At 43.3% G+C, this 63,346-nt stretch overlaps 1 protein-coding gene and 1 long non-coding RNA gene across 4 annotated transcripts; both read right to left on the reverse strand.

Moving 5' to 3' along the window:
• Positions 1 to 6,804: 6,804 nt before the first annotated feature.
• Positions 6,805 to 10,517, reverse strand: LOC144379654 (uncharacterized). The gene is made up of 3 exons (XR_013442982.1): positions 10,392 to 10,517; positions 10,220 to 10,285; positions 6,805 to 7,218 (listed from the first exon to the last, which is right to left on the reverse strand). It is a non-coding gene; the product is annotated as an uncharacterized LOC144379654 (long non-coding RNA).
• A 24,873-nt stretch (positions 10,518 to 35,390) lies between these two features.
• On the reverse strand, positions 35,391 to 60,494 carry EPDR1 (ependymin related 1). 3 transcript variants are annotated; one of them, XR_013443072.1, is made up of 4 exons: positions 59,854 to 60,494; positions 57,709 to 59,543; positions 56,926 to 57,001; positions 49,945 to 50,405 (listed from the first exon to the last, which is right to left on the reverse strand). XR_013443072.1 is itself a non-coding variant. In XM_036084031.2 (3 exons), the coding sequence occupies exons 1-3, from the start codon at positions 60,150 to 60,152 to the stop codon at positions 36,756 to 36,758; spliced, it is 705 nt and encodes a 234-aa protein (XP_035939924.1). In that variant the 5' UTR covers positions 60,153 to 60,408; the 3' UTR covers positions 35,391 to 36,755. The 3 variants fall into 3 exon arrangements, 1 of the variants encoding a protein (XP_035939924.1); XR_013443071.1 differs by lacking the exon at positions 49,945 to 50,405 and adding an exon at positions 54,802 to 56,245; XM_036084031.2 differs by lacking the exons at positions 49,945 to 50,405; positions 56,926 to 57,001; positions 57,709 to 59,543 and adding exons at positions 35,391 to 36,952; positions 38,078 to 38,286 and having other exon boundaries at positions 59,854 to 60,408.
• Positions 60,495 to 63,346: the final 2,852 nt, after the last annotated feature.

A 63,346-nucleotide genomic window follows, 5' to 3' on the forward strand; every position in this document is an offset into this window, starting at 1 on the left:
CTACTGCATTTCTTTTTAATAGTCTAGAACCTTCTAAGGCTCCTTAAAAGAAGGTGGAACCCTGGACATCTGAATGAACTGTGGTGGTGTATGAGGAACCAGCACCTGAACTTGGGTATCCTGGGTGGGAAAAATAGCTCAAAATTTCATTTCAAGCCAAGATGGGGGAACAACCCGCTCCTATTACATTGGTATGAATATTAATAGAACATGCTTAGGACAGGCTTCAACTTTCCGTATTTGGAGAATTACAACCACCACTTGACTGATCTCACTGAAACTATTCTAACCTCCCATCTTTTTTCTACATGACTTACAGCAACCATCTTCCAAAAAGTCAACTGTCGTGATGTTACTACTCTAGAAATTTTTATCACCCTGCTGTTACATACCAGAGAAAGGTCAAACTTTGTAGTATTGACTGCACTATCTTTCAAAACCCAGTCCCAGCCTAATTTTTCAGTGTCATCATATGTCTCAGCCCATGATTAAACCTATATTTGAGCTGTTCTAAACCTGAGTTTTTTCATACTGTTGAATTTTTACTTACTGGTCCTTCCTTCTGGATTGTCACGAACTCTCTTCTCTGAAAGCTCCTTCTTCCACTCTCAACTTCAAATGTCATCCCAACCTTCCTCCACTGACCCTATGAAAGTTATTTACTCTCTCTTCTGTATTCAGACTCATTTAAAAGCATCTTATCAGATTCTTTTATAATGATATACTTATGTTTCTATCTCTACTGGACTGAGGGCACCCTGAGAGTGTTGAGTTTGACTTGCTCATCCTTCTATCTCTGGTTCCAAACACAGAGGAGGCACTCTATAAATGTTTGTTGAATGATTTAGTCCACAATGAGTGAAACATCTGGCTACTAAAGCTAAAATGCCCTTTGCCTACGTAACAGTCTACATTCACTTTTTTTGTTCTGATCCAGCTGTTTTTTGGACTTAGAAGTTCATTTTATTTATTCATTGTACAACATTTCTTTAGATTTGGCCAATCATTCCACTCTGACACAATGGTTTTATCTTCTTTTTAAAATTTCGAGTCTATTATCCAAGGAATACGCTGCCCCTTCCAACTGCATCATCAGCAACATTTATAATTGTGCCATCAATTTCTTCATCCAAGTGATAAATAACAATTCTGGACAGCTTTTCACATAACATTTATCTTATCCTCCCTAGGATTATATTTTCTTCTCTTGTCTTGTTAACTGGAATGCGAACTCTTCAAGACACACACTGTGGCTCACTCACATTTTTATATTCCCTTAACTTTCTTGAGATTAATAATACTATGAAATGTCCTAATGTCCCCTGATGGTGGTAGTAGGAAGCTAGTTCTGTAATCAGATGATGTAGAATGAGATCACGGCTCTCCACCTGGGGACAGACTTGCACAAGTTTCTGAAACCCTCCCACCCATATTGATAACATTTTCTCTATACAAAATGTGGATAATATTAGTACCTATATCATAGAATTGTCTTGAGAGAATAAAACAGATAATATATGTAGAATGCTTAATGCTATCTTTAACACATAGTAAATACTTAATATTTATTAGGGATTATTATTATTATAGGTGTTAGTTGAATAAAATAAAGACAGGAAATATCAATGTCATTAAATATGCTAATATGTTCATCATATTATGTTATAGCTGCTGATGCTATAACAAAGTGCCACAGTCTGGGTGGCTTAAACAACAGAAATTTTATTTTTTTACAATTCTGGAGGCTAGATGTCCAAAATCAAGGTGTCAGCAGGTTGGTTTCATCCTGAGGCCTCTCTCCTTGGCTTATAGATGGCCACCTTCTCGCTCTCTTCACATGGTCTTCCCTCTGTGTTTCTGTGTCCTAATCTCCTCCTCTTCTAAGGACACCAGTCTCATTATGAATTAGGGCCCACTTCAATGAACTCATTTAACCTTAATTACTTCTTTAAAGACTCTATCTTGAAATACAGTCACATCCATAGGTCCTGGGAGTTAGTACTTCAACATGTGAATTTTGAGAGGACACAATTAGCAATAGACATCACACACATTATAAGTAATATCTAAGTGGCTTTGGCAGACTGTATAACCATTAACAACTAACTCACTCACCCTTCTTTTAAGAGCATATATCCCTATCCTCTGCAATTTGACTGGAAGCTCCAGGAAGAAGGATAGTCATCCATGCTCCACTGCCATTGGCTTGAGCATGTGGCTCGATTCTGTCCGTGGTAGGTGAGTGTGTGGGGCATACCCCACTCTCAAGCAGAAGTTTGAAGAGCCACTGATGGTTTTTACCACTCTCTTGTTCCTTTCTGTGTGCCACAAGGATAGTATGTCTCAGATAAGGACTGTTCTTTCAGCCTAATACCCCAGTGAAGAGACTGACAAGCAGAGCTGCCAAGATGATGAGCAGCTGCTAATGTGTAAATGCAGGAGAAAAGCAAATTTTTTTTGTCTAAGTCACTGGGATTTAGGGATTGTTTATTATTGCACAAAAGGTGCCTTGTATGATAACCAACAATAGTGATTTTTTAAAAAATGCATATATATGCTTATTACTTTTTCTTACAAAAGGCCCAGAAACCCAATGTACCAGCTATGAGGTCATTCTGATAAAGCTAAACTGCAAAAAAGGAGCAGAGCATCAAAAATTTCATGAAGACTTAGGGCCCATTGGACAAACTCCTTTTCCCACTTATGTGGAAGAACACGCTGGCCTCCCTCACAGTTCAGTCTTCTCTCTTGAATAAAAAGAAATTGACCCCTGCTGCATTTGCAGCCCTGCCTCTCCCTGTCCCAGAGAGAAATCTTCTTCTGTTCTTAGAGAATTATAGTGGATGTCGAAAATTAGAACTGTCTGCCCTCACTTGGCAAAGACAAGAACTCCTTAAACCAGTACAACTTCACCCAGACCAGTATCAGTTCTACCAAAACACATGCTAGGTTCACGATGTAATTCGATAACCATATTTCAACGTCCTGCCATTTCCCAGTTACTGAGTGAAGGGGACTATTGAGCTGGACCCTAAAGAGTCAGCAGGATTGGGGCTGCTGGAGAAGGAGAAGAAGGACACTTAAGGCAGATGGCACAGTTTAAACAACAGCATAAAGTATATTCCAGGAAGATGTGCAGTGGAGGATGCTTGTAGCAAAGGGTGCAGGAGTGGCTGCAAATGGTACTGAAAACATAGCCGGAGGGCCATCCCTGACGGCCAGTGCTGGTAGTTCTAAGCCTGAGCACAACTCAAAAAACAATGGGCAAAACGTTCAGTGTTATGGAACACAAATTTAGGTATTCATCTCTGATTTTTTAAAATATGTCTCTTCAATAAACATGTAATACCACATAGCAGTTAAAAACACAAGCTTTTATGCAGATGGCCTGGCTTCACACCACAGCTCCGCCATGAGTATGCCCTCATGAACTTGAGTACATGAATTTACCTGGATAAACCTCAGGTTCCTCTTCTGCACAACAGAATGTGATAATAGTAGGGCTTTCCCTCTAGAATGATGGTCATTATATTCAATGAAACTATCTGAGTCAAAGTAAAAGCTCCAGAAATAGTATTTGCTGCTGAAATTACTGCTGCACCGTTGTTCAGAAATGAAAGTTTAGTAATTTGCTTCTGTGAGAGTTGGCCATCTGTATCGCTTGGTTTCCGACATCCTGATACAGCTTCATATCTGTCCTAACGTGTGGAAGACAAAGCCAAAGAGAGAACCCCACACATGACACAGGACAGTCAGCGACAGATGTGGCTTGAGCAGAGAGGGGCCCCAGCCATGCCTCTCAGTTTGTGGCTCAGCTCAAACAGGGCTCAGCTCCAACAGTTCCAAAGCAGCCATGGGCCTCACTTTGTGATGCCAGACACAACTCCAGGGCAGGGAACAGAAAGCATCTAGCAACAACCCTTCAGGAAGCTACCTGGGAAACCGTTCCTCTTGATCCCTGTCAAGGCTTCCAGGCAGCTTGAACTGAAAACTGCCTCCATATTAGAAGGTCACATTTTCTCCATGAGAATGTTACTTTCCCTTTCTTTACTGAATCACTGGCTTCATTACTTTGGGGCTTATGAGCTGAAATTTCTGCCTTCCTTGAACCAAACCCTGTGGTTAGATCGTGGTTCTTTTGTATTTATGCTGATTGGTAGTTTTGAAGAAAGTAAGGGGGAAAGGAGGAAAAGAAAATGATGAGGATAAAACCACCAGTTGGCTTTTTCCTCCTTAAATATTTTCTAGCTTAGTTTTAGATAAAACAGTATTTGATCAATGGGTCTTTAAAACAATAGTACTGCACTGTGAGAACTTTGAGGGAGTGTTGTCATGGAAATGGGAAATAGCGCCATCCAGAATCATGTTCCCCCTGTGTGCACAGGTCTTGAATAGACAGCAAATATTGATTTCTGTTTCTAGGCGCTCCCTCATACTTTTTTTCTGAGATTTTAACCAGAAAAGCTGCTTCTGTTATTAATCAAATGATCTTAGTAAGACATACTGAGCTGCTTTATGATACAGTATATCATCCTGAATATAATAGCTGTTTTTCATTACTGATGGGTTGAGTGTTCTCCTTAAATGTCATATTTTTATGTGGTGATACTGATTATTCTACATACTGGGTTTTTTTTTTTTAAGATTTTATTTATTTATTTATTTATTTATTTATTTATTTATTTAGAGGGTGTGAGCAGGAGGAGGGGCTGAAGGGGATAAAGAGAGAGAGAGAGACTCTTAAGCAGACTCTGCACTGAGTGCCGAGCCCGACACGGGGCTCAATCTCAGGACCCTGAGGTCATAACCTGAGCCGAAATCAAGACTTGGACACTCAAACAACTGGGCCACCCAGATACCTCAGGAATAATGTTTTAATCAAAAGAAATACTCAGATCAACTCTTTCTCTCTCTCTCATGCCTGTGTCCCCTATTTCCTTCTCTCTTTCTTCTTTCCCACGTCCATTTGGTTATTCAATCATTCAATCTACATTTATTAGCACTTAAAGAAGCTAAAGAGTTAAAGAGAGGGGTAGACTTGGAAATAATCATAATTGAGAAAGCCCCTCAGTCATAATGGTCAAATTTCTCAGAAAACTCCAGGAAGAAAAATTTTAAGAAATTTAAACACTGAAAGGCATAAACCAGGTAAGTGGCTGAAGTTACATGTAATTCTATTAAAGCTTGCATATTTTAATTACTTACAATGACCACAATAACACGTCCATTGCTTTTCCTCCTTCCAGTTTCCAAGTTCATGACTCCCTCCGACTGGGTTCCATGAGTTTCCAGAGACACAGAGTGGCTTGAATGTTGATGTGGAGAATTAAAAAAAAAAAAAAAATTATCTTAGTAACTGCTTGATTTGGTTTTGCTTTGTCAGGCAAAGGAATTCATAAACTCCCCTGCCCAAATTTTAGGGTCCAGGATGACCTTGAAGTTTTGACAGCTGGGGCATTTTCTTTTTCGTCCCTGAAGCCCAGAAGATGTGAGACTTCTGTGCAGAGAACATCTGGGAGTGGGTCAGAGGCATCCCCGGGCTGTGCATTTGTCCCCACGCTGCTCCTTGCCGTGCGGCTTGGAAGGAGAAACGGAGTGACTTCAATATTCTTCTTCTGAAGAGATGTGAGTGCTCTGACCGGAGTATATCTCTTTTCTAAAAAGGGCAAAAACACCTGCAGAGCAGGGTGAACGAGCACTGCCATCCGGTAGATCTCCGTTTACACCCACATGGGTGTCCGACTCCTCCAGTAACAAGAACGGCTCTGTGTTTACGTTCTGTCAAAGACAACTATCATCTTAGTCACTGGCTCTTAGGGAAACAGCTGTCTTAATTTAGCAAAATACCTTGACAGGCCCCTTGGGATAGCAGCTGAGATAGGCACTGAGAACACTGGTTAGGAAAGAAAGGAAGTAAAAGAGAGAGCTCAACTGCTCTCAATTAGAAAAGGACAGGGATCCCGGAATGGGGAGAGGAGAAACGGAAGGAGAGGCGGTTGCCAAAGGAGATGGCCAAGCGTCGAGGGGCAGTTTCCAAGAGACTCTTAGTATTCATGTTCGATCTTAGGCTATATTCTGTGCTATCTATGAATCCCTTCTATCTGCCTAAAATTGCGGTAAAGACCTTGAATAATTTGTTTGTGGAAGCAATGGGAAAAGGTTGGATCCATGTCTCAATCAGCGCCAACACATGGGTAAGAAGGAATAACAGCAAGTGAGGGGCAGAGAATGAGTCAGCAGTGTCTGGAAGTCATGGCTGGAGGTGACTATGAGAATGGGGTCCTTCCGGAAATTCACAGTGCACAGGGAATGGAGGCAAAATGCTGTGCATGGCATGGAGGGGGGAAAACAATTCAGAACTAGAGACACATATATTGGGATTACCCAACACGGGAACTCACTGTTGGGGAGTGATTGTTAATGGGGGTTTGCAAAAAACCTTTTGGAGTTCCCAAGGACAGAATGGCTGAGTTGAGTAAAAAGGAATTCACCCTTCATGCTGGCAAATGAGCATTTGCCCAATATATTCCATTAATGATGACTAGAGCAGGTAGTTCTTGCTAGATGAACTTCCATTCAAATTCCTTAACATTCCTGCTATGGGGCAGGTACAGTTTATTTAAGGAGGCTATTGTTGGAAGAGCCTTAGGCCCTTCAAAGCCCTTCCCTTTATGGTTCTCTGTGATCGCTCTCCTGCCTTTGAAGGGTTCAGCATTGGAGCATGTGGAGTATCAGCCAGGTAGAGAAGTATGAGAATTACGCTTTCAGGTAGGACCTAAGTAAGTCCAGTATGGCCCAAGAGTGGCTCAGGAGGCAAATCCTTAATCAGTACTAGGTTACAGTCAGTAAAAAATAAATCCAAGGGTCAAAGAGTATGAACTGAGCCAAATCAGGAGGAAAAACTTGACTGGAAATCAGGAGGGACTGCACAAAGTGGGAGAGATTCTAGAGATGGGACAGAGGTGATTGTCCCCATTAAACCACTGGGTCCCTAGCCTGCCGGTACTTGCTGTCAGCCATGTGGTTTGGGTTTCTGGCTGAGTTAGTTCAAGTTAAATGTATAGGTTCAGGACAAAGTGTCTTGAGGAAAGAGCCCAGAGAACCCGATGGTGTGGCTGAATCCTCAGGGGAGTGACAGAAACCAATATGACTCAAGCCTTCTTGTTAATTCACCAAATCCATGACCTAGGCTTTGTGGTACAGCGGAAAGCACATCAACTACAAAAGAAAGAAACATGATTGATTGCCAGCGCATCTGACAAGTGATTTGTTTTTTATTTCAAGAGACCCATTTTATAGTTCTGAGCCTGTAAACATTAATAGAAAAAATACCAACCTTTCTAGACTATTTGTGAGGATCAAAGAAAGTGTATGTGTGGAAGGGGATTGTGCAATGTTCAGTAAATACTAGTTTGAATCTTCTCTTGCCTCCCTGCTTTCTTCTCTCCCTCTCTCCCTTTCTTCCCCTCTACCTCCTGTTTCTCTTTCACAGTAGGTACCCTAGGAGCATCACTCCCTGAGCGTCAGACCCACCAAGACTTCCTCTTCAGTCTTCGTTTCCAGCACTCACGTAGACCTTGCCACAGTGATCTTCAAGTGCATCAGTCTGCTGGCTTCCTCCCACACCAGCTCAGTGAGGGTGATGCTCCATGCCCACATGGACGTAAGCAGAGGGTGATTGTAACCCTGAGTCAGGGTCCCTCAGGAAAGATGAGCAGAAACCTCAGCAAACTCAAAGCATGTGTTTTATATGTCAGGAAAAAGCACAAGGGAAAACCACCTAGCAACTCTTTCCACTGCAGACTGGGGAGGCCTTGCTGAGAGCACCCCACCAGTCACTGCTCAAGCTTCCCTAAAGGTAACTCAATCCCCTTTGCCCTCTGGCAAATCCATGTTAATAGTCCAAACGATGTGGATTTGAGAACATCCTCTAAAAAGAAGTTACCAGAGTTCTCAAACAGACCATATTGATATTCACGTTGACCAAAATTGTGCAGTATTTCTTTTGTAAGCAGATGGGAAGGGCAACTTCAGTCAGGGAAAAGTTTTGGAAGCAGCTGCAGAAGAGCGTAGCTGAAAGCATGCAACAGGAGGAGATCACTCAGGGAGAGAGTGGAAAGCAACATTTCAGAAGCAGACAGGGAAAAATGACACTAAAAGGGGAGCCAGAGTAATAGGAATGTACCAGAATAAACTAGTATCTTTAAAGAAACAAGGCTAAGAATTTCAAGCAATTAAGAGCGATAGGGGGCTAAGAGTACAGTTTAACATACAGGTTAAATATGATGGAGAAGCCTTTCTATGGTTTCCTCCTTCTTCTAGGGTAATTTCCCAGATTCCTCACTATGCCCAAATGCTTTTCAGCCTCGTCTACACCGTTCTCTTATTTTCCTACCCCCAGCTCTCTGTTCCAGCCTTTCCAGGCTTTCATTTAGTTCCTCTAATGTACCATGTTCCCTTGTACCACAGGGCCTTTGTACATGCTGTTCTTCTGCCTGGAATACTCTTCCTCTGAAGTGCACTTTACTTGGTCTTTACAATTTTAGCTGAAGCATCATTTCCTCCATGAAGCCTTCCCTGAGTGATCCAGACCAAGTCAAATTCCTTAATTATATGCTACAATAAAACAATATTTCTTTCTATCCTAGAACTAATCTCAATTTATAATTATACATTCATTTGTGTTATTTGGTAAAAACATTTCACCCACTGGATTGTAAACTTTTCGAGTGTGAGACTCAAGGAATTCTTAGTACAGCCATCAGGATTTTAACCAGACAACAGTTGTTGCCAATCATAATCAAGTCTGTTGTGGAAAGAGACTTTATGTATTCTCTGCCCATTAGTAACCACATCCAAATCACTGTGGTGTTTCTCCAGGATTTGGTACTAAGATACACCCCATGAAGTTGGTGGTTAGGTTGATACAAGGTAAACCATGAAGCAGATTTTCAGGCCACTAGTTCTTAATCTCTAGAACGTCTATGGACTCCTTTAAGAACCCAATTAAAGCTGTGGATATTGCTAGAGGTTGAATTGTGTCTCCTCCAAAAAGATATATTGGAGTCCTAACCCCCAGTACCTGGGAATATGATTGTATTTGGAAATTGGGCCTTTGCAGATGATCAAGTTTAAGATGAGGCCATTATGTCAGGCCTCATCTAATATAACTGATGTCCATATAAAAAGGGGAAATCTGGACCCAGAGACACATACAGAGGGAAACGATGTGAAGGCAAAGCAAGAGCACCACCTATAAATCAAGGAATACCTGAGGACACCAGAATCTGGGAAAGAGGCTTGGAACAGGTTCTCCCTCATAGGCCTTAGTAGGAACTAATCCTGCCCACACCTTGATTTTGGACTTCTAGCCCCCAAAACTACGAGGCAATAAATTTCTGTTGTTTAAGTCACCAAGTTGGTGGTACTCAGGAAACTGAAACACATTCCCCATATTACACAACTCTGCATGTAGTTTCAGGGTGTTCACAGACCCAGCAAAGCCCAGGTTAATCATCCCTGCACACACGCTATAACATTCCTGCACCCGAACCCACTGGGATAAGGACAAAGAAAGAAGACAGAGTGGAATATCAACATCAGGGACTGTTGGCTAGGTGTTTGGTCTTAGCCGGACACTTGGCATCTGCTTCTCCATCGAATCCTCATAACCCCTTGGAGAAGGAGATGTTAGCATCCTCATTTCAGGCAGGAGGAAATCGAGACCCCGAGAGACAGAACATCATGCACAAACTCACACATCTAGAGAGTGGCTGTGCTGGGAATATGGCCTGAGTTTGTTTTACTCTGAAACCAATGCTTTTTCCATTCTCACCCTGCCTCTGAGCATGAGTGATATGTGAGATCCAAAGCACATGATGTGTGGTTTCCGGGGTTATGAGGTTACAGAGAGACCAGGGTTATACATGTGTCAGTGGCTTCGAGGGAAACAGGAGAACAGCTTTTTAAAAAAAGTTAAAGAAAGGCCATTCCTTTCGACTGCTTTCCTTTCATTGTTTACCATTACAACTTCTTTTGAACTAAAGATTTTGGTATCGAAGGATTTTTGCTCTTGCTAGGCAAAGATAGAGACAATAAAGGATTAATTAAGTCATACTGATGATAATTATCAGTAGGAATTTTAGGATTTTTAGAGATGGGACAGTAGTATGGATGAGATAGCAGATCAAGTCAATCTCTCATTCATCAGAGAACTTACTGATCCCCCACTCCATATCTGGCTCCATGTTCTATGGACAAAGTCTGGCCACATCCAGCCTTAAATCTAGAGGAAGACACCAAGTGACATCAGTCAATACAGTAAAGTAAAATATTGTGTTATAAGCAAAAAAAGAGTGTACTACATAGCAAATGTGGGGGTAAATACTCACTTCTAGTCAGGTAGAAAACTGGATCTAAGTTTATCCCAAATTCTGAATAGTGATTACCCCGGCACCAGGAGATGAGAGAGAAAGGTGGTTCCAGGCAGAAGAAACATGTGCAAATGTCCTGAGGCAACAGAGAATATAATACATTTGAAGCCCTGAACACAATTCATCACATCCTGTGTGTGAAATGGGAAGGGCAAAAAGTAAACCCTGGAGGGGTGTCGAGGAGCTAGATCCTGAAGGTCCCTGACAGTAGCTGAGTGATGGAGTTGGCTCTGGTTTCCTCCAGAAACCGGGAGCTGTGGGAAACCATGACAGATTGGCAACAGAGGGGAGAGTACTGGAGAGAGGGCTACTGGCTGTGGAAATCCAGCAAGTCAGTTAATCTCTCTGAGTCTCAGTTGCTTCATCACAAGAGATAATAAGGCCCATCGTGGAGGCTAAATGACTCATTCCATGCAGTATTCTGAGAATCGTGCGCCACGCCGCCTCAGCTCTTACAACAGTAATACAGGCCAGACCTGGTGGAGGCACTATTCCAAACCCGATGCCTTTCATTCCACCTGTCTCCGGGGCACGGCTCCTCAGGGGCAATGCAGCCATGGGGCGGGGCCCACAGCCCCCCCGGATCAGACACAAATTTCCAACAGGTGTGTCCGATTAGGCAGAGAGGGACGCTTTCCCTTCTACCTTGCTCACAGACAAGGTCCCGGTCAAAGGCAGGCTGTCCACAGGCAATGTGCCGGGCCGGGGCTGCAGGCAGGGGCCAGGGGATGAGGCCTTCAGTGGTGAGCCACGGCCAGTGGCCCAGGGAGGCCCACACTCTGTGTCAGCTTGGAGCTCACCAAGGCTTATCTCGTTTGGGGTTGGGGGATGGTGGAGACTCACTGTCTGAATGCATCTGAATCTTTACGCCATAATTCTTTGTTTTGTAGCTTTTTAAAAAGCTTAAAACGGGGGCACCTGGGTGGCTCAGTCGGTTAAGCGTCTGCCCTCAGCTCAGGTAGTGATCCCAGAGTCCGGGGACCGAGCCCCACATTGGGCTCCCTGCTTCTCCTTCTCCCTCTGTCCCTCCTCCTGCTTGCGCTCTCGCTCTTTCTCTTTCTCTCTCAAATAAATAAATACAATCTTAAAAAAAAAAAAAAGCTTAAAAGGTTTTTGGTTTTGCTTCATTGAGGCCTCAGGGAGGTAATACTTAAAATTATCACCCTGCCTCACCTGCCATAGAAAAATTCCAGAAAATTCAGTTTGGGGAGGGCTTCCCTCTTGCCTCCTTCGCGGGCAATTTTAGAGACTCAGTCAAAATATGTGTGGGTATGAGTGACACCTCTTCCAAATGTGCAGTGCCGTGGGCCCTGAGAGTTAAGATCACATGTATACTGTTCTCATTCCCAGCACCAGGCTTCTGAGGAGGGGAATAGAACCCAGAGATGTATGGGAACCAGAGAAAGCAGATTCTCCTTGTTCTGAAGATTTATTTTCATTAAAGACAAAATCTCATGTGTGCTGAGTATCCACGGTGCTCATGGAACTATTAGAGTTGTTTGCCCATATGTTACCTTTTACTCAAACTGGTCAAGTGATTATTAGGATTCTCATTTTCACAGCTATGGAAAATGTGGCCCAGAGAGGTCTTATAGATTGGACCAGAATTTCACATGGGTGGTTTGACTTAAAAGCCTACAGGCTCCCTGTCCCTTGCTGTAGTTCAACTTCATTGTTTTAGGCCCAAAGCTCTACACAGTGGTGAGACCCTGACCTCTATGAATCCCAGCTGCATCACTTCCTGGCTCTGTGGCCTTGGACTCGCCCCTTACTCTTGCTGTGCGTCCAATTCCTTAACTATAAAATAGATAATAAAAAGATCCATCTAATAGGACTGTTATGATTTAAATGAATTAGTACTTGTAAAATACTTAGGACAGTGCCTAGTGATTAGTAAGTGCTGTAAACAAGTTAGCCATTACTATTATTATAACTAGAAAGAGTAGCAAAGTCTTAGCTTCATCAGGGCAAATTGGACATTGTCCAAGGTCTCTGGATGAAAGTAAATACATCAATATAAAAAAATAAATACAGGGGCGCCTGGGTGGCTCAGTCGTTAAGCGTCTGCCTTCGGCTCAGGTCATGGTCCCAGGGTCCTGGGATCAAGCCCCACATCGGGCTCCCCACTCCGTGGGAAGCCTGCTTCTCCCTCTCCCACTCCCCCTGCTTGTGTTCCTGCTCTCGCTATCTCTCTCTCTGTCAGATAAATAAATAAAATCTTTAAAAAACATAATAAATAAATAAATAAATAAATAAATACAATTTTTTAAAAAGACAAAGAACATTCAATACCCAACCACAAAATCTCATTCCAAGAAATCATCTTCCCTTTAGAAAAAAAAAAGAACCCTCCAAGGCAGATACATGAGAACTGTTGGTTTTTAAAAATTGTTTTCCAGTAAAAGCTAATTCTATTATTTATGTCTCTCACATCCCTGCTCCCATTTCCCTGCAACTTCATTAAGGACAAGGATGAACTGAATAATACCATCTCTGTCCCATGATTATCTACCATTATTATTGGCATCCTGAAGTAGAGCACATCCAGAGAATTTTAAAGGCGCTTTACAGTCATTAAAATCTTCAACCTCAAAGTTTATTCAGCTTATCCTCGGCTACAACTGGGATAATGGAAAGATGGGGATTCAGCGACATTCCTTGATGGGGTGAAGCACTAAATCCTAAATTGTAGCTGTGGTTATGGGCCCAGAACTTTCTACAGACTCTTTCTTCTCAGAATTTGCTGTTTTATGAATTTAGTTCCATTAGCAAATCTATATTGATCTTATACTTGTGCAAAGAACTACAGAGTATTTAAGAAAAGTTTAAAACAGGGACTGCACTTGAGGAAAATGAAGTCTAACAGGGAATCCATGAACTGGTTCACATTAAAAGTAGTAAGTGACTGGGGGTGTTCAGTCGGTTGAGCATCCGACTCTTGGTTTTGGCTCATGTCATGATCTTGGGGTCGTGAGATAGAGCCCCATGTGGGGCTCCACACTCAGAGGAGGGTCTGCTTGAGAGTCTCTCCCTCTCCCTCTGCCCCTCCCCCTGCTCGCACTTGTTCTCTCTCGCACACAAATAAATAAATAAATCTTTAAAAAAGTAGTAAATAAATGTCAAAGTCTGGCTGGGGGATTAGGGCAAAAATATTTGGTATTATTACCAAATGTCCCTCAGGCTGAAATATGATTGAAAGCATTCCATCATAATTTTATTTTTTTAATTGAGATATAATTGATATCAACATTGTTTTCGTTGCAGGTATACAACTTAATGATTGCAAAGTGGTCACCACAATAAGTCTAGTTAAGATCCATTGCCATACATAGTTACAAATTTGTTTTCTTGTGAGGAGAACTTCTGAAATTTACTTCTGAAATTGTTTTCTATAGTGACTGTATCAATTTACATTCCCATAACGGTGCACCAGTGTTCCCTTTTCTCCACATCCTCACCAGCACTTATTTTTTTTGTCTGTTTAATAATAGTCATTCTAACAGGTACGAAGTGGTATCTCGATGTGGTTTTGATTTGCATTTCCCTGGTGATTAATGATGTTGAGTACCTTTTCCTGTACCTGTTGGCCATCTGCATATATTCCTTGGAAAAGTGTCTATTCAGATCCTTTACCCATTTTTTAGTTAGATTATTTTTTTTACTATTGAATTGTAAGAGTTCTTTATATATTTCAGATATTGACCTCTTATCAGATATGTGGTTGCAAATATTTTCTCCCACTCGGTAGGTTTCCTTTTTATTTTGTTGATGGTTCCCTTTGCTGTGCAGAAGCTTTGTACTTTGATGTAGTTCCACTTATTTTTGTTGTTGTTTGCTTTTGTTGCCTTTGCTTTTGGTGTCATATCCAAAAAATCATTGCCAAGACCAACATCAAGGAGCTTACCACCTATAATTTCTTCTAGGAGTTTTATGGTTTCAGGTCTTACATTCAGGTCTTTAGTCCATTTTGAGTTAATTTTTGTGCATGGTATAAGAAAGTGATCTAGTTTCATTCTTTTGCATGTGGCTGTTCAGTTTTCCCTACACTGTTTATTGAAAGACTATCCTTTCTGCATTGTATATTCTCCATTCTTTCGTCATGTTAATTAACCAAATATGCCTGGGTTTATTTCTGGGCTCTCTATTCTGTTGCATCAATTAATGTGTCTCTTTTTATGCCAATACCATACTGTTTTGATTGCTATAGCTTTGTAATATAGTTTGAAATCAGGAAGTGTGATGCCTCCAGCTTTGGTCTTCTTTGTCAGGATTGCTTTGGCTATTGGGGTCTTCTGTGTTTTTTTTCCTATTTCTATAAAAAGTGCTATTGAAATTTTGATAAGGATTGTATTGAATCTATAGATTGCTTTGTGTAGTATGGACATTTAAACAAAATTAATTCTTACAGTTCATGAGCATGGAATATCTTTCCATTTATTTGTGTTTTCAATTTCTATCATCAGTGTCTTATAGTTTTCAGTGTATGGATCTTTCACCATAATTTTATTTCTTTTAACTGTCAAATAGCTACTTTTTTTGCTCCCCTGAGGAGTAGTTCCTCTAGGCCAGTAGTCTTCCAACAGCATCAGAATCATGTGGGAGCTTAGAAATGCAGATACTCAGGTCTGACTCCAGCTCTATCAAATCAGAAACATAGGGGTGGGAACTAGCAATCTGTTCTATCAACTCTTTCCAGTGACTTCAATTCATGCTGCAATTTGAGAACCACTGCTCTAGGACTTTTACTTTATTCCCCCACCCCAACTTGGCTAAAGACCTGTGGAGGACACGCGATGCTTTTGCCTGAATATGTGCACTTTGAAGAAAAGAGGATCTAAAGATCCCGTGGCCAGGAAAGGGAAGACTCCAAGATTTTAATAGCCTATTGGATTGAATTAACACCTTTTGATAACAGATAGAAAACTGATGGATAGATGATTGCCCCAACTGTCAAAGGTAAATCAAGAGAGTGCCAATGTTTTCTTAAAAAAAAAAAAAAACGTGGAGCCTACTCCAAGAAATGGCCAAATGATTCATTAAAACTTAAAAGTTCAAAGTTCTTGGGTGGCTCAGTCAGTTAAGCTATCTTCCTTCAGCTCGGGTCATGATCTCGAGGTCCTAGGATTGAGCCCCACATCAGGCTCCCTGCTCAGCAGGGAGTCTGCCTCTCCCTCTCCCTCTGTTCCTCCCCCTCCCCCTGCTCGTGCTCACACTCTCTCTCTGTAATAAATAAATAAATAATCTTTAAAAAAAAAACTTAAAAGTTCTACAGCACACAGCCAGAGTGCAAGGATTTAGCTGGAAATAAGTTTAAAGTTGGTGATGTTAAATGCTCATCTCAATAATTTGGGGATGGGAGTGGGGGATGGCAGTGTAAGAAATCTTTTAAGACTGTTGATTTCATATCACCAAGACTCTTTCTAGAAATGCATGAAAGTACAGGTCAGCAGCTGCATATCAGAGTACTTACCTCATCATCCACCTTCTATATCACTGAGGATTATAGACTTTTTAATATCAAAGAGGGTGAAAATGTCATGATATTGTTGTTTAACTTGCATGTCTTTGATTATTACTGAAGTGGACACTACAAAATGCTTATTAGTCATTTTTCTTTCTTCCTTTGTAAATTGTGTATTTGTGTCCTTCACTTATTTTTCTAATAAGCTATAAATATTTTTAATTGATTTGTAAAATGTATTATATAGGAAGTACATTGTAAAATATTTTTCTCCATCTGTCAACTACTTTTCATCTTCTTTGTTTTATATATACATGATATGTGTGATATTACATATCTATTTCATATATTATGTATATCCCATATATAATTTTTGTATTTTTTTATACACACAACTTTATATAGTCAGTTCTGTTTCTCCTGTGTGCTTTCTTTCAATGCATTTTTGTTTGCTTAGATTTTTCAGTACAAGGTATGTTTTCCTACGTTTTGTCTTAGTAGCCTTAAAAAAATTCTGAAGTGGTTTCATGTGGTTTTTACATCCATCTTTTTAATGCACTACAATTTATTTCAGTGCATGGTATGGACAAAGCTATAAATAGATTTTGTTTCCAAAAGAAATGCATGATTTTCCCTGTAGGTTTTGGTAAGAAAACCCATCCCTTACGTGGTCTTAAAATGCTTCATTATGAAATCTCAAATTTGTGTGTCTATTTCAAGACTATTGTACTCAGTGATCTATCTGTGAATTCTAAAGTCTGTCCAGCTTTTTATTTAACGCTTCATTTTATAACTGATATCTCATAGGGAAGGTCCACAGCTGTGCTTTCTTTCCTTCTCTAGTCCCAATTGTTTATTTTACCAGATAAACTTTAAGATTATTTTGTCAAATTGCAAAGGAAACACTTTGGGGATTGGAATTGAATTAGAATCTCTATATTATAAGTGGAAAATGTTATCTCTATAGACTAGTAGGTAAATTCAAAAGGTGATTTAAAAAGCATTATATACTGCTGTACACTTACGAAGTTTATGTATCTATTTTTTTAGAATATAGAGTCCACAAATTTCATATTATTTTCAGGAGTCTTTGATTTTCTGATGCTAGTGTGAATATAATCTTTGCTTTCATTTTATTTCTGATTGTCTAGTATTTTAAAAATTATTGATTTTTAAAATATTTACCATCGACATTTCTTCTATCAAAATAGATGTTCCACTGAGCAGCTGGAGGCTGCTGGGGAGACACAAGCATGTTTACACGTGCCATGGGCTGGGGAAGGCCGAGCCTCCATTCAGAAGCTATGCACGCCTTATGACACTGGTCTCTTCATGGTCCTCATCTTACAAGACAGGGAGGAGACATATGCACAAGGTAGTGGGAGGGCCATGTCTTAGTCCATTCAACCTACTATTAGAAGATACCACAGCCTGGGTGGCATATAAACAAAAGAAATCCATTTCTCACAGTTCTGGAGTCTGGAAAATCCAAGAGCAAGGCACAGGCAGGAGTGTCTGGTGAGGCCCACTTCCTGGGTCATGGACGGCTGTCTTCCCACTGTGCCCTCACTTGGTGGAGGGCGCAAGGGAGTTCTTCTGGGCCTGTTTTGTAGGATCACTAATCCCTTTCACCTAATCATGTCCCAAAGGCAACCACCTAATGTCATCACCTTGGCAGTCAGGATATCAACACAAATTTTGGGAGGAAACAAACATTTGATCTATAGCAGGCCAATTCTCCATTGGTAAAAGAAAGAGGTGTCTGGCTTCGACTGCTGGTAGCTCTCTAAACTTTGTCCTCAGAACAATTCCATGCAAAGAAGAAAAATTCAATTTGATATCCTATTACACATCATCACAGACAGACATGGCCATGCATTTATACACAATATTCCCCATAGTTCTAATGCTACACACACACACACACACACACACACACACACTACTCTTCCAGGTACTAGACCGAGGAAAGATTTTCTCTTTCTTTCATTATCTAGTTCTCCGAACCTGAGGTACATTTATTCATGACTAACACTTGACCAGAATTTCCTTGATTGCTTTTTCCTGCTCACCTTCCACATTTAATCCATCAACCCAACATGCTGACTCTACTTCCAAACACATCCTTACCGTGCTCCCTTCTCCCCAGCCCACTGTGGCCACCCTCATGCAAGCTGCCACCATCTGTCCACCTGGGCGACTGCATAGCCTCCTCTGTTCTTGCTTTCCCTCCCATTCCCTTAAGATCCATTTCCACAAGGAGGACACAGGGATCTTTTCAAAATACAGGTCAGATTTTGCAAGTCCGTTGCTGAAAACCTTCCATCAGCTTCCCACTGTCCTTGGAATAAAGTCCATTCTCCTAGCTCTTGTGCCCCAGCATCTAGGATCTGCCCCTTGTCTGTCTCATCAGGCTTATCTAGAGTCACTCTGTTTGAAGCTCTTGCCCACAAAGCTCTTTCCTGTACATTTCCTGTACATTTCCTCAAACAAGATGAACTCATTGCATACAGATGCTGGATCTTGGCATGACCAGCTGCCTCTTAACCTTGAGATCACTCTGCTCCATCACCCTCTTTCCATTTTCTGTGTAGTTCTTGTCACTCTCTGGCTTTTTGAATGGTCTGTCTGTTGCCTGCCCGCCCACCACCACCAGAATGAAGCTCCCTGAGGTAGGACAGTACCTGTCTTGTCCTTGACTGTATCCCAGTGCCTAGAAGGGAGCCTCAGACGCAGGAGGGTCTCAGTAATACTTAAGGAATGAAGGTCCCAGAAATGCTTAATTAATGCTTAATTAATGAAGAGTCTCAGAAAAGCTTGACTAATAAATGCTTAATTTGGGCAGGTGATAGAGCTCAGGAAATAGCTCTTTCCCAGCAGGGGAGACACCGGCTGCTTTCTGACTAATCAGGCCAGACCTTTGGCAGAAGTGATAGTCGTGGGTGGGACTATTCTTCTACCTTATTCATGCTTTGCTCTTCAAAGCCTGGGAAGTGAAATGGCCGTAACCCTTGCTCAGCTGACACCTCTGATGGCCAGTTAGTGATAACTCTTGCACAGCTTGGCAAACTCCTGATGGATACTTCCTGTTTCCAGTATTATTATAACTTTATATCTCTTTGTTTGTTTAAATGGACATTTGACCATGAAATTGGGGGAAAGGTGAGAAGGTGCTACCACGACCCAGAAGTCTACAGGCCCTGCTGGCCATCAAACAAAGGTGATGTTGACATAGTTATATATTCAGCCCATGTTCAGAATTGGCTGTAGAGAATTATGTTTTAATGTATTCATATTTGCCTTTTCTTCATTTAATAAATGTGACTCTTATAAGTACCATGCCAATAGCACACTCCTAGTAGATAAATAATAGTTGAAAATTGTTATCAATTATCCTCCCAAGTCAAAATAATTTGATGTGAACCTCAATCTTCTCATTTATGAGATGGGAATAATAATAATAATAGTATCTAGCTTAAGGGTTGTTGTAAAGATTAAATGAGATAATCAGCATAAGACTCTGTGTAGAGATCCTGACAAAAGTAAGTGCTGGTTAGTGTTCTCTAAGCTTGAGGTTGATATTATTTTTATTTTCTCTATCTTCAGTGCATTGTATGTAAAATGGCAAGAACTGTGGGAACCACATTTATCAAGAGAAAGTCACTGTTATTTTACGAACTAAGGTTATCTTATTCCTAATGGTACCTGAGTGTGACTAGGGGTAGGCACACAATTCTGCCTGTGGGTATGAAACAATGGAGAACAGACACACATCTCAGAGAGCAGGCCAATTAATGGGCCAAGGTGAGCCCACAGAGGGCACCACCTTCGATGGGTCACTGTAACCCAGATCTAATCCTTAGGAGATTTTCAGGGTCACAAAAGTTTGATTTTGTTGGCCCGTGGAGGACTGGTCAGACTCTCAGAGGAAAGACACCAAAGGTAGGAAGTATCTAACATTTTGGGTGCCTCTTACTTGCAAAGCTATCTGCTACAAACTTTATAAATGGGATTTCATTTAATCCTAACAAAACCCTTTAAAGAACTAAGTAGAGAAAACGTAGGCTCAGGGACAGTTCCAATAACTTGTCCAAGGTAATGAGTGACCTAATCAGCATTTGAACTCAAGCCTGTACAATTTCAAACCCTTGTCCTTTCTATTATACCACACAGCCTTTCTCAGAAGCTGATGTATACTAAGCAACTTAATTTTGCTAAGAGATTGGCATATAATCCAGAACAACAATGCATTATTGTACAATGGTGATTTTAGCCTTTCTGGTGAGTGGCATACTTAAATCGGCCACTGAGCGGGACGCCTGGGTGGCTCAGTTGGTTGGGCGACTGCCTTCGGCTCAGGTCATGATCCTGGAGTCCCGGGATCGAGTCCCACGTCGGGGTCCCTGCTCAGCAGGGAGTCTGCTTCTCCCTCTGACCCTCCTCCCTCTCATGCTCTCTGTCTCTCATTGTCTCTCTCACAAATAAATAAAATCTTAAAAAAAAAAAAAATCGGCCACTGAGGACATTCACCTGTGATGACCAATTTCTTAAGAAGTAAATTTCCAGTCAGGAAGGAGTCCACCAAATCTGTAAGAATATTCCAGGCCACCAAGTTTATTAAATGCTACCTGTCCCATAGACCTGGCCAAATCTTTCTCTTAGTTGTGGATGTTCTTCATATAGGTTGGCTATGGCTCTGACCTGCCCAGGTCTAGGGAAAGTGGCATTAGGCTCTGAGGCCAATATTCTCTTATTGTGTCCTTGCTCCTTTCCTCTGGTGCCAGTGGGTCTGCTCTCTGTGCCTTTTTGCTCAGCTGGAAATGATAAGATCTACCTGACCTGGGATTTGCCATAGAATAGACAGACCTAATAACTTAGTTTACTCTGGGCTGCAGCTTCTTTGGCTTCTATTTCCTCCAGTCAGTCCAGCCTAATTCACCAGAGTTCTACAGAAGTACTTGGAGGTTAAAGTCTCAGCTCAATAATGGTGATGATTTGCTTGGCTCTGTCTTCTGAGCTCGCTGCTCTATGGATCCTTGACAGGAAGACGGAAGTACAATCTGGGTATTCCTGGATCTTGGCCAAAGTAACAACACAGGACTTTAATCTCCTATTTGTCCCCAACATTCTCCACATATCTGCTAGATCCTGTTATTTTCTTTCCTGGACATGGTTAGATGAACACTGCCAAATCCTTGGTCTTAGATTTCTTAACTAAACTCCATGTAAACCAACTTCTTTCTGCTAAAACACTTAGTCTTTTGACAAAATGATAACATTCCAGTGTATCAACCCCATTTGGACAGCAACTTGTTGGGACTGCATTCCAGTGGCAATCTTGCTTTAATTGAACTTTATGATTTCTCCAGTTTTTCAGCCCTGAACATGTAGACCTTCTCTTTCCATGGCTTGAATCTCTGAAGAGCTCATTTATCCATTCATTATGAGTTGGTCCTATTCTTTCAACCACAGAGCTTAACCTTATTTCCAAATTAGGAGGCAACTAAGTTTAGCCCATTTATGTCTTACTTATACTCTTCCAGAGATATATGGGATTCATCTAAATGGAAAATTCATTAACAAACTTATTTTTTAACAGACTGGTTATGCTGAATGATTATATACAGCAAGAATCTGGGAAAAACTTTATCTCCATTCCAGAAGCATCCACTGCAAATATCATAATAAACTCTATTATTCTTGTGTTATCCAAACCATATGAATTATCTGAATTGTTTCCCCCTCTGCCTAACCCTTGATGCAGGAAATACAAAGTTCTCATGCCTGAACTGGGAAGATAAGGGGTTTAAGGAAGAGTAAGATAGAATAGTGAGTTGTCAAAATCATGTGGTACCCCGTTGTTATCCAAGAACTATCTGCATAATAATATATTTCCAGAAAAGTTAAACTGGAAACTGTCCCACAAGGTTCAATTACTACACATTTGAACACCCCAGAAAACTGAACTTCAGTTGTTCTTAGTAGACAAAATAAAAATCATTTTATATTTATTGAATTGAAAAGCAGTATTCCCCAAACCAGTAGGTTTTCTCCTTCAGGCTATTTTCCTTCTTCACTAAATGGCAACATCTACCATAAGGTGCATAGATCCATAGGCATGGGAATCATTCTGAATCTGTGATAGGAAGGGCCAATGGTTCATGGTTTAAGGAAGAACTGTCACTTTGGAAGTACGCTATATTAGGGTAACTTAGAGGGGAGATGTCTGAGCTGAAAATCACTCAGGTGTTGCTCCAGTAATGGCTCGAGCTGTTCCCATGTTTATTCAATACATGTCAATAGGTTTGGATTGAGAATTTATCATGATAAACCAAATGACATCTCCTCCTCTTTTTCCTCCTCTTCCTTCTCTTCCTCTCCTCTCTCTCTTCTTCCCTTCCCCTTTTCTCCTCCTCAACTATGCTTATTCTTCAGTTCTCTTTGCTGTTTGGGACATACATAGTGTGAGCTAGAATGTATAGGATTTCTATAATCATGTTATTTGATGATATTACATAGGACACATAAGGATCTAAGTAATGTCCTTCATGCCAAGCTCTCAGGAGTACTGGGATCCATCTGAAGTCTTTGCGGGGCTAGCGGTTGCTTTTCATGTAGTGTGAGTTGTGGCGATAAGAGCTTGTGTGTGGTGCTGACTTGAGAGGAAATTATGGAAGCCTGTAAGTGAAGGGAAGTTTAACCAAAAAGAAACTTCATAAAAGCATACAGCTTTATTGGGCTTGAAACATCACTTTTAGTTATTTCATGTTGCTAATATACACCATAGGTCATTAAAGTTTCCCAAGATTGTGCAAGATGGACCAATCTATTGTGTTCACTTTATTACTATCCCCAAGTCTTCAAAGAGGCTGGAGCTAGTCAGAAAGGGTCATTTAAAGCTTTAGAATCAAAAGGTTCTGTCAAAACAAAGAACCTTGCTAAAAAGAGAGAAAATTGCAACTGTTGATCACACATATCCATTACCCAGTGTGATCACAGAATGTTTCAAAAATTTACTTTTATGTTAGTTTTTTTCTCATCAAAAGTTTTCAATATTGTTTTTAGGCAACTTGGTTTTTCCTGAAATTTTGCATATTACAATGGAATTTGATAAGAAGCTTGGCTTTGCTTATTAAATAAGATAGGACAAATACGCCAGAACTCCACAGCAAAGGTACCATTTCTACCACAAGGAGTGGAACAAAATCAAGAGACCCTACATTTCTATGATATATATATATATATATAGCTACCCACATGTCTAGCCCAAAACTATGCTGTTAATCAAGTAGGTTTGTGTATTTAGTTAACTGGAAACTTTTCAATAGTTTTCAATAGATCGGTGCATCCTTTTGGTTGGGAAACTAATACTATTGTTTTCCCAGCCTTTCTCCAGGTTGAGAAAACGAATCAACCAGACTGAGAGGTTATGAAATAAAGTACTTCAGTTTCGAAAAACCATTTCACAAGATCACCCTTTGATTTATTCTTTGTTTTTTGATATTGAAACTATAGAGCTCAACTGAAAATTACAGTGATGGCAGTCATGTAAGAAGAATGCCTGTTTTTGCAGTAAAAATGATCCTAAGGAAGGATAAGAACACTTAGCTATGTGATTTGAACAAATGTATGTTAAAATAAATATAGAGTATGCCATTGGGAATAAGAGAGAGGCAGCGGCAGCATGGTACCCATATCTATGCCCAGATTACCTAAATACTGCGTATGTTGTAGTCACTGCCAATTATTCCTAAGTTATAGAATAATTATAGCCCACTCTTTGGTTGCTGAAGCTATATTATGTTTTCCACCTTTAAGCATGAAATAGATATTGCAAATATGCATGAAGTTTTGCTCTAATGGAAACAATGCAAATTTTTAAATTGAGATATCATAAAAGTAAGCATCGCTTTCCCTGAAAACAAAAATATATATACAAGAAATTATAGGCCCAATATTTTTTCTTTACATGTAGCTGAGCTAATAAATCTGCTTTAAAATAAATAAAAATCTATTTCAGTTATTTTTTTTTTAATTTTATTATGTTATGTTAGTCACCATACAATACATCATTAGTTTTTGATGTGGTGATCCACGATCCATTGTTTTCATATAACACCCAGTGCTCCATGGAGTACGTGCCCTCCTTAATACCCATCACCGGGCTAACCAATTCCCCCTCCCCCCTCCCCTCTAAAACGCTGTTTGCTTCTCAGAGTCCATAGTCTCTCATGGCTCATCTCTCCCTCTGATCCCCCCCCCCCATTTTTCCCTTCCTTCTCCTAATGTCCTCCATGCTATTCCTTATGTTCCACAAATAAGTGAAACCATATGATAATTGACTTTCTCTGCTTGACTTATTTCACTTAGCATAATCTCCTCCAGGCCCATCCATGTTGATGTAAAAGTTGGGTATTCATCCTTTCTGATGGCTGAGTAATATTCCATTGTATATATGGACCACATCATCTTTATCCATTCATCTGTTGAAGGGCATCTCGGCTCTTTCCACAGTTTGGCTATTGCGGACATTGCTGCTATGAACATTGGGGTGCATATGGCCCTTCTTTTCACTACATCTGTGTCTTTGGGGTAAATACCCAGGAGTGTAATTGCTGGGTCATAGGGTAGCTCAATTTTTACATTTTTGAGGAACCTCCACACTGTTTTCCAAAGTGGGTGTATCAACTTGCATTCCCACCAACAGTGTAAGAGGGTTCCCCTTTCTCCACAACCTCTCCAACATTTGTTGTTTCTTTCCCTGTCCATTTTTGCCATTCTAACTGGTGTAAGGTGGTATCTCAATGTGGTTTTGATTTGAATTTCCCTGATGGCTAATGATGATGAACATTTTTTCATGTGTCTGTTAGCCATTTGTATGTCTTCTTCAGAGAAGTGTCTTTTCATATCTTCTGCCCACTTTTTGACTTGATTATTTGTTTTTTGGGTGTTGAGTTTGAGAAGTTCTTTATAGATCTTGGATACCAGCCCTTTATCTGTAGTGTCATTTGCAAATATCTTCTCCCATTCTGTGGATTGCCTCTTTGTTTTGTTGACTGTTTTCTTTGCTGTGCAGAGCTTTTTATCTTGATGAAGTCCCAAAAGTTCATTTTTGCTTTTGTTTCACTAGCTTTTGGAGATGTATCTTTTTTTTTTTTTAAAGATTTTATTTATTTATTTGAGAGAGAGTGAGAGAGAGAAAGAGCATAAGAGGGGGGAGCAGGAGAGGGAGAAGCAGACTCCCTGCTGAGCAGGGAGCCCGATGCGGGACTCGATCCCGGGACTCCAGGATCATGACCTGAGCTGAAGGCAGTCGCTTAACCAACTGAGCCACCCAGGTGCCCCTGGAGATGTATCTTTTTTTTTTTTTTTTTTTTAATTTTTTTATTGTTATGTTAATCCCCATACATTACATCATTAGTTTTAGATATAGTGTTCCATGATTCATTGTTTGTGCATAACACCCAGTGCTCCATGCAGAACGTGCCCTCCTCAATACCCATCACCAGGCTAACCCATCCTCCCAACCCCCTCCCCTCTAGAACCCTCAGTTTGTTTTTCAGAGTCCATCGTCTCTCATGGTTCTTCTCCCCCTCCGATTTCCCCCCCTTCATTCTTCCCCTCCTGCTACATTCTTCTTCTTCTTTTTTTCTTTCTTAACATATATTGCATTATTTGTTTCAGAGGTACAGATCTGAGATTCAACAGTCCTGCACAATTCACAGCGCTTACCAGAACACATACCCTCCCCAGTGTTCATCACCCAGTCACCCCATCCCTCCCACCCCACCCCCCACTCCAGCAACCCTCAGTTTGTTTCCTGAGATTAAGAATTCCTCATATCAGTGAGGTCATATGATACATGTCTTTCTCTGTTTGACTTATTTCGCTCAGCATAATACCCTCCAGTTCCATCCACGTCGTTGCAAATGGCAAGATCTTATTCCTTTTGATGGCTGCATAATATTCCATTGTATATATATACCACATCTTCTTTATCCATTCATCGGTTGATGGACATCGTGGCTCTTTCCACAGTTTGGCTATTGTGGACATTGCTGCTATAAATATTGGGGTGCACGTAGCCTTTCGGGTCCCTACTTTTGTATCTTTGGGGTAAATACCCAGTAGTGCAATTGCTGGATCATATGGTAGCTCTATTTTCAACTTTTTGAGGAACCTCCATACTGTTTTCCAGAGTGGCTGCACCAGCTTGCATTCCCACCAACAGTGTAGGAGGGTTCCCCTTTCTCCGCATCCCCGCCAACATCTGTCATTTCCTGACTTGTTAATTTTAGCCATTCTGACTGGTGTGAGGTGGTATCTCATTGAGGTTTTGATTTGGATTTCCCTGATGCCGAGCGATATTGAACACTTTTTCATGTGTCTGTTGGCCATTTGGATGTCTTCTTTGGAAAAATGTCTGTTCATGTCTTCTGCCCATTTCTTGATTGGATTCTTTGTTCTTTTGGTGTTGAGTTTGATGAGTTCTTTATAAATTTTGGATACTAGCCCTTTATCTGATATGTCATTTGCAAATATCTTCTCCCATTCTGTCGGTTGTCTTTTGGTTTTGTTGACTGTTTCCTTTGCTTTGCAAAAGCTTTTTATCTTGATGAAGTCCCAATAGTTCATTTTTGCCCTTGCTTCCCTTGCCTTTGGCGATGTTTCTAGGAAGAAGTTGCTGCGGCTGAGGTCGAAGAGGTTGCTGCCTGTGTTCTCCTTTAGGATTTTGATGGACTCCTGTCTCACATTGAGGTCTTTCAACCATTTGGAGTCTATTTTTGTGTATGGTGTAAGGAAATGGTCCAGTTTCATTCTTCTGCATGTGGCTGTCCAATTTTCCCAACACCATTTGTTGAAGAGACTGTCTTTTTTCCATTGGACATTCTTTCCTGCTTTGTCAAAGATTAGTTGACCATAGAGTTGAGGGTCCATTTCTGGGCTCTCTCTTCTGTTCCATTGATCTATGTGTCTGTTTTTGTGCCAGTACCATACTGTCTTGATGATGACAGCTTTGTAGTAGAGCTGGAAGTCTGGAATTGTGATGCCGCCAGCTTTGCTTTTCTTTTTCAACATTCCTCTGGCTATGCGGAGTCTTTTCTGGTTCCATACAAATTTTAGGATTATTTGTTCCATTTCTTTGAAGAAAGTGGATGGTATTTTGATGGGGATTGCATTGAATGTGTAGATTGCTCTAGGTAGGATTGACATCTTCACAATATTTGTTCTTCCAATCCATGAGCATGGAACGTTTTTCCATTTCTTTGTATCTTCCTCAATTTCTTTCATGAGTATTTTATAGTTTTCTGAGTACAGATCCTTTGCCTCTTTGGTTAGATTTATTCCTAGGTATCTTATGGTTTTGGGTGCAATTGTAAATGGGATCGACTCCTTAATTTCTCTTTCTTCTGACTTGTTGGTGTATAGGAATGCCACTGACTTCTGTGCATTGATTTTATATCCTGCCACTTTACTGAATTCCTGTATGAGTTCTAGCAGTTTTGGGGTGGAGTCTTTGGGATTTTCCACATAAAGTATCATATCATCTGCAAAGAGTGAGAGTTTGACTTCTTCTTTGCCAATTTGGATGCCTTTGATTTCTTTTTGTTGTCTGATTGCTGTGGCTAGGACTTCCAATACTATGTTGAATAGCAGTGGTGATAGTGGACATCCCTGCCGCGTTCCTGACCTTAGGGGGAAAGCTCTCAGTTTTTCCCCATTGAGAATGATATTCGCTGTAGGTTTTTCATAGATGGCTTTTATGATATTGAGGTATGTACCCTCTATCCCTATACTCTGAAGAGTTTTGATCAAGAAAGGATGCTGTACTTTGTCAAATGCTTTTTCTGCATCTATTGAGAGGATCATGTGATTCTTGTTTTTTCTTTTGTTAATGTATTGTATCACGTTGATTGATTTGCGGATGTTGAACCAACCTTGCAGCCCAGGGATAAATCCGACTTGGTCGTGGTGAATAATCCTTTTAATGTACTGTTGGATCCTATTGGCTAGTATTTTGGTGAGAATTTTTGCATCCATGTTCATCAGGGATATTGGTCTGTAATTCTCCTTTTTGATGGGGTCTTTGTCTGGTTTTGGGATCAAGGTAATGCTGGCCTCATAAAATGAGTTTGGAAGTTTTCCTTCCATTTCTATTTTTTGGAACAGTTTCAGAAGGATAGGTATTAATTCTTCTTGAAATGTTTGGTAGAATTCCCCTGGGAAGCCATCTGGCCCTGGGCTTTTGTGTTTTGGGAGATTTTTGATGACTGCTTCTATTTCCTTAGTGGTTATAGGTCTGTTCAGGTGTTCTATTTCTTCCTGGTTCAGTTTTGGTAGTTGATACATCTCTAGGAATGCATCCATTACTTCCAGGTTATCTAATTTGTTGGCATAGAGTTGCTCATAATATGTTCTTATAATTGTTTGTATTTCTTTGGTGTTGGTTGTGATTTCTCCTCTTTCATTCATGATTTTGTTGATTTGGGTCATTTCTCTTTTCTTTTTGATAAGTCTGGCCAGGGGCTTATCAATCTTGTTAATTCTTTCAAAGAACCAGCTCCTAGTTTCGTTGATCTGTTCTACTGTTCTTTTGGTTTCTATTTCATTGATTTCTGCTCTGATCTTTATTATTTCTCTTCTCCTGCTGGGTTTAGGCTTTATTTGCTGTTCTTTCTCCAGCTCCTTTAGGTGTAGGGTTAGGTTGTGTACTTGAGACCTTTCTTGTTTCTTGAGAAAGGCTTGTATTGCTATATACTTTCCTCTCAGGACTGCCTTTGCTGTATCCCAAAGATTTTGAATAGTTGTATTTTCATTTTCATTGGTTTCCATGAATTTTTTTAATTCTTCTTTAATTTCCTGGTTGACCCATTCATTCTTCAGTAGGATGCTCTTTAGCCTCCATGTATTTGAATTCTTTCTGACTTTCCTCTTGTGATTGAGTTCTAGTTTCAAAGCATTGTGGTCTGAAAATAGGCAGGGGATGATCCCAATCTTCTGGTACCAGTTGAGACCTGATTTATGACCTAGGATGTGATCTATTCTGGAGAATGTTCCATGGGCACTAGAGAAGAATGTGTATTCCGTTGCTTTGGGATGGAATGTTCTGAATATGTCTGTGAAGTCCATTTGGTCCAGTGTGTCATTTAAAGTCTTTATTTCCTTGTTGATCTTTTGCTTAGACGATCTGTCCATTTCAGTGAGGGGGGTGTTAAAGTCCCCCACTATTATTGTATTGTTGTCGATGTGTTTCTTTGCTTTTGTTATTAATTGCCTTATATAATTGGCTGCTCCCATGTTAGGGGCATAGATATTTACAATTGTTAGATCTTCTTGTTGGATAGACCCTTTAAGTAGGATATAGTGTCCTTCCTCATCTCTTATTACAGTCTTTGGTTTAAAATCTAATTTGTCTGATATAAGGATTGCCACCCCAGCTTTCTTTTGGTGTCCATTAGCATGGTAAATGGTTTTCCACCCCCTCACTTTCAATCTGGGGGTGTCTTTCGGTCTAAAAGGAGTCTCTTGCAGACAGCATATCGATGGGTCTTGTTTTTTAATCCAATCTGATAGCCTGTGTCTTTTGATTGGGGCATTTAGCCCATTTACATTCAGGGTAACTATTGAAAGATAGGAGTTCAGTGCCATTGTATTGCCTGTAAAGTGACTGTTACTGTATATTGTTTGTGTTCCTTTCTGGTCTATGTTGCTTTTAGGCTCTCTCTTTGCTTAGAGGACCCCTTTCAATATTTGTTGTAGGTCTGGTTTCGTGTTTGCAAATTCCTTTAGTTTTTGTTTGTCCTGGAAGCTTTTTATCTCTCCTTCAATTTTCAATGACAGCCTAGCTGGATATAGTATTCTTGGCTGCATATTTTTCTCATTTAGTGCTCTGAATATGTCCTGCCAGTCCTTTCTGGCCTGCCAGGTCTCTGTGGATAAGTCTGTTGCCAATCTAATGTTTCTACCATTGTAGGTTACATATCTCTTCTCCCGAGCTGCTTTCAGGATTTTCTCTTTGTCTCTGAGACTCGTAAGTTTTACTATTAGATGTCGGGGTGTTGACCTATTTTTATTGATTTTGAGAGGGGTTCTCTGTGCTTCCTGGATTTTGATGCCTGTTTCCTTCCCCAAATTAGGGAAGTTCTCTGCTATAATTTGCTCCATTATACCTTCTGCACCTCTCTCTCTTTCTTCTTCTTCTGGGATCCCAATTATTCTAATGTTGTTTCGTCTTATGGTATCGTTTATCTCTCGAATTCTGCCCTCGTGATCCAGTAGTTGTTTATCTCTCTTTTTCTCAGCTTCTTTATTTTCCATCATTTGGTCTTCTATCTCACTGATTCTTTCTTCTGCCTCATTTATCCTAGCAGTTAGCGCCCCCATATTTGATTGCACCTCATTAATAGCCTTTTTGATTTCTACTTGGTTCGATTTTAGTTCTTTTACTTCTCCAGAAAGGGTTTCTCTAATAACTTCCATGTTTTTTTCAAGCCCAGCTAGTATCTTTAAAGTGATGATTCTGAACTCTAGATCTGACATCGTACTAATGTCCGTATTGAGTAGGTCCCTGGCAGTCGGTACTACCTCTTGTTCTTTTTGTTGAGGTGATTTTTTCCGTCTTGTCATTTTGTGCAGAGGAGAATAGATTAATGAGAGAACAAAATGCTAGCAGGGTAACAACGTCCCCAGAAAATATACTCTAAACAAATCAGAAAAGACCTGAAGCAGTGAGAAAAGAAAGGGAAAGAGAGAAAAAAGAAAAGGAAAGAAAAAAAGAAAAAAGAAAAAGATAAAGATAAAAACAAACAAAAGCAGAACAAAACAAAACAAAACAAAAACAGAATGTGATCAAATATGATCAGGCTGGATTATAGATCAGTGCCACACACTAGATTTTGGGTGTATTTTGGTCTGTTAAAAGAAAGTCCCTCTCAAAATTTTAAAGAAAGAAAAACTTATATATGTACAAAAATAAGGGTTGATATGATGAAGGGATGGAATATGACTGTAAAGATGGAAATTATAAAAAATTTTAAAAAAGGATTTGATAAGTTGTTTGAAAAAAGAAAGAAGAGGCTTAAAAAAAAAAAAAAAAAGAAAGAAAAAAGGGAGAGAATGTGATCAGGCAGGGGAGTAGAAAAAAACCATACACTAGAGATTTAGAGTATATTTTGATCTGTTAGAAGAAACTATGTCAAGATTTTAAAGAGAGAACAACTTATATATATATGCCAAAAATACGGGTAACTACTATGAAGCGATAGAATATGACTTTAAAAATGAAAAATAAAAATGTTTTTTTTTTAAAAAAGGGATTGATAAGATGTTGGTTGAAAAAGGGAAAAAGAAAAATTCAAAAAAAAAAGAAAAAAGGAAAAAAGAAAAAAAGACAGTTAAAAAAAATAATTAACTTTGAAAGACTAAAGAATCATGGTAAAAAAGCCATGAATTCTATGTGCAGTATTCCCCTAGCGCTGGAGTTCTGCCGTTCTCACTGATCGGTAAACTTGGTCTTGGCTAGCTGTTCTCGCTGATCTTCTGGGGGAGGGGCCTGTTGCCGTGGTTCCCAAATGTCTTTGCCGGAGGCAAAATTGCCCCGCCCTTGCCGGTCCGGGCTAAGTAATCTGCTCGGGTTTGCTCTCTGGAGCTTTTGTTCCCTGCAAGCTCTCCGTACAGCTTTGGAGGCGGAGAGTGAAAATGGTGGCCTCCCAGTCTCCGCCCCGGCGGAGCCGAGAACTCGGGGTCCCGCTCCTCAGCGAGCCCCCAGAGAAAAGCCGTCAGTCACTCCCGTCTCCCCGGTCTCCGGCCGCACTCCGCGCTCACCCGGCCTGTGACCGCGCCTTTCTATCTGGCACCCGACCCCGGGTGGAGTCTCCAAACCCAGCAGATCCCCGCGGTGCGCTCCCGCGCCTCTCCTCCCGGGGGAAGAAGGTGAGTCTCCCCGGATCTGCCGCTTGTTGGGTCCCTGCTGGAGGAGCAGTGGCCCGACTGTGCCGCGGATCACGGTTTATAGCAACCCCGAGCTGAGAGCCTGCGCCTGGGCTCCGTCTCTGCAGCCGGCTTCCCTGCTCCGATACCTGGGAGCTCTGCTGCACTCAGGCACCCCCGGTCTTTCTGTGACCCCGAGGGTCCTGAGACCACACTGTCCCGCGAGGGTTCCACCCCCCACTTCGCCACCAGAGTGACGTCCCTCAGCGGAGCCGACTTCTAGAAGTTCCGATTTTGTGCTCCGTGGCTCTATCACTTGCCAGAAGCGGCCGTCGGAGGCCCCTCCCCCGCCGTCTATCCTCCCGAATAACGCCTCGGATTCACTTCTCCGCACGTCCTACCTTCCAGAAAGTGGTCGCTTTTCTGTTCAGAGAGTTGTTGCTCTTCTTTTCTTTGATCTCCTGTTGAGTTTGTAGGTGTTCAGAATGGTTTGATCCCTATCCAGCTGAATTCCTGAGAGGAGACGAAATCCAGGTCTCCTACTCCTCCGCCATCTTGCTCCGCCCCCCCCCCCGGAGATGTATCTTGAAAGAAGTCGCTGTGGCCGATGTCAAAGAGGTTACTGCCTATGTTCTCCTCTAGGATTTGGATGGATTCCTGTCTCACATTGAGGTCTTTCATCCATTTTGAGTTTCTCTTTGTGTATGGTGTTAGAGAATGGTCGAGTTTCATTCTTCTGCATGTGGCTGTCCAATTTTCCCGGCACCATTTATTGAAGAGACTGTCTTTTTTCCATTGCATGTTTTTTCCTGCTTTGTCAAAGATTATTTGACCATAGAGTTGAGGGTCCATATCTGGGCTCTCTATTCTGTTCCATTGGTCTATATGTCTGTTTTTGTGCCAGTACCATGCTGTCTTGGTGATCACAGCTTTGTAATATAGCTTGAAATTGGGCCATGTGATGCCCCCAGCTTTGTTTTTCTTTTTCAACATTTCCTTGGCGATTCGGGGTCTTTTCTGATTCCATACAAATTTTAGGATTGTTTGTTCCAGCACTTTGAAAAATGTCATTGGAATTTTGATCGGGATGGCATTGAAGGTATAGATTGCTCTGGGTAGCATAGACATTTTAACATTGTTTATTCTTCTGATCCATGAGCATGGAATGTTTTTCCATCTTTTTTGTGTCTTCTTCAATTTCTTTCATGAGTGTTCTGTAGTTCCTAGAGTATAGATCCTTTACCTCTTTGGTTAGGTTTATTCCGAGGTATCTTATGGTTTTTGGTGCTATTGTAAATGGAATTGTTTCTCTAATTTCTCTTTCTACAGTTGCGCTGTTAGTGTATAAGAAAGCAACTGATTTCTGTGCATTGATTTTGTATCCTGCCACATTACTGAATTGCTGTATGAGATCTAGTAATTTGGGGGTGGAGTTTTTTGGGTTTTCCACATAAAGTATCATGTCGTCTGCGAAAAGAGAGAGTTTGACTTCTTCTTTGCCAATTTGAATACCTTTTATTTCTTTTTATTGTCTGCTGTTGCTAGGACTTCTAGTACCATGTTGAACAATAGTGGCGAGAGTGGGCATCCTTGACGTGTTCCTGATCTTAAGGGAAAGGCTCTCAGCTTTTCCCCATTGAGGATGATATTCACTGTTATTATCCTAGCATATTTCTTAGTAGAAAAGATTACTGATGCTAGAATATTCATATGTAAAGCTAAGTTTGTCTTTTAAAGAGGCATTTACTTACAAGGCCTTTATTCACAAGACTTTGGTTGAGGAAGCTCCTTGCCTCCTCCAGCTGAAGTCATTTTAACTCCAGGAGAACAGCAAGGACACCATTCCTACATTTAAGGTACTTTCCACAGATGGAGGAAGACAAGATCTACATACTGGGGAAAACTGAAAAACACCCTTTGTGCTACAGGTGAATACACAGGCAAAGTGATTTAAAGTCACAGAGGGAACACAGACAGGGTGGAACTTGGAAATCCAGCAAGAGGTGAGTAATGAGCTTTCCAACGGTGTGGAATTTCACCTGGTGGGAAATTCAGAGCACTTTGTGAGAAATCTCCTCAGAGATCTAAACTCTTTGGCCTTAAAACATTGAAATAATTTTAAAATGCGTTCCAATTTTAGGAAGTGCAGCATTATCTCAAATAGCAAAACTTCCTGCAAGAGAGTCACCCTGATAAGAGAGTACCCTGGGGGCAGAAAGGCTGGGCTCCTTTGACTCCACAGTGGGAGTGGGAGGGAGGGTTCTGACTGGGCCCTCAGAGTTGAAGGCGGAGGGTAGAGAACACCTCAGCACTTGAGTGGGTCCTGGCAGTTTGTCTTGAGAGAGGTAGAAGTGGCTCCAAGGTGACATGAAGGTCAGAGACACAGAAGGCAGGGTGGGCCCAAAGTGGTACCCATCCTAGTTGGGCTCGTTGTCAGGAATGCCGTGTCTGCAGATGAGGGAGACATTGGGCACTCCTCCTCATTCACAGGGGCAAGTCCCTGCCTATTCACGAGCCCTCTTCTTTTTGACTATGATGTCCACTGGAGGGCTTTGACATAAGATTGGTGACCAAGGAAGGCCTCCTGCCACCTAGAGGTAACCCAGGCCTTGCTTCTCAGGCTCTCGTGGCAGTTAGCCAAGGGAGAGCAGTGTGAGTACTGATGCTGGAAAGTGAGGGGGGCCTGATCAGAAGGGCCGTGAGCATCGCGCTGAGAAGCCTCCCCTTTGCTTGGACACAATGGGGACCCACAGGAGCAGGGCGCCAACAGAGGTGAACTGAAGTCCCACCAGATGTAAAATCCTTCTGTGAGAGGGACTTATTATTCCTATCTGCGAAATGGCTTAACTACTAAAATAGGCCAACAGAGAACTGAAAGGTCACCCACCTCGTATGTCCCTGAATAAAGTAAAGGGGGTTCCTTTCCTTCTCCTGCGAGAGGAGATGTGCCCTCCGGTGGGCAAAGACAGAGATCCAGGGCTGAGGGGACCTGTGCGGTTCAGAAAGGATGGGGGGCCATCCCATGGGTGGAGAGATAGGACGCGGGCACATGCAGTCACAAAGGCTTTATCTGGCTGGACCGCCTCGAAGGCAGCTGTGAAAGTGCCCATCTGTGCATTCCAGATGCCGGCCTTGCCTGGCCTTCCCTCTATTCTGAGACTCCGTGAACGGCCATAGGCCCTGGAGATCACAGGGGCTCTGTGCCAGCTTGGGACTGACTGAGCAGAGGATGGCTTCGAGGAGAAAAGGCCAGGACAAGACAGAGGCCCTGAAGATCTTGCAAAGGCCAGTGATGTTAAGAGCCTGGACCTGAATGGCACCTGAGGAGATGGACAGGGGCTACTCTGACCGGACTCGGGACACTGATGGCCTGTGAGGACTGAGCCAAGAAGGCCTTCGAGGCTTCCAACCCAGGCAACTGGGCTTTGAGCTGAAGAGCAAGCCTTTGAAAGAGGATATTGAACATGGCTTAGAAGCAATTTATTCATCAGAGAGTTTTAACTCCGGAATAACCAAAATAATCCATCTATTTGACAAAAGTATATATATCAAAGAACACTTTGAAATGCAATTAAACATGTTTATTGAAATAAACTGTGAGTCATACAGATTGTTTTCCACGTGATAGAGATGTCATACATTTCTCCTAGTAATAGATAATAGCCAGATTAAACATAACAGTAGAAGAATCTAGAATAATAAATTTTATTACTAAGAGTCTCCCTAGAGATCAGCAAACCCAACCCTTGAACAGATGAGGCAACTAATGACCGGAGAGACTGGCATTCTCCACTCTACAAATGTTTAGGGCACTGAGCATGTGCCAGGCACTTACTTGGCGCTGGGCATATAGAAGTAAACAGAGCATGGTACCCGTACTCAAGTTGCTCATAGCCAGGCTCGTGGGCGACAGTGTCCAGTAAGCAGGAAATTAGCACACAGCCTAATAAGTATGGTGAGAACTGCATGCTCAAGCTACAGAGTGCACCCAAGCCGGGCCTGGGAGCAGCTCTCTGGGGTCAGCTCAAGTGTGAGCTGACCTGGGAAAGATGAGCAGAAGTCACATAGACAAAGAGGTTGCGAAACTGCCCCAGGAAGGCTTGGGTGAGGGAAAGCATAGTGCATTTAGTTCATCAAAGGCGTTCAAGTACAGAGGAATTCTAGTCCTGGATACTGAAGACAATAGTCTCCTGACTCCCAGTGCAATGCTATTTTTAGAATACTATCTGTCTTTCTAGGTCTCCTGACAAATATGTGATGATTCAGCACATATAGCAATAGTCTTGCATAGAGAAAAGGACACATACATGGCTTATGCTTACCCAGGTAGAGACATTAAGTTGTCCAAACCCTCTTGTTTAAAATGTTTCTTTGAGGAGTAATTACTTTGTATTGGAGCCTTTCATTTCCTCCCAAAATTTCCATCAACCCGGTCATGCCATAAAGCTCTGAAGTCTGGAAGGGATTTTAAGGAATCACTTTGTCAGTGGCCAAGGGAGCCTTCGCCCCCCTGGTGCAGGCAATATTGGGGCCATCATCTGTAGAGAACGTAAAACTTTATCATAAAACGGACCAAAACCATTCTGCATGTTATTATCACCACGTGGCAGCAACCCAGCAATTCTCGGTCACGTCAGTAACGAAACCCTCCTCCCTGCCAAGGCAAGCCGCTCCTGCCGCCCCTCGCCCACGTCTGCCCCTGCACCCAGATCCACCTGCACGCGCGGAAGACACAGGCTGAACAAATGCTCTGCCCTTTTGTAAACATAGCTTGAGGAGTCAAAAATCATATATACAAGGAACCCCAGATCGGTGTTTATCTTCCTACAATTTGGACATTTCTCTCCAGGGAAGGTTCTTGCCTCTGAAAAGCCTCGAATCCCTTTTGAGCTGGGGATGACATCCGACGCCCAGCTTCGGCACTCACAGGCTTACCAGGAGCAGTCCTCGCTCATCCTCTCCGGCTGGGCCGCCTGGCAGGTGCTCGGTGGGATGAACACCGAGGGGTCTTTAATGCCCAGCTGTATGTCGAAAAACCGCGTGGACAATATCACACTGTAATTTTTGGTGAAGGTTTCCTGGACAGGATAACAATCCTTGACAGTATAAATGCCGATCCAGGTTTCATCTGTCAGAGGAAGGGAAGTTGACTTTTTAACATAGAAGGTAGACAAAATGCCTGTATTTTTTTCTCTTGTGTTAAAATATACATAAAATTCACCCTTTTAACTATTTTTAAGGACAGTTCAGTGGCATTAAGTGCATTCACATGAAACCATCGCCACCATCCCTCTCCGGAATTTTGTCATCTTCCCCAGTGGAAACTCCATGCCCTCTAACACTCGCTCCCCATCCCCCCTCCCCCAGCCCCTGGCCACCCCCATCCACTTTCTGTCTCCATGACCGGGACTACTCTAGGGACCTCAGACAAGTGGAATTATATAGTATTTGTCCTTTAGTGACTGACTTATTTCACTCAGCATCATGTCCTCAAGGTTCAGCCATTATCCGTGGCTGAATAATATTCCATTGTTTGTTTACACCACATTTGGGGTATTCATTTATCTGCTGATGGACACTTGGGTTGTTTCTGCCATCTGGCTCTTATGATTAATGCTGCTATGAACATGGGTGCACACATATCTTTTTGAGTCCTTGCTTCCAATTCTTTTGAGTATACACCCAGAAGTGGAATCGCTAGGTCATATGATAATTCTATGCTAAACTTGGGGAGGGGGGATTGTTTTTACACTGTTTTTTACTATTTCCCACATACACCATAAACCTGTGTTTTTGAAACCATTTTGGGGTAGGCATATGAAGGATTGCAGAGAAGAGCTTCACATCTATATGCAAAAGCAGACACCGGGTATAACGGGACTAGATCTGGTCTCTGTGACTTTAGGAAGTGATACGAGGATTCTAAAGTAGACCACAGACAGATGTCTTCCATGTCACAGATCTCAAGACTATTCAATGTCAGAGCCAAGGACAAGCCCATAACAGCCAATGGCAGAAAGGTACAGGGGGTGCTAGAAGGCTGAGGTGTTTCAAATATGATGCTGAGATTCTGGAACTAAACAACCAGCGGGCGGGGGGGGGGGGGGAGAGGGACTTCAAAGCAGGTGCGGGGGACATTAAACAATTTGCTTAAGCTTATAAATTGCCCTAACTACCCTTCCTTAATGGACTTAAACTTTTTCCCCATCACGCTTCCTGAGATGCAGCACTTGGCTATTTTCTGAAGCCTTACACGATCTAGCTGACTTTCTGTCAGACCACTCTTGGACAGTGATCTGCTCCTGGGGCCCCCCTATGGAGTACTGGTCCTCAAACGTGGCGTTTTGAGGGATGTCTAGAGGGTCCCAGGGCTCCGTCAGGGTGATCTTGGAGCACTGCTTCGTGGCTTGTTCAATCTGAAACATCACTCCATCCTTATACAGCAAAATATATTCAAATAATCTGAAAGACAGATATAAAGAAAATGGATCAGGACTTCATGTTACAGTCATCATGCCTCTTATCAGCATACGGTCCAAAGGTCTTCGATACAAATTACTCTTAGAACAAGTAGACAAAAATAGTTTTGCTTACGAGGCAATCACTTACTTATTTATGAGCACTCGACACATTGACAACCTAAATACGAAATCATTAAAATTCAGAGTTCAAAATTGATATTGAATCATTGAGTACCTATTATATGCCGGATCCTGTGCTTAGGCTACAAACAGGAGGAAGACAGGGCCCTGGTTTGTGACTTTTTAGCCACAAGGACCTAGGAGGATTTGACCCTTGGTTTGGCTGAGTTCTCCTTGCAGCACTAAACCAGGACTTACTGGGGTACACTGAATGTAGCACATCCAGAAGCCACCGAGGTCAGACCACACACCTGTGCCCCATTGTCTCGGCTCTCAGTCACAAGTAATGGGCTTCAGTAAGGCACAGCTGCGTGAGAATGAGGCCCCCACCCCCATACCCGGAGGAGGCTGAGACAGACAAAAGTTGAGGGGACCCCAGAGCGACTAGTTTCCCACAGTTTGTCCTCACCTCTCCAGCCCACGTGTACAGCCCATGTGTGGGGCGAGCCAGACGGACTCCCAGGCTGGGCGGGGAGTCTGCAGACACCCCCACCATCGCCCTGCACGCCGCGTTGTCCCCAGTCCTGTGTGGATCTTAAAGCTAAGCAATCCTGGTGTTGGGGGAAGCCAACAGGTTCGGCTTCCCTGTGTTTGTCAATCCAAAACTCAGGCCACGGCTGCTGGTCCAGCAGAGTGAGGACGCGGCTCTGACCTCACCCAGTGAAATTCACAACGCTTGAGGGCGAAAGAGCTGAGAGGGGGCGCTTTTCCTGAGCAAACAATGTGAGAGTCATTCCACCCCACAGCCTCCATCTGCCTCCAGGGCAAATGTTCGCCATCCCAAGTCCGAACTTAAAAAGTATTTTCTTCAGAAAAACTATTATAAACGATCACTGTCTACATGGTCAAAATAGTACCACTATTAGGGTTACGCTTCCTTTTTCTTTTTTTTTTTTTAAAGATTTTATTTATTTATTTGACAGAGAAAGACACAGCGAGAGAGGGAACACAAGCAGGGGGAGTGGGAGAGGGAGATGCAGGCTTCCTGCCGAGCAGGGAGCCCGATGCGGGGCTCGATCCCAGGACCCTGGGATCATGACCTGAGCCGAAGGCAGACACTTAACGACTGAGCCACCCAGGCGCCCCACGCTTCCTTTTTCTATGAGCCAGTATGGAAATGTAAACATGACCTCATTTTATATATTCAGATATATCCGTTTTGCTTCATTCCAGCAAACACTTGAAATAGCTTACGAGGGTCAGTGCCTTTTAGAAGTGGAAGTGATTGCGAACAGAAAAGGAAGTGTTCATTTGCTGCGATATCGCTCACATGAAAGTGGAGCTAACCTCATAAAAATACGCATGCAGGGTTCCCACTGTACTGTGAGCCCTTTGCAGGAGCTGGGGTTGTCTCGGGCCCGGTGAAGTCCCTGGCACATCAGTCTAAGCATTCATGTGTGGAGACAGACACATTACTCTCAGTGTTAGAGGACTATCCATTCATAAATACGGGACTCTGTACACAAATCCTGTTCCACAGGCTTTTCAGGGGTGGCAGGACCCACAAAACACCTGCACCATGTGCCCTCGGGGGGTTCTCTTCTTTATTCTCCTCACCATCAGCACCGTCCTCTCATGCCTTCCCAAGCCCAGGTTGTCTAGCCTAGACAGTCAATCGTCACACCTGCAGAAACCCCAGTGGTGTGCTTCTCACACCGCAGCGACTGTCCCCTGGAAGCTACGCACCATGGGCAGCAGAGGCGGGGGGGGGGGGGTGCTCCTTCCTGAGGACAGCCCTCAGCCCCTGAATCCGCAGGTCACAGAAGCAGGATGGCCAGGCTGGCTGTCCAGGAGCCGGCCACCATCAGCAGAGCTTACTGGACCAGAGAAGGACATGTGACCCAGGGCGAGACGATCAGATGCCCTTCCACGAACCTGGGGGATTGCCACCTGAGGACTGCGAGGCAGTCTCTCTATGTGCTGGACATGTGCCCTGTATACTCAGAGGCCGTGGGAGGCTGTTTCCAACATGTGAACTGAGCAGGAGTAAAGAAGGAAGCCGGGAGCATTGGCAAGCTGGGACTCCCAACGGCAATGCATTTGCTGGACGCATTTCTTCTCTGAGGCTCAGTGTCTGGAGATCCCCCTGCAGAGTTATGATGGTTGTTTCCTTTGTTGTAATAAACTTTTGTGTGACTCAGAACCAGGGCTCATTTCTAATATAGTGGAGGACTCCTGCTGTTCCACTCTGAGCCCCAGAGGACAGCCACCAGCACAGCTGTCCTGGGAGAGACATCACGTGGCCCTGCAGGGATGCCAGGGTCACGGCCGCCTGGTCAGCCCCCAACTGGGGAGGGGAGGGGGCGGCAGGAGAGGAAGGCCGCCAACATCACTGCTGTCCCGGGGCCAGCCCTGCCCATGCACAGAGGGAAAATTTAATTTCCCAAGAAGAATGCTAGACTTGAAAGAATCATCACAAACTATTAACATTTATCCATTCTGGGTGGTCTGAACACAGGTGTTTGTTACAGTGTTCTCAGTACTTTGCTGTTTTCAAAATATTTAACTTTTTCACAAGAGGCCATCATCTGATATTGAGGTTATGTTGACAGTGCCTTAAGTAAAACAGAAAATATTCATTTAATGGGAAACCAAATACAACCGTATAACTGTTTGTTTGGTTGTTTTTCAAAATCCCATATGGATATCAAGGCTAGCAGCGCTCCATACTGAGTTTTGGAACAGAAGCTTTTGATAATGCTGTTGCGGCTTGGGTACCGAGGTGAACATAATTCCTAGTTCAGAGGTAAGCTTCTCCATCACAAAGAGGACACAGGTTCTGGAGCCTGATAGAGCCATTAGGTCAAAACGCAGAGATCAGCCAGGGTTGAAATGAATCATCTGCCTGGGATGCTGTGCGGGTAATAACCGGTAGACCCGAAGGACTGGACTGACCGTCTTCAACCGAAACTCGATCCTGGGAAGCAAGATCAAAGCCTGGCTCCCAAGTGGAGGAAGCTGGGAGGACAGGACTCACAAATCACACCCCCAGGGTGCAAGCAAGGTGAGGTGCTGGAAAGGGCCTGGAGGACAAGGCAGGCAGGTCAGGCCTGGGTCAACAACAGCCGGCAAACTCCTCCTCGCTGGCCAGACCCCAAGCAAAGCACAGCTCCCGGGAGGGCCCTGCCAGGCCTCAGCTGCGAGCAAGGTCAGGCCAGCCAGGCCCGGCCAAGGGGTCAGCAGGCTGAGCTAGCCACACCAGCCTCCATGCACAAGAGGTGTCCAGTGCCCCCATTTTGCCTCTCTCCTCGCGGGACCAAGGATTCCTGTTGCTTTTGACAAAATTCTCAGGCTGCACTGACCATTTCTGTTGTTCCCTGAAAATCCACTGTCCTAAAAATTAGGCTCTCCCATCCCCATATTTTCCCAAACACTGAAAACCTGTAGAAGTTTTATATCTTTCCGTTTTTGTACAACTGATTCATGTTCAAAGTAAAAAAAAAAAATCCCAACAGTACAGAAATGAAAAATGAAGTAAAAATTGCCCAGAAACTCACACTTACGGAGGTAACAACTCTGAGCCTCTGTGTCTAAGCATATACCGATATTTTTATTTAATTTTCTTTAAATTGTGGCAAAATACACATAACGTAAAATTTACCATCTTAACCACGTTTAAATGTGTAGTTCAATAGTGCTAAGTAAATTTGTATTGTGCAACCAATCTCTAGCATTCTTTTCATTTTGCAAAACTGAAAATCTGTGCCCATTAAGCAACTCCCCATTTCGCCCTCCCCAGCTCCTGGCAACCACCTTTCTACTTTCTGTCCCTGTGAACTTGACTCTCTAGGTGCCTCGTATAAGTGGAATCATACAGTAGTTGTCCTTCTGTGACTGGCTTATTTCACTCAGCATCATGTCCTCAAAGTTCATCCATGTTGTAGCATATGTCAGAATTCCCTTCCTTTGTAAGGCTAATATTCCACTGATTGTATAGACCACATTTTGCTTATCCATTCATCTGTGTATAGACCCTGGGTTGTTTCCACCTTTTGGCTATTTTGAATAACGCTGCTATGAACATGCTGTGCAAATATCGTATTGATTTTTCATTACGTGTACTAGACACGTTTTACAAAAATGAGTGAATATTATGTTTTCTAACCTATGTTTTAAATTCAATAGTTTGTCCTTGATATCCTTCCAGGTCAAAAAATACAGATTTATGGAATCAGTTTTTCTTAATTTACTATGAACTATTTTTAAAATGCTGAAGTTAAGGGACTAGTACAATGATCACCTTTGTATCTACCACTTAAATTCAATAATGTTGACATTTTTCTGTATTTGTTTATCTATTTTCTAAATATTTGCTAAAAACAAAGACTTTCTGCCTCCCTACCACACCATTATCACACCTAAGAAATTAAAATTCATTCCCTAATGCCAGCTAATATCTGGTCCATATTCAATTGTCCCCCAAAAATGAATTTTAAAGTTTTTTTTTTTTTTTAAAATCAAAATCCAGGGTGCCTGGGTGGCTCAGTCGGTTAAGCGTCTGCCTTCGGCTCAGGTCATAATCCCAGGGTTCTGGGATTGAGCTCCGCATCGGGCTCCCTGCTCAGTGGGAAGCCTGCTTCTCCCTCTCCCACTCCCCCTGCTTGTGTTCTCTCTCTCACTGTCTCTCTCTGTCAAATAAATAAATAAAATCTCTTAAAAAATAAAATCAGAATCCAATCAAGTTTCAAGCATTATATTTGGTTGTTAGGTCTCTACTATTTTAAAAATCTGGAACACTACTCCTACCATTTTTATTTTTTAACATGGCCTTGACTCCAGGTCTGCACAAATTCCCCATTCTAGATTTTTGTCTATTTCCTCATTTAACTTGCTCCTAAAGCTCCTGTCATTCCTCCAAACTAGACCTGAATTCTAAAGGCTTGATGTAATTTGGTTAAAGATTTTTGGAAAGAAATTGATAAGGCTGTGTGCTTCATGGTGCATCATAGCCGAAGACAGGTGATATCCCATCCCTGCTACTAACTTTGATCACCAAGTTAGATGCTTACTCCAGATGTCTCCATTATGAAGGCGTTTCCTTTTACAGTTAGCAAGTAATTGGTCAGGAATACTTAGTGATGCTGGGAAGAGTCTATTAGCCAATAAGTGTCACCTAATGGTTCTGGGTCAAACCATTTCCTGAATCAATTATTTCACTGGAGAGTGGGATACCAATGGCATAACAAATGACATCTTTCTTTTTATCTACTTATCTATCAGTCATCACCCTGGACTCAAGAATTTTTATATATTCAATGTATGACAAGTAAAGTCATTATTCCATTCGATGCTCAGATTGTCACAAGTTCTGTCAGTGGGAGCTCCTTCTAGTCTGTTGAAAGAGGAGATCCACTGGAGATTTCTCTTCCCTCCAAAAAACAGACTCCCTGTCCCGCTCTCCGTCCTTTGTTTCCTGTCTTTGAACATAAGGAAATAATGCTTGGAGTGGGGACAGCCACTTTAAGGCCATGAGGCAACAAGTCAGCATGCCATCTTGCAACTGAGAGCCAACTTTCTCTGAGAATGGCAGAGTAGATGGATGGAGAAGAACCTGGGGCCTTGATGATACTGTTGAGTCAGACCTAGGAACATGCGTCACCAGCATTCTGAGGTAAACTACAAACATCCTTATAGTTTCAGCCTCTGTTAGTCAGATTTTCTGAAACATGCAGCTATAAGCACCCTAAATAAGGAAAATCCACTGCTTTATAGTTCTGATCTATCAGATGCTTTTCAACAACTCTCTGAGAGCCTTTTGTTCCGGAATGAGCAGGGCCCAAGGATCTGGCTAAGCCCAGAACCTACAATATCCGAGCCTGGCTTGGGTGTAGGTAAATCCGAATGGCCACTGCCTGTGTAGCCAAGAGGCAACTGTTTTTCTGTCTTGAATCAGAGCGGTCAAGGGGGAAAAAAATCCAGTCTGTGGCAGAGGTTACAGACTGGCAAATTCCACTGACTGACATGTTATTAGCTTTTCTTTCTTTCTTTTTTAAACAGAGGAGAAAATATGAGGCTGAGAGCATAACTAAGTCATAAATAATGTGCCAGGATTGGACTCGAGGTCTGATCTCCTACCAGACTCACTCTAATTCACCAACACCGTGCTCTTCCCCCTCCTTTCACAGGGGGAAGGAGTGATTCTTCCCACCCACCTATAACTGCTTGGCCATCCAAGATGTCTTAAATTGCAGAAAAGGGAGTGGACAAATATACTATTGTGATCACAAAAAGGACTTTGGCTTTTAGGGAAGAAATTGGACACACTTTGGATTTGTGTAATATGCAATATAACAGATTAGGAATGCAAGCCAGTTCTCTGACTCTTAGCGGGGAGAACTGAGCGGTAGCCACTTGCCATTCTGGTCCACACCGAGAGCTAGTTACACTCTATCGTACTTATGAGACATAAAAGCAAAACATTATTTCAAAATTGTTGTGTCAGACAGAAACTCACTGTGCAAGCTGATATCAACCACATATAACAAAAGGGATAATTAATTTTCCTAGGGATATGCAGCCCTAGGAAAAGTAAAATCAAAGAATAATTATGTGTGCAGTTTAAGGAGCTGTAAGGTGATGGGCTTCCACCACTTGGATTCCAGTTCAAAAGAGGAAAAGGTTGCTCAAGAAACTGAAGAGCTTTCTTTTTTCCAAGAATGTTTCAGCATGAAAACTGGCAACGTACAGCCATATACTCTTTCATCTGATGGAAGATAATAAAAAAGTGTCTCATGAGACAATAGTTCAAGCTGTCTTTTTCTCACCACTGAAAGGAATAGCCTCACTAGTACCAGGATACCCATGTTGCCATGGTACACAGTGATTTCTAGAACTACACATCAGGGGCTGTGGTGTTAAGGAGGTTGGGAGCATACAAGGATAATCAGGTTCGTCCAGTCAGTACTACGCTTCTCAGGAGAAACATATCAGTTGTCACTGTGTGTAAACATAAACACAGACACCTTGCAGCTAACAGTTAATAAGTCTAATGTATAAATCTTATTTTTTACTTTCACTGGGATTTGGGATGATACTGAATTTAAGAAATAAAGAATAATGTGTGACCACAAAGATAGCTCTCTAATGAAAAACATGATTATCAAAGTAGAAAACACAGTGGAGGTGGCACAAGATGCTCTCACTATGGGAAACAAACAAACAAAAAACAGAAGCAGTGAATTAAAAGGTACGATTCTAGAACTCTAGGAAAGTCATATAGAGTGACAAAAAGGCTAAAGGAAAGATAAGCAATCTGGGTAACAGAGGTAAGAGAACCAATCCATGTAAGTAGAGAGAGAGTCTACAAGGAACAAAGAGAGAGGACAGAGTATTGCGCCTCCAGGAACAACAGATGAAATTTCCGTAGAGCTGGACATAACCTGGGGATGTTAATAATGTTCCAGGATAACAGAAACAACCTACAAAAACAAGGGCAGAAAAAAAAATGTATTAAAACAAACCCAAACATAGTTTGGTATCAGACTTCCCTTCTAGAGCTCTAAATGCCATAAGCATAAAATACTATTATTAGTACCCAATGAATTGTGTACACCCCAAAATTAGCTTTATGTTAAAAGGCACTAAGTGGACGTTCTCAGGCATTCAAAATCTCTGGAAGTGGGGGTGCCTGGGTGGCTCAGTCAGTTAAGCGTCTACCTTCGGCTCAGGTCATGATCTCAGGGTCCTGGGATCGAGTCCCATGTCAGGCTCCCTGCTCGGTGGGGCGACTGCTTCTCCTTCTGGCTCTGCCCTCCCCCTGCTTGTGCTCACGCATGTGCGTGCTCTCTCTCTCTAATAAGTAAATAAAATTTTTATCAAAATCTCTGTAACTGTACCACCACAGCCATACCCTCTCTGAAGAAAATTAATTGAATACATTTTCTAGCTGACCGAGACATGAATCAAAATAGAAGATTCAGGTAGATAAGCATATCAGCATAAAAGATATTGCAGTGAGGAGGGCACGTACTGCATGGAGCACTGGGTGTTATACGAAAACAATGAATCATGGAACACTACATCAAAAACAAATGATGTATTATATGGTGACTAACATAACATAATAAAATTAATTAAATTAAAAAAGATATTGCAGCGAATAATAAAAGGAGTAAAATCATTTATGTTTCTTTTGTGGCAACGCTACTTAAAAGTTTGTACAAACACTCACACAATAGAAATTCCTCTCTGTTTAACAGGTGAAGCAGTTGACCTTATAGAGGCATAGTGAAAGAAGGAGCACAAGAAATCACCCAAGCACTTTAAATTCTTTTCAACATACTGAGTGGGACCTAAATAAATACTTGTCCTTTACAGAAGAAACTGTGTTCTGTTGACAGAAAAGTGGATTCCCAAGTTCCATCCCCTCACTCCTTAGGAGAACTGAGACAACACCAGGGAGGCTCTCTGGGGGTCCCAAGGGCACACCAGACAATAACTGGAGCTGGACGGGGTTGGGGGTCGCTGTCCAAAATACAGTGTGTGACAAAGGGGACAGGGAGAGGGCTCGATTCAGAGCGAGAGGGGCCTCTCATATCCAGAGGAAACACATAAACCACATCAGAACACAGCACATGACATGACATTTCAGTGGATATTCAATCTGGAGTCCATTCTCTCCCCAGCACCTCTGCTCCCCAGAGGGCAAGCTGGTAAAACTGTCCACTGCCCTGTTCCTTCTGGAATGAGAGCTCCAGCCTCTTGTGCTTTCTCTACAACTGCCTCCCCACATCTACCAGGGCCCCTCTGCCAAGAGTTGTCCCTGGGATTCCTAAGGAGACCCTCTTCCCTCTTGACTTCAGCCAACTCAGTAACTCCATGGCGGCCCAGGCATCTTCCTCGGAGGCATGTCTGCCTTTCTCACCTTGACATCCTGGATCACCAGCTTCTTGATGACACGCTCTGGGAAGGAGGACTTACAATTCCAGAGAATATAAGATGTACCTCAGTAAGGGACTTGGTGAGTGTGGGGGGGGGGGGGTGGTTCTTGTTTTTAGAAGCTTTAAAATCAATGCAGATGGTCCGGCTTACCAGAGTCCTCCCTGCACATATTTTTGAGCAACCTCAGAAGGCCTTGCTTTCATCATGGCTGAATTTGGATGCCACATCAACTAGTCTGGTGGTTCAGGGTGCCTCATACATTCCTCCTAAGTTATAGCTCACCTGCAGCTGATAATGCTATGTCAGACCAAGGAACTAATGTGCCCCTTGGCCCTGTGCCACCATCTTCCTATCTGACAACATCTTCCTTGGCAATTTCTGAGATGCTCCAGAGCAGCAGGGTCTCTGGCACTATGATCTGAGGGATTGTGTCCCTCCCCCAACCCTACCAAATTCATGTGTTGAAAACCTAATGCCCAAGGTGATGGCATTACAATTGGGGTCTTTGGGGGGTGATTAGGTCATGAGGATGAAGCCTTCATGAATGGGATTAGTGCCCTTATACATGAGGCCCTGGAGAGCTAGCTGGCCCCTTCCACCATGTGAAGATACAGTGAGAAGTCTATGACCAGAAGAGGGCCCTTACCCAACCATGCTGGCACCCTGATCTCAGACTTCCAGCTTCCAGAACTGTTAACAATGAACTTCTGTTGCTTATCAGCTACCCAGTCTCTGGTATTTGTTACAACAGACTAAACAGACTGAGACAGTGGGGGAGCTTGGAGGGATTCCTTTGGTGCCCCTTCTAGGGCAGGCTGACGGCTCTCACTCATTGGCACAACTCACACTCTGGAACTTTCCCAGTCCACATAACTTTAGCCACAACTAATGCAGCCTTCTGTGAAGGAGCACCACAGCCTTTTTGTCCAGGGGCAGCTGCCTGCTGCGTAGGACCCAACTGTCCAAGAGCTTCTCCAATCTTTGGAGGATCTGAGGGCCATGGAGGCACCCTGCTGGGGGTCTGATTCTTCACATGGCCTCTCTGTTCCAAGAGGCACTGCTTCTGAAGGAAACCACTGGTGCTCGGGAAACTTCCAAAGCCCATATTGGGGGAAATTCTCTAAAACTGGGACTGAGGAGCAAGAGAAACATTGAAGATAGTGTTTGATGAGGGAAGAGCAGGGGAGTAGCTTGTGGATGAAAGGAACCAGGGGGATCCATTTCTAGAGGTGGTGGTATGCCTTCTTAGGGGTCACCGCTACAAGCCTGCCTAAAAACTTTTCAAAATATGGGTAGGCGGTGCCATTTGATATCAGAAACTGTTCTTGACAAAGAAGATACATGATGTAGAATATAAATACTTAATAAACTATAAAACCATTCCAGAAATCCACAAGTTGATTGTTAAAAATGTAATCATGAGGAAAAAGAAAACTGGGAAGGCTATCAGTAGATTGGGTGAAGTTGTTTCAGAGTCCAGAGAATATCATGTACAAACTTATCATGATGATAAATATAATCTTGATGAAATGGAATATTTTCTAGGAAAATATAAATAACCCAAACTAACGCAGAATGAAGTAGAAAGTTAAGTGGATCAATAACCAGAGGAAAATATCCTTACAATGGCCTATGAGATCTTAGATCTTTGATCTTAAAAAGAGATCAAAGAGTTATTTCTTCAAAAGAAGTGAGGTCCTAATGGTTTCAGGAATTAATTTTTTCCAACCTCAAGGCTGGAGAGCATAGAGACACATTGAAGGCTTGCCAATTCTTTAATAATTTTGCAAAGCTTTTCTTCATTAAAATATAGAAAGCAGAAAAATAAAAACTAAAGAACAAGCTAAATTGTGGCTATGGATTAAAAACAAATCATAAATAAAATGTTAGCAAGTCAAATCCAGCAGACTATTAAAAGCCTACTTCATAATGATAAATGAGAATTTATTTTAGAAGTGCAAAGATGGTTTAATGTAAAGCAATCTATTAGTACAAATCACTAAGTTGGTGAAGTTTAATATCCATCCTGATTAGAAGAAATTCTTTATAAAGTAGGTCAGAAAAGTATTTACTGAACATGATGGAGTATCTTTGTTAAACCAACAACCCATAGGGGACTCACCTGGGGAGTATTAGAGACAGTCACAACAGAGTGGGAATCACAAGGGGGTATGACATCACCGCAGGCATGCCATTTTCTGTTTCTTCTTTATCATATTAGAAATGACCAAAAAAAATTAGACTCCATAGAAGTGTGAGTGTGGGAAACATGAGCAATCACATTCTGCCAGCTGAAATGTCTGCCAGTTGGAGCAACCTTCCCGAAGGGCAAAGTTGTCACAACTTAAAAATGTGCAAATCCCTCTTCTATCATTTTCTTATCTAGCAATGCATCCAAAATACATTAAAAAGTGGTACGCATCTAACTGCACACTTGTAGTCGTCTATACTAGTGGGAAATAGACGGGAAACAAACATGACTATCCCACAACAGGGGACAGCTTAAAGAAGCTATGTTCTACCCATTAGCTAGAACACCACACAGTCCTTAGAAATGGCATGAAAAATGTGCACAATATTTTGTTAAATAAAAAAAAAATGCAGAGCATGTTTCCATTTTAATTTCAAAATCACATACACAGGAATAGGAAAAGAAATCCAGAAGCACATACATCAGGATCCTTAGTCCCGTATAGCAGGATGATGAGCCATTTTTACTCTCTTTATGTTGCTCTTCCGTGTTATTTAGATTTTCCACCATGAACATGTACAATGCTAGTAGTACAAAAGCCATGAAAATGGTATTTATTTACTCAGCACACATTTATTGAGTCTTATGACGTACCAAGCATTCTAGGTGCTGGGGTTTTGGTGATAAATCAAACCAATAATATTCTCTCACTCAGGGAGGCGAGACAGACAATAAACACCAGACAAATGAACTGACCAGATGATGTCACCCAGGGATCGTGTCCGGAGGAAAACAGAAGGAGATGTGATGGGGAGTGGCTGGTGGGGAGGGTCACAGAAGGTCCCTCTGAGGAGATGGTGAGCTGAGACCTGAATGAGGAGAAGCCGGGAATTCAAAGATGATAGAAGTGGACTAGTCAGTATAGATGAGTTTGCACGGTATATTGTGAAGTGGAAAAAAAGCCCACTGTGAAACAGTAAGTCCTTCAGTATGATGGTCTGCATCTCAAAATCACCTAGGATAGAGGCGCCTGGGTGGTGCAGAGGTTGAGCATCCGACTCTTGGTTTTGGCTCAGGTCATGATCTCAGGGTCATGGGATCGAGCCCTATGTCAGGCTCCGTGCTCAGCGGGGAGTCTGCTTGTCCCTCTCCCTGCCCCTCTGCATCACCCACCTCACTGTCTCTCTCTCTCTCTCCCTCTCAAATAAATAAATTTTTAAAAAATCACCTAGCATATTCAGAAGACATTACGAGTAGTCATATTGGTTGAGCAGTTACGGATAATTTTTACTTTCTTTCTCTGTGCATACCTGCATTTTGGGTATCCTTCTACAATGAATAGAGGTCACCATTATTACTCATTTCCTCATTCAATTACTCCAAAAAAATCTAATTCTGTGGTGTTGGAGATAATAGCAACAACCAGATAAAAATTCCTAACTGTGGAATCTTGCTTTGGGCAAGGGGAGGCAGAGGAGATGAGGGGACAGGTTCAAAAAGCATTAAATAGGGCGCATGGGTGGCTTGGTCGGCTGAGCGTCTGTCTCAGGTTGTGATCCCAGGGTCCTGGGATTGAGTCCCACATCGGGCTCCCTGCTCAGCCGGGAGCATGCTTCTCCCTCTGACCTCCCCCCCTTGTGCTCTCTCTCTCTCTCAAATAAATAAATAAAATCTTTTTTAAAAAAGTATTAAATAGTATGTCAGATAGTGATAAGTGTCGTGAACATGTAAGGCAGTGAGGTTCGGTGTATGAGAATGTTGGCAGGACAGACAGTCTAATTTGGGAGGGGGCCATGCGGCTTTTTAGGGAGAAGGCTTTCTATGCACAGGAAACAACAACCCAAGTGCCAACAGGGGGAAGCTTGCTGAGCTGGGGGCGGGGGGGGGGGGCTGGCAATGAGGGGCTGCTGCATGCTCAGAGACAAAACATGGAGGGGGTGGGCAGCAGATCCTTCAGGGCGGCCAGGCCCTTGTAAGGACATTCATTCTGACAGACAGAAAGGCATTGGAGGGTTTTGAGTGGACGAGTGACACGATACGATATTTCTAGCAGAATCATTCAAGCTGCTATGTTGAGAACAGACCAAAGGGGGCAGGGATGGAAGGAGGAGGACCCGTTAGGAGGTCAGTGCAAAAAAGCCCAGGCAAGAATGATGAGGGTTTGGGCATTCATGATGACAGTGAACATGGGGTCAGATTTTGGGTCTATATCAAAATTAGAGTGGACAGATTTCACTTATGGACTACTCATGGCAAGTGGGAGAACTCAAGGATGACTCTAAGGGTTGATCCTGAGCAACTGGAGTTGCTATTAGCTGAACCTAAGAAACCTGCAAGAAGAATAACATTTGTTGGTTTGTTTGTTTGTTTGCAGGGGAGGCATTAGTTTCGGGTATGCTAAAGCCATGACTGAGCTGAGGGCACCAAGAAAGCGGTGTAGACAGAACAGTAAAGGCATGGCAAGCCCGAGCCCTGGGACATTCTACTGTTGATGGTCCACAAGAAGAGGAGGAAGAGCAAAGGGAACTGAGAAGCAAAGGAAATGAGATGGAAGGAGGGACACCAGAAGAATGTGGTCTGTGAAGATACCAAGATGGAGGAAGTGAGCACAGTAAAATGAGGAGTGATAAGGGATCATCTGGTTAATAAAGGGAAGCATATTGCTCTTGGGCAGAGCAGGCTCAGCAGAGTGTGACACTCAAGGTTTGATTGAAGAGGGCTAGAGAGGGCATGGGGGTCAGAGACCAGACTTAGCATGAGATTTGCTTTAAATAGAAGGGGGAAATGGGGTTTCAGCTGGTGGGATCAAGAGAGGAATTTTTTCTTCAAAGATGGGTAAAATAAAAGAAATTATGAAGGGGAAAATAGAAGATTTTTACTGGAATTGGGGAAATATAACACTATCACATTTATTCCAGGAAAAACAAACCACTAATTGGTGGAATATTTTCAGATCTTTGGGCACTCTGCCCCTGACCGCCATCTTCGAGGGCAGAATCAGGAAGAAACAGCTCAAGGTTGACAGAGAGAAGTAAAGATGTTTTCAGAGCAGTTTGGCGATCACTTCTGGCTTCTAGTTATAAGTTAGTCTTACACCCCACCAGTCCTCTGACACCGTGGGGCTTGTCTTCCTTGGCACTAAGGCTCCTCACTGTCCGCTGCTCCTCGGCATCCCAGCACCAACCCTCTGAAATCCAGGGTCAACAGACCCACTGAATTAAGACTCAAAGCAAACTTTACGGGCTTCCAAGAAAATCTCTTTCTTGAAGAAAAACTCAGTTTTGCAAATCAGCATGGTTCATTTTTGAGGATCAAAAGGCCACAAGCAGTCAGACTTCCTGAGCTAATAATAAAAGAAAATGCTGGCCCCAGCCACCAGAGATCAAGGGGAGGGAGCAAAGGCAAAAAGAGACATTCTCCTGAAAGTCTGAAAGTTGGGATTTCTTAAAATGGAAGCCCAATCCACGCAAAACAGGGTTGTGATTAAATAAATTTGTGGAGGGGCACCTGGGTGGCTCAGTGGGTTAAGTGTCTGCCTTCGGCTCAGGTCATGAACTCGGGGTCCTGGAATCGAGCCCTGCATCGGGTTCCCTGCTCTGCGGGGAGTCTGCTTCTCGCTCTCCCTCTGCTGTTCCCCCCCTGCTTGTGATCTCTCTCGAGCACGCTCTCTCCCTCTTTCTCAAATAAATAAAAACTTTAAAAATAAATAATCGATTTGTTGAGCACTTCATACTAATTTACCTCCCCCAGCCATATAGATGGATTCTGAAGATTTACAACGATATAACCCTAAGAAATCCAAAAGAAGACAAACATAACCTGATCTTCCCTTTCCTCTCGCTCAACAATGTAATCTAAAATCACTAGGTAGGGCCAAGCAAGGTAAGCATCTGCATGGTCTAGCCTAGGGTGCAGAGGCCAAGTGGGGTGAGGGGGCCACCCATGGAGGGAACATGCATCACAGCAATGAACAATTGGTTACCTACTGCAACCAATAATGGGAGCCAGTTTTCTCTGAGAAGAGACCTCCAAAAATGAACCATGTGGGGGTGGAGCAGAATTGGAGGTTCTGGTATAAATATATATATGGATTAGAATTGGAAGCTTAGCAATGTACCTACACGTAAATTTGTGTATATGTATGAGTAAGTGACTGTGTGTGTGTGTGTGTGTGTGTGTTCAAACCTATATCATACCCTTGCTTTGTCCACTGAGAGGGTCGGGGAGCCACACCACCTAACAGCTATGAGCACAACTAGAGCAGGGACCTTGGCTTCCAAATATTTTTCACCAGTAAAAGTAACCAGAGCTCCGGGCTCAGAAATGGCTTATTCCAAGACTCTAGCAGAGAGAGTATAGATAACTTTGGAACATCTTATTGTGGCAAAAAGTGAAAAAGTGCTCAAAGAACAAGAGATACATGTTTAAAGAATATAAAAGCCAACTTGAAGAGGTGCCCACTGGCCAGATCTGGGACAATGTGAACATCAAAACAAACAGTGAGAACAAATGCAATACAGTGAGAATCCTTGAGTTCTTGCTGATATAAATAAATGAATAAATTGAGTGTCATGAAAAATGGGATGTGTACATGGTTTTAAAATATCTCTCTACAGGGGCACCTGGGTGGCTCAGTTAAGCATCTGCCTCCGGCTGAGGTCATGATCCTGGGGTCCTGGGATCGAGTCCCACGTCAGGCTCCCTGCTCAGTGGGGAGTGTGCTTCTCCCTCTCCCTCTGCCTCTGCTGCTCCCCCTGCTTGTGCTTTCTCTCACTCTCTCTACCGCTCTCTGTCAAATAAAGAAATAAAACCTTTAAAAAATAATAAAAAATAAAATATCTCCCTATAGGGTGCCTGGGTGGCTCAGTCGGTTGAGCATCCAACTCTTGATTAAGGCTCAAGTCATGATCTCAGGGTCATGAAATCGAGCCCTCTGTCAGAATCCCCACTGGGCGTGGAGCCTGCTTAAGATTCTCTCTCTCTCTCTTCTCCTTCTTCTTCTTCTCCCGCTCCCCACCCTCTTTCTCCCTAAGGAAAAAAAAAAAGAATTCCCTATAAAATACTTATTCATTACAAAGTTAAAAAGTGTCACTTCACACTGAAGAAACCTTGCAGCTGTCAGTTACCCAAGTGACCCCAGTAAACAACACAATGCAGTAAGAACAGAGTACTACCTCCATGGTAGTACTAATTATTCACCTACCACTGGTCAATAATTAGAATCTCATCGTAAAGAGACATTAAACAAATGCAATTAAAGGCACATTCTACCAAATCACTGGTTTTTAATCTTACAAATTATCAAAATGCAAGGAAGACTGAGGAACTGTTCCAGTCAGAAAAACATGGAAAAGACAGGACACCTATAAACTGGGGCCTTTGGCTATAAAGAACATAAATGAACAACTGGCAGAACTTGAATGAGACCCGAATTTCAGATGGTAGAAATGAATCCGTGTTAATTGTTAATTTCTCAGTTTTTATGGCCATGTTGCAGTCGTGCAGAAGAATAGCCCTGTTTGCAGGAAATGGGGGTGGTGGGGATATCTCACTCTCCAATGATTGGGGGGGGCGGAAATGGCTGTGTCTTTACTTTCTGTAAGAATGTGACAGCTTCAAAATAAAATAAAACTCTACATTTGGAGGGAAAAACACCCTTATCCTGCTGTTCAAACACAATGATCGTTGAAGTTACCTAGTGTGATAAGAGCCGTTGGAATTAATCTTCCACAGCAGATACGTGGAGGAGCACTCTGTAAGCAATGCTATTCATGCCCTGGAATATTCTGCGCCCCCCACCCACACACACACACAGAGCAGAGCCTTCTGAGTCTGCAGCCAGAGCACTTAAAGGTGACCCCTCATTCTTCTGCCCAGGAACACAAGTTTAGGTGAAAAGGAGAAGGAAGAAAAAGCATTTTGGTTTTATCTACACAAAGGGACACACTGAGAAAAAAATGTAGAATCCATGTTAAGTTCATTACCTCATGGTAGAAACAGGAATCAGCCTGATATAATAAAAGCACACTGAGTGCGTCTGTGGTATCATTTCGTCTTTAAGGAAGAAAGCCTAAACGCTATTTCGTATAAACACTGTCGATCATTAAAATTAAATTCAAAGATGAAAAACTGATATCCTGAGAAGTTAAGATCTTGCCGTGGTGAAGCCAGGATGAAAAGCCATGTGTGGTGTCCCATGACTCGCTCACTGGATGTCTGCCCTCTCTCCACTACACTAGGTGGCTTTCTCCAGAAATACAGAAGAGAAATGATATTCTGTTCTCCAAGAAATAGAATGCCCAGGGAAAACTGAGACAGACATGATCTGGTCAGAATTTGAACTGAGAATCCACTTGCCACGCCATTTAAGACCTATTTTTTCTTTTCACCTTTTACCCCCTCAAAGTCCCCAAACAGGTAAGATTGGGAGTCGATTAGTCTTCTAAGATATTATCCCTAACGTTCCCCTGCATATTCTCTTAATGCCTCTCTGTTTGCTCTACGTCAGTAGCGCCATTAATCCCAACCCCCAAGCCGCCATTTTGCAAGTGAGAGCAGTAAGTTACTGGTGGCCTCACAAAATTCATTCAGTATTGCTTCTCCCACAAAGTTCAACATGTTCGCGGGAATATGAAAATAATCTTCTTGCTTTTCCTCCCTCTTCCAAATGTAATACTTGTGAGTTTAGTCAAGGAGTCAGGAAAGATAGCTGGAACCAGAAAACAAAATAGTATCAATTACTAATATTCCCCATCCTCTGCTAAGGCTGTCTTATCTGAAGCTTGTAAAGTTGTTTAATCTTTTCCATCATCTCAGGGAAAAGAGAGCCTGGAAAGTCCTAGTCATTCCACAGTAACTATCAGTGGGATTTTCCATAACAATCTGGATGCAAAATAAAAATCTTAAGAAGTTGATCCAATTCTAAAACTTACTTCTCAACTTACTAATAAATATGAAGAGACAACCCATCCATATTTTCTTCAAATAACATCTGGTTTGTTGGCCAGACTGCTAATACCTGAAGAAGTTTCTGAGTTTGTTCCAGCAAATCTACATTTAAAGAGCTTAAAAATGCATTTATGCACTAAACATTCTTTTCTACCTCTGACTGAGGGCCAGAGATGGGACTGTGAGACAGCATCTTGCCAAGAAACTGGGAAAAAGGGGAATAAAACTGCCTCCTAAAATCTGAACTGTGAAATCAACACTTGATAGGTCAGGACAAAGAAATGAGAAATCACCAACCACATGGGGACAAAAAAGTTCTAGGCCAGCAAGATTTGGCTGTGACCCCACTAAAGACATAATGCACACATATAAAGACTCTATGAATCGATCGCGGAGTCCTCGATGAAGAAGGGCTGCTAAGACAGCCTGAACAGCACTCACCAAGGCTCCGTGCAGAGTGGAGGGAGTCCGCACCCGCAGGGTTGGGGTAGCATAGAACCAGCAGCTAGGCATCTTTCTGGTGAAAAATGAACGCATCACTGAATCTCAGCCCCATTCCCCTGGGCTGGCCTGTCTTACTCATGATGGAAAGCTCAACATGGAGCATACAGCCTGGCCTAGAGCAAGCAATCATTAGATTCAGTGACTTTGCGCCAGCTCTTTGCTCACAATCTCCTGATTATAATTTGGCTCCTCACATAGTTCAGCCTACAGGGAGAGAATGACCTAGTCTTGTGGATCCGAGAATCCTGGCCACCATGCCAGCCACAGGACTCACTGAAATATATATTTTAGCTGTTAAGCCTGCTTCCTCGCAGTCGGCTCCAAAAGGAAGGGCCCCTGAGTGCCCTTCCTGGTCTAGTTTCTGAGCCCACAGGCTTGCCTGCCGGCAGCAAGCCTCTGGGTCACGGTAAATTCACCAGGATGGTGATGATGGTGGTGGCCATGGGGACAACTGCAGCCGTGTACTGAGCACGTTCAAGGCGTCAGACCCTGCACAATGTGCTTTACATACTTGAACTCATTTAATCCCCACAACAATCCAATACATTAGACACTATTAGCATTCTCATTTTGTAAATGAGGAGACTGAGGCTCAGAAAGCTTCAGCAACTTCCCCAAAGACCCACACTAGGATTCTGCACTCAGGCTCAGATTTGTCCGACTCTAACACTCCATCTCTTATGTTGTGAAAATATGACCTTTGGGGGAATGGACCCTTACCCTTCTCCTGGCCACACTCCTCTGCTTCAGCAGTGTGCTCGGAGCCATTCCAGTCTGTCTGCAACATGACTGGTCATCAATGCACCATTATTGGATCAGGCTTCACATCAGTGCACAGAAAAGTTAGCAGTTTATCCACAATCAAAAGTGCACAAAGCCAACCCTATCTCAGTGAACCACATCACTATCCATTCTGTGCCATCAGAAGCCAAAAATGGGGGCCTCTCCTTGACCCTTCCCCCCCCACCTCCATTGTCAATAAACCTCTTCGATACTTCCCTAACGAGTCCGCTTCTCACCATGACCATGGCCACTATCCATCCTTCTCCTGGACCTCGACACAAGTCTCCCAGGTCATGTGTTTGCTTCTACTCTTGCTCTCCTTTATTTGCAACCATACACCCAGTGACCCTTCCTTAATCCAATCATGACCTTCCACTGTTTGAAAATCCTTCAGTGGATCCCAACCTCTCCACGTCCTCTGTGCTTCAGTCCTAACAGTGAATGGTCTGCAGGTCTTGGAATACCCCCAGCCCTGTCTGCTCCAACATGTCCTGCAATAGACCTGCATCCTCCCAGAGCAGTCTTCCCTCCTCCGGTCACCAGTGCAAGCCTTTGGGGCTCACTCACGCTTAAGCGCCTCCAGGAAGCCTGGGTTAGCTGCCCATCTGAAGTGTTCTTGTCACACTCAGCATACCCTTGATCTCACTGGGTGGGAATTTTCCTTCATGTGACTCCACCCACAGACTGTGACCTCCCTGAGGCCCAGGACCCACTCTGTTTATACAAAGAGCTTGCCATGAAAACAACGCATGATGAATGCATGAGAGCGTGGTTAACTGCACAGGTGTCAGAAGCCACCCAGCTTCCTCAAGCCCCAGCTGTGTGGTCTGAAAAAAAATGCTGAATCTCCCCAGACCTCAGATTCTCTGTCTATAAAACAGAGATCATAAAACCTCCACTATCATGCTGTTGTGAGCTTTTCATGTAATATGTGGAAACTCTTCAGCACCATGCCCGGTATATAATAAGTGCTCACACGCTGGTTGTTGTTTATTGTTGTTACTCTGTCCTTTGAGGCTGAGCCACAATGTTCTTTAGAGGCCTCAGAGATCCTCCCAGGCCCCCGTGATGACTTGGCTCCTCCAGCTCTCCTCAGCACTCACATTTTACCCTTCCAAATGTATTAGCTTCCATTCTCGAATATACTGCTAAAGGTTCTGTCCCTTCAGTACTTCCTTCAAGATACCTAACACTCCAACAAATGCTTTAGGTGAAATGACATCAAAATTTGCCCCTGAGCACACCGGACCCTTAAACCATGGACATCACATGGCACCTCCTAACCACACAAACGCCACCCAGAGAGGCCAGCATAACCCCCAGAGGAGCACACATAGGACTTTCCACAGGAAAGCTGTGGAGTTGACAGGTGGTGATCCCAAAATAGCCATCAGGTCTCAGAACGAGGTCACCCTTTCTCACAGCAGACGTGGGAAGGTGAATCACGAGACAAGTGGTTTAAGAGAATGGCATAGCTTTGTGCAGCTATTAAAAATAGGTCGGGGGCCAACCAATAAAATGGCGATTAAGAATGCATAAGAGATGGTGTATATAAAAAAAAGATGATGTTTTTTGATCACAATATGTCACACTTGCTTTAAAAATGTTAAGGAAGTAGATCAAAAGTTCAATAGTTGTAGCAGGGTGATGAGCTTGTGGGCGATATTCTCCTTGATTCCCCACACCTTTTGCAGGGTTGTCCTATTCCTTTAAAACTGCAACAAGAATTCTTAAAATATATACATTCTGCGTGCCTCCCCCGCAGATGGCTCCTGGAAGAGATGAGATGGTGTAGATGAGACGCCCGAGGCTGAAGCCTGACTCAGCAGTGTGCGGACCAGGGCGAACCTGGGCCCCGGGCCGCGGCGATGCGATCCCGCCCCTGCCCGGTTCCTTCTTCACCGGCCACCGCCGCACTGAGGAGCTCAGCGTACAGAGGGCCCAGCCCTCCACCCAGCCCCCGACCGCGCTGCCCCCCGGCCACCCTCCCTGCGACCTTTCTCCTCGGCAAGAGGGAGGCGCCGCCAGCGGCCCCGCGACCTGGCCCGCGCCCCCCGGCCGCCCACCCCGCGGCCCGCGTACCTCTTGCAGGGGATCAGCGCCTTGCGCTCGTCCAGCACCCGCACGCGCTCGTTGAGCCCGTCGTAGGAGAGCAGGGCGCGGCTGTTGCGCCCGCTGCTCTGCCGGTACAGAACCTGGCGGCCCTCCCACTGCTGCGGCGCCTGGCACGGGCGCGGGGTCCCCGGGGCGCCCCCGGCCCCCGCCCCCGGCGCCGCCGCCCCCAGGCCGCAGAGGCCGCCCAGCGCCCAGAAGCAGAGGCCCCCCAGCAGCCAGGCGCCCAGGGCCTCCCGGGCCACGCCGAGCCGAGCGCACCCCGACATCGCCGACCGCAGCGCCCGCCGCCCCCCGAGAGCCAGCGCGAGCCGCAGGGGGCGCTGAACCGCGCGGCCGCCGCGCAGCCTTCGGCCGGGTGCGGGATGCGGTCTCGGCGAGCTGGCTGCCTCCGGCCGCGCCCCCCCCCCGGCGGTTGGGGTCAGGCGCGCGAGGTGCGGGAGCCGGAACCAGGGCCTGGGAAGGCCCGGGTGAATCGCGGAAGCGGTTCCTGCCTGGGCCGCTGGCCGCTGCGGCTTCTGTTTCCACTTGCTCTCTGCTGCCAACAGGAAATGCAGTGGCAGCGGTGCCACTAGCATCCTGAAGGGCATCCGCGTTTGAGAGGGGGGCGGGGTGAGGAGCGGGATGGTGGGAAGGAACATGTGTCTCCACTAACTGAAGTGTGCGGCAGGTAACCACATACTGGGAGACAAAGTCAAGTTCAAGGTCGGGAAGGCCATGCTACTGCACTTGCTGTGCCCCCACACCGCTTGCCCCTTTGTCAAAATGGACAGCTTCTTCCTCCAAATTAGAAATGGAAAGAAGGGTCCCTTCCTGAAGAAAAGATGTCAGTCATTCATCCTGACCCTTTTCTTAGTATAGAGCCCAGGGGGCTAGGGGACAAGCCCTGGCTCTTGGGCATAGGACTGAGTCAGGGACAGCGCCTTGAGGCCACACTTGCAGTGAGACTGCTACCCTCACCCATCACCTGACAAGACCACAACCCTAGAGGTATGTGACTCCGGGATTTTAGCATCAAGAACAAAGTTAATTGGGTTTATGGTTTATGTTTTGTAATATTAAGATGTACCATATGGAATTAAGAAAAAGAAGCAACTTAAAAAAAAAAGACCCTTGCTTTCCTAATGTATAGCATCTCTTCAGTTGATCTGTGTTTCATGAATGAGGAGGTGAGCCAGGTGAAAGAGGGAGAGAACATTCCTGGATGAAGGACATGGGGACAAGGGAAAATGGGTGTAGCACTTTTAAGGAGAGTAATTTGGAGCCAGATCACTCAGCGCCTTGAAAGCCAGGGAGGGGCGCCATCAGGCGTAGGCCTTAGGAAGCTGCGTCAGATGTGAGGGTGGAAAATGGGCAGGGAGAAGGAGGAGGGAGATGTTATAAGTCAGATGAGGGACAGTGATGTCCGAACTGAGATGGTGGCAGCAGGAGAGGGTGGAACGGAGATGAGGGTGGAACAGAAGGAGGAAGAGCTTTCTGGTTTGGGGCCCTGGGAGTTCAGTCCTGAATGAGGAAAGAAGACAAATCAGTTTAGGATTGGTTGACTCTGAGATGCCTGTGGGATATGCAGGTGGAAATACCCCAGGAACAGTTGGATAAGCACTTCCAGAAAGCTGCAGGGGTAGAGGGCTGGTTTGGGAAGCAGTCGGCATCTGGGTGATAACTGAAGCCAAAGAGGAGACCAGCAGGGGAGACCGTTGGCGATATCTGGAGAAATGTTTGATTGTCATAGCGGGGTGGGGACTAAGCCGCCACTGGCATCTAGGAGGCCAGAGTTCTACTAAACTTCCCATGATGCACAGGAGCCAATAAAGAATTATCTGGCCCCAGTGTCGGGAGTGCTGAGGTTGAGACTCCTGGAGAGGCAGGGCGTGTCGAGAGCGAGGACTGGGCGTGGAGCCCAAGCAGAGGAGTAGGCCTTTAAGGAGACTGAAAAGGAACCGCCAGAGAGAAGCCACTGACCAGGGGAACTTCCTCAGTTACATGAGCTATTGGCAAATCAGTGTCAAGTACAGGGTAATGGATTGAGTGCTAAGGCAGGGCCTGAAGACGGAGGCCAGTTGATGGAATCTCCTGATGAATCCTTCACTGCTGCCCCACCCCAAGTAGAAGCACTAAAGACAGGCTGCCAGTGGACCTCCTGGTGGGGGGGGCAAAGAGCTTTATAGAGGGGGCCTCTTACCTTCTCCTCCCCCCTTCTTAAAGGACATGCCCTGGGGAACATCAGGGCAATGCCTGCAGCATTGTGACTTGGTACTTGCTGGGACAGACGCAGCAGGTTCCAGCTGGCTGTGCCAGGGACAGCCCTTTCCAAGGTCGCTTCTTCCACCAACTCACAGGAAAAGGAGCCCGAATTCCGCTGTTTCTCAAAACTATATTTTCTTCCCCTGTAGGAATTGGGGCTGCAAATATTTTTCACTAAGCCAGGGGGTTTAGACTCATTGGATTTGACTGCTGCAAATGGCTGAAGATGTCATCTGGGTTATCCCCTTTGTGTGATATTTCATTGGCCTGGTCTGGCATCCTGGGAGCTTGAGACTTATCTGGAAATACCTCTTTAGGTTGGTGTGGCTGTGTTTGGACGCTCTGGGCTTCCCCTAAATAGAACCCGACTCCTTGAATGAATCCTGAAATATATTTGTGTCATTTGTCCTCTCAACTTACCATGTTTAATTCATGGTCCCTAAAAAAATAAGATAGTGAGTGCATTTAAAGAGCTTAGCACCATGCCCAGCCCATTGTAAATGCTCAATAAAATGCCAGCTGTATTTTTTGTTCTTTGGGTTATTTTAATTCTTAGTCTTGGTCAGAGTCAAAATTAAACTAACATTGTGGGTCTAAGCTTTGGAGCCAAAAAAAAAAAAAAAACAAAATGAAAAAACAACTATCTGCCATATGTTCAGATTTCTAATTGAACTTTGCTTTTATGTTTTTTTTAAGATTTTATTTACTTATTTATTTGAGAGAGAGAGAGCACAAGCTGGGGGAGCAGTGGAGGGAGAAGCAGACTCCCTGCTGAGAAGGGAGCCAATGCAGCTCAATCCCAGGACCCCAACATCATGACTTAAGCCGAAGGCAGCCGCTTAACTGAGTCAGCCTCCCAGGAGCCCCTGAATTATGTTTTTAAAGATTAACATTCAGAGACCACGTTTTCATATTCTAATGCCCTAAGAAGATATCATATACCAGAAATCTTACTGCCTGAAGACTGATGTACATTTGCAACAATAAAGCTTGCGTTTTCTGTGGAGACCTGAGCCAGCAGTTGGTTTTATTACCTTTTCCTAATAAAAATAAGGGAAAAGAGAACACAAAACATACACATTTGCTTTCCACGGTACACAACTTCTTATTCAAGTAGTTTCAAGCACATCAAAAATCAAGATTCTAGGCTGCTGGGTTGGAAATTGCTTGGCCCAAAGGGGGAAAAAAATCTTTCAGCTTGTGGTGTCCGGTGCTCTGT

This window comes from Halichoerus grypus, chromosome 12, assembly GCF_964656455.1.
Source record: "Halichoerus grypus chromosome 12, mHalGry1.hap1.1, whole genome shotgun sequence".
Taxonomy (NCBI): Eukaryota; Metazoa; Chordata; class Mammalia; order Carnivora; family Phocidae; genus Halichoerus; species Halichoerus grypus.

What these genes read in the sequence shown, in the direction of transcription:
- EPDR1 (XM_036084031.2), bottom strand. Translation starts at nt 60,152, where the DNA reads ATGTCGGGGTGCGCTCGGCTCGGCGTGGCCCGGGAGGCCCTGGGCGCC. An exon ending in GCGCTGATCCCCTGCAAGAG is followed by an intron (nt 38,287 to 59,853) that starts GTACGCGGGCCG and finishes TCTGTCTTTCAG; the next exon opens with ATTATTTGAATATATTTTGC. An exon ending in CAGAAAGTCAGCTAGATCGT is followed by an intron (nt 36,953 to 38,077) that starts GTAAGGCTTCAG and finishes TTCCTCTGACAG; the next exon opens with ATGAAACCTGGATCGGCATT.